Source organism: Zonotrichia leucophrys, unplaced genomic scaffold, assembly GCF_028769735.1.
Source record: "Zonotrichia leucophrys gambelii isolate GWCS_2022_RI unplaced genomic scaffold, RI_Zleu_2.0 Scaffold_159_108453, whole genome shotgun sequence".
NCBI classification, from domain to species: Eukaryota; Metazoa; Chordata; class Aves; order Passeriformes; family Passerellidae; genus Zonotrichia; species Zonotrichia leucophrys.
In genome coordinates, this window is record NW_026992364.1 from 16,006 (window position 1) to 87,059 (window position 71,054).

The 71,054-nt window shown below is 51.4% G+C and overlaps 1 protein-coding gene and 1 pseudogene across 1 annotated transcript; both read left to right on the forward strand.

The window, feature by feature from the left end:
• The first annotated feature begins 23,501 nt into the window (after nt 1-23,501).
• Nucleotides 23,502-29,402, forward strand: LOC135461062 (cell division cycle protein 20 homolog; annotated as a pseudogene).
• Nucleotides 29,403-49,494: 20,092 nt separating this feature from the next.
• LOC135461063 (olfactory receptor 14J1-like) lies at nt 49,495-50,259 on the forward strand. Its single transcript, XM_064738048.1, has one exon. The coding sequence runs from the start codon at nt 49,495-49,497 to the stop codon at nt 50,257-50,259; it is 765 nt and encodes a 254-aa protein (XP_064594118.1).
• Nucleotides 50,260-71,054: the final 20,795 nt, after the last annotated feature.

Below are 71,054 nucleotides of genomic sequence, written 5' to 3' on the forward strand. Positions count from 1 at the left end.
CCAGCAGAACCCTCTCCTTTTTCTCTTCACCATCGCCAGAAGCTCTCTCTCCTGAGGTAAACAGAGTTCCTGACAAGACTGGACTTGTTCAGTGCCCTGCTGCAATCTCCAGCAGCCAAGGTATCTCTGGGGTAAAGCACCACAGTGTCGCCTTTGGCCCAGCAGCGAGGGTCAGAACTGGCCCAGGCACCATCTAACTGGTAATATTGGGATTCATATTCCAATAAGTGGTAATCTTTATTCTAGGAAGAAGTAAGACCCCTTCAGCCAGCCAGCCTGCTGTAGAGGCTCTTTTCCCGCAGGAGCTTTGTACCTGGTCACAACCAACATACATAAAACCTTTTCCCAGATATTTCCTGGGGTTTTTGACAAGCTCCCCTCTTAGTCTTCTCAGACAAACTTTGAGCACAGAGGGAATCTCCTCAAGTTACTATCTTTGTTTGCTTCTGGTGGAACTCCCTCAGTTCTAGAGCAGGGCCTTCTCTCAGCTTCCTGCTGGCCCCGGGCTCTCCTCCCGGCCTGCTGGGCTTGGTTGGGTGGCACAGCCTGTGACGTTGCTCCCATGTGTGACTGAGGGCACAGCTTAAGCAGAACCTATCCATCCTGTCTGCAAAAACATTCATCACTGAAAGACACCAGGTTTCTGAAATAATTTGGGGAAAGTCTTGGTCATGAAGCTTCCCCAACAAAGGTGGGCCTTTCCAGGTGATATCAGCACACCTTTCAGGGTGAAAAGGTGCCTTACTGTGCAGAGAACTGTCTCCCAACCCACTGGGCCTGAGTGGCATTTACCACAATGCCAAGGTTTCGGCTGCAGCAGGAGGAGGAGCTGTGCTGAGTGAGAAGCTGAATCAGAAGCTTCAGAGTGCTCAGAAAGTCCTCACAAATAGGTCCCTGTCAGTGGGGATGTGGATCATTCCTCTGGGGTTCAGGTGCAAACCGGGCATTTTGAGTAACATTTGCAGCCTGTACTGGCTCCCTCAGGCCTTACACAGCCCAAGGCAGCAAAGGAAACTTGGAAAAAAGCATTAATTCCATAAAAGTGGTGTTGGGAAAGCAGGAGATAGCAAAGCACTGCTGAAAGCACACAGTGTATATGATGTAAATTATTCTTCGTTGATATACTGCAAAATATTGTTCTAATGGTGGGAGGAAAAAGAAATAATGATCAGTTATCTCATTAATAATGTTCATTTTCTCTTCCATTATTGCCAGCGGGTTGAGTTAATTTTTAAGCATGACAGTTGGGCTTTAATATCTCAGATGTAGATTCCAGTCACAGCAGTCTAGTTTAATAGCTGGGTTTCTTTCTCCCTCATTTTGACTATAGCATACTTATACCAAATATTAAAATTCATCATAGCACAAAAATAATCCATTTGAAACCTCACCAAAAATGACAGCACAACAGAGCTCTGCTTAGCATTTAGTGGAGAATTCAGAACAGTTTCTTGGAAAACCAGGAACAGCTTCTCTGATAATTCAACAGCCACCATGTGAACGTGGACACTCAGTGAAAGCCAAGAGGGCTTCAGGTGAGCCAAGGCAGTGTTGAATAGGCTGCTGTCACTAAAAAGTGCATTCAAACTTCACAGGAAATTCCCTCTGAAAATGCAAATTCATATGTGGTTCTTTAGCCATAGGTAGTTCAGCCAAGCCATGGCAGTTTACCAGCACTGGCAGAAAGTTGTTTTAACACTGCATCATCAAACTGTTCTGGAGACTTCTCCGTCTGCCTTGGAATGGCTGTAGGTGCCAAGTGGCACAGCTTCTGCTGTGACAAACTTAAAATCCTCCTTACTGCTCTTCCAGACTCTTTAAAGAGAAGGTTTATCTTCCAGCATGAGCACAGCTCTGCATAAGCTCATTGACCCCAAAACCTATAGGCATCAAGGCACCCAGCAGAAATCTGGCACATTCCCACCATGCCAGAGAGAAATGGGGCTTATTCTAGGACTGACAAATAGGCAAAATTTTGAGGGGTGAGAGTGGAATGAAAGTAGAAAACTTGAGAAAAGCCTGGTATTTATACTTTTGGGAGAAAGGGCAGCAGGACTGTAAGCTGCGTGCTCACCATCTCCTCCTCCAGGTGCACACAGGGATGGAGCAGCCCCAGTGAGTGGTTTCAGGCATTGAAACCACTGTAGACTTGGAATCAATTCACAAGTGAAAATAAAGACAGAAGAATCACAGAATCCCAGACTGGTTTGGGCTGGAGGGACCTCAAAGCCCACCCAGTGCCACCCCTGCCATGGCAGGGACACCTCCCGCTGTCCCAGGCTGCTCCAAGCCCCAGTGTCCAGCCTGGCCTTGGGCACTGCCAGGGATCCAGGGGCAGCCACAGCTGCTCTGGGCACCCTGTGCCAGGGCCTGCCCACCCTCACAGGGAGGAATTTCTCCTTAACATCTGACCAACTACCTGGTTACAGACACCAGGAACTGTCTCACTCTACAGCAGGCTGCAGTGAATGTCTGATGAAATATGACACACAGAATCCACCACAGGTTCCTCCTGCACACATTGCCTGCATTCCTCTCAGGACACAGCTCTCACAACCAGTCCCAGAGTGCTCCTGCTGCCCAGGAGGAGATGGGAAAGGGCTGTGCCCTGGCTACAGCCTTGGCAAGAGCTCAGCAAGAGCCATCGGTGTCACCGCAGCCCGAGACACAGAACAGGGAGAGAATTTCTATTTGCCCTTTGAAGCTGAGAATGGACCAGTTTGTGTCTGAACAGCATTCCTTCATGCCTCCCCATATTATCTAAAAGTAGGAGACTTAGCAATTAAGCAACCCTCAGATGAATAATTGAGGAAAGCTAAAGACTGGAAAGATACCAAAGGCTTCCCTCACAGGACTGCAGAGTGATGCATTGCTTTGCAACTGCAGATAAACCAGGCCACAACCAACCTCATCCTCTGGCCACTATCTAAGAGCCAGGAGGAAAAGACTGGAAGCAAGAAAACACCAGCTTACTACAAGTTTTGCCCTGAAACTCCATTGGCACAGGAGCCCCAGGCTTTCCTGCATGATGCTTTGTGACTCCACAATGCTGTTACAGCCACACTCAGCTGCTGCACAGCCCATGCCTCGTTCACTTGAGCAGCCTGAGCCTGGGAAAACCAGAGAGTATTATCAGAGCACAGGGAATGCTGCTCTAATTGTTGGTTTGCAAAGTTATGTGGATAAATGATCATCTGGGGAAAGAAACATAGGGCATGTACAGCTAATCTACTTAGAACTTGTTGTAAATAAATCATATTGAATATTAAAACTATTCCCTATTCTCACATTCAAATAACTCTTCAGTATTTTCAACTGATCTTACCAGAAATGATGAAGCTGGACTTTGCTGTCCACCTCTCCCATTCTTACCTCTTGCACTGCCAGGAAAGTGCTAAATAGATGAATTGCCAGCTCCCTGCAGCAGAGAGCTGATCTTCTGGGCCCTGTGACACACAGATGAGGGAGTCAAACCACAGAGAGGTCTTTGGAGGCTAAAATCCTGTGTCTCTGTGGTGCTCACAGCAGCTGGTGCCAGGCAAGAGGTGAGCAGCTGCACAGGTGACCCGAGGGCTGTGGGGAGTTGGAAATCCCCCATATTTTGTTCATGTGTCAAATCTGGGCTCTGTTTCCTGTGCTCACCCCACAAACTCCATAGGTGAACTCACTAAAAATGGCATCCCAGAGATCCCTGCAGATCAGCTAAGTGCAGATACCAGGTCAAAGACTGGACTCACTCACCTTGGAGATCTTTTCCAGCTTTTGTGATGCCTGACTCTATAAACTGAAGCTGGTCTTTTGCTCATTCTGCATTTTTGTCATAGCTTCCGAATCAATCCCTTCAGAACATCAGCTGAACAAGTATTGCTCTCCAGGCAGCTTCTCACACAGTAGAGGGATGGGCAATAGAAACCACACAATTTTTTTTACAAAGGTGTCTTTGTTCTTTTCTAGGACAATTTTGGAATCAAGTGCTGTAGCACAAACATGTTTGTTCAGGTTTACAATAGCCTCTCACCTTTACTGCTTCTGCAAAGCAAATTGGGTGCTGAATACATCTCACACATGAATTACTGGCCAGTTGGCCAAAACTTCTCTTTCTTGTCTCCAGCCCAGCTTTAGCCATGACTCTGCACACTCAGAAATCACAGGGCAATGGAAGACTTGTCCTCTTAACAGCAGTAATGCAAGATGACTGCAGATGAAATTTTACATTCTAATTAATACTTGGTCCCCAGTGATGCTCATGAGTGTCCTGGCTGTTCAGAGATGTCCCAGCTCCCTCAAACACAACTGTACCTGCCAGGACATCTCATTTCTTGGCCCGTGGCAGCAGAAACACACTGCTACAAGGCTCTGAGGCCAGTGGGCTGCACTTCAGAGCAGATAATCTCCAGCAGGGGTTGGAGGAAGAGTTCTGCTTTGAGCTCACCTGAACATGATCAATAGCTGCACCCACCAAATTTGTTTTGTTGTTGCCCATCAGAACTAAGAAGTAGAATTTCTCAGGAGCTCCTGCCAACCATTGCCGTGAGCTATTTGAACTCATGTCCTTGTCCCTTTCCCAGGTCTGCTGTGTGAGGAGCCACCTCCACAGTGCTGTCAGACACCCTGGGGCCACCCGCCCCTCGCTGGAAGGGTTCCAGCCAGGTACTGCCAGCTCTGGGTGTGCTGGGAATGTCACCTCCTGCACACGCACCTCGTAAACGCCCTATAAACCCCCGGCACTGGAGTGGTGCGGGTGCATTACTATCAAGTTATGTCACTGCTTCCATAATGAAATTATTTCAGTGGGTTGTAAGTCAGCTATAAAACTCTCTTTGGGCTAAAACTTGGCATGTGCACATATGCAAACACACTCACACAGCCTGATTTCTGGGAAGGGGAGACACTGTGCATTACTCCTGAATTCTGCACAGGGGAGAGGTATTCTCACGGGGAGAAGCTGCAGAGCACCCGCGAGGCCAGTGGGGGAAGGCAGAGACTGCTGGAAATGGGACGGCCACAAACCCACCCATCACTGCCATTGCAGCCTCCTTTCCATCCCCCAGCTCCGGGAAAGGGGGACGGCATCTTGTCTGCTCTTGGGGACGGTGAGCGGAGGGTTACATGTTTTCCCAGCTCTGTCTGAAACTCGGAGGGTACAGGGACACTTCAGAGTCCCCCTGCATAGGCTGCTTCAAAGGAGGAGTCCTTGGAAGCTCACCGGAACTAAACCCATCCTTTAAACAAGCTTTGCTTTGCAAGAGTTTGGATGCTCCTTGACTGTTACTGCAAACTGCAGAGGGAAAACATGTTTGCAGTGCCAGGACTGTCCTGGGATGTTGTGTTGTTTCTGTAGAAGTTGGACTTTTCTGTTCCCCCTATCATGTAATGGTTCTGCGCATGTTATCTTCTCCTTCCCTTGTGCTGCCAGTTATCCCAAGTCCTTCCCAGTTGGCTTGGAGACTAATGTATCCTTTCTCAAATCCCTCCCCGGTGCCCTGTCCGTCACTCGGCGCTCGCACCCTTCTCTCCAGAAACTTCCAGCTAGAGCGTTGAGTGATTGGTTCAGGGACCAGGGCCCCACCCTCAAGTTATCCCCATTGGGGTTCTCCCTAAGTCAATCTTTTGTATCCCGCTCCCCTCTAAAACTCTATTCGCCAGAGGGTCGACTCCTCCCCTGTCTCCCTCCCTCCTTAGAAGCTGTTGCAAGCGTTTCCCCCCTTCCCTGTCCGGCTGTTGGTTCCCCTGGGATCCAGTGAACCTGGATTCCCCACAGCTGGAGAGCACTCTCTTTTTTCTGCTGGCTGCAGCCATAAGCCGTGCCAGGTCCCACCGCAAGGTGTGGCTGCTGTCACAGCACAGGGCGTTTGCCTCAGGCGCTGTCCCGAGCCACGGAGATCGGGACAGTGCTGCCCTTCTGCTAGCGGTGCTGGATAGCTGGCCGGGCCGTCCGAGAAGGACAATCCTTGCCCAGCCTGACCACTTCACTGGGACATGGCTGCTGTTAAAGAGTGTAAATCCCACTGCTCACAGAGGTCCCTCCTGCACGGCCCTGCGAGCTTGGCACTATCACAGGAAGAAGAAATCTGCCCCTGGAAGCTGCATCCAACAGTGCCTGCAGTTAGTGGGAAGAGGAGAGGGATTTTTAAGAAGCATAAAGTAAAGGGGAGCATAGAGAAAAAGGGAGCCTCCTGCTGTCTCTTGAAATCTCCCCCAGCCTGAACAAGCTCTCTTTGGGCTAGATACTCCCAGAAGCAGAATGGGACAGTGCCTGCTGTAAACACAGCATCCTTGTGATGTCTGCAGCTGCAGGTGTTTGTACACTTGACCTTTTGTGATAAACACTAAGGACATTTCCTTCATACTTACTTTGCAAGTCTTCTAGGAAACACACCAAACTCCAGGCAGTTATTTGCTGTGATGTTTTGTTCCCTGAATAACACAAAACTCCACCTTTATGTCAGTGATCCTCTGGTTTGCTGGGTCAAAATCCACATCTGGCCTGAGGGAGACGAGTCATTTGCCCGGGTGCTTCCACTCCTGCTGCAGCCTAGAGATGGTCCATATATAGAAAGAAGAAATATAGGGAAAGAAGGGTAACAATATATTATCATGTAATCAGGTGGTAAAAAAGGGGAGTGTAATTGAAAGTAAGGGTATTTTTCTTTAATTTCATGCAACTATATTTAGTGATATTAGTGGTTTGAGCATTGCTTTACGTCCTCCCAACTAGAAATTATCTGGTTCCACCTAGTGGACACAGGAGAATGTAACAGCTCCATCTTTTCAGGGAGGAGGCAGCACTAGGACCACAGTGATTGTTTCACACAGTAGACCTGAGCACACAATTTGCTCCAGTTCGGAGCATGGGCTGATCCCAGCCTAAGAACTCCTGAAGGCTAAATTATTAGAAATAGCATTACCACAGGATCTATGATGGCTATCATGAGATAATCAACACACATCTGGATTTTTAAGACACAGAGCGTTGTCTGGTGCTTTCCAGTCCCTGGTGACAAGACCTAATAGCAACACATGCCTGGAGCTGCGCTAGTGCAGCACTCAGTGCTGGGGGAAGGAGGCACTGCTGGGCTGGGAGAGCACACAATTGGCAGCCCATGGCTGTGATTTACACAAAGCTGTTTGTGTCTTGCAAATAGATTTCTTTTCCTTCAGTGGTAGGGAGCCAGGAGATGCATTGGTCAGCAGCAGAACAGAGAACATCTTGGTGCAGAGCCATGAGCAGGGGAAGGACAAGCCTTCCAGCACAGGGTACTCACATGGCTTTTGAAATGAAGAGCTGCAGCAAATGTGGAAGGGTAAATAAGGCCAGGATATCTTTTGCTCTATGAATGAACTCCCTGCTATTTATGATGCAGAGTTTCCAGGGATGTTGCTTTGGAGCTGGGCTCCTCCTGGGCAAATGATTCTTCCCAAACTGAGGTGGGTGCCATGTTATCATTCCCTGGCTCTTCCTGTCCCTATCTGGCTGCTCCTCAAAGCTCTGGCTTCAGCCCAATCTTCTGCCTTCTGAGCAGCAAGGTTTAAATGGTCCTTATCATTCAAATGATTTGACTTCAAATTGAAATGATTTGATTATTTTAACAACTGATTAAATCAGCTCCCTCTGATCCAATGGTGTTGGTGTCTGGGAACAGTGCAGCCAGGACTGAGATGCTCAGTACAGGCTGCAAAACCTGCTGGAAATGCACAACAGTATTTAGGTTGTTTATGACACTCCCCTCCCATTTCCTCATGCTGTTCCTGCACCTGTACTGGGTGGGCGAGGCCATGCATGCCCTTTGAGCAGAGATGAACTTTTGGGGTCTGTTTGGGTCACTGATGTTCTCTGCCTGCCATGCAATTCATTGCCACCATTTCTCTCACCTATTTCTTCTCCCTGGTACCTCGGCCACTACTTCAGCGTCTCAAATCTTTTTATCTGTTTCTCCTCCCCTCTGGAAGTTGCCGGATGTTCTCTTCTCTTCCCAAGGAAGTGATGTGGGCTCATTTTCCTTCTCCAGTCTTCACACCTGGTTTGTTCGTTCCATGTGCTGGAAGATGCATTGGCACATAGATGTGGAGAAAACATCAGAGAGTGAACAAAGTCATGTACACCAAAAGAGATTAGATTTTGTTATCACTGGGTTGTTTAGAATCATGGAATCAGAGAATCCTTAAAGTTGGGAAAGACCTTCACAATAATCAATTCCAACCATCAACCACACCATCACTATGTTCACCACTAAACCACGTCCCAAGTCCCGCATCAACATGTCTTCTGAGCTCTTCCAGGGATGGTGATTCTACCAGTGCCCTGGGCAACCTGTTCCAATGCTTTACAACCTTTCCCAAGAAGAAATGTTCCCTAATTTCCAATCTAAACCTCTCCTGGTGCAAGTTGAGACCTTTTCCTTTTGTCCTGTCCCTGTTCCCATGGGAGCAGAGCCCCACCTGGCTCCACCCTCCTGTCAGGGACTTGTGGAGAGCCACGAGGCTCCCCCTGAGCCTCCTTTTCTCCAGGCTGAAACCTGGAGAAACTCCAACCCACAGTTTGAGTTGATTCAGAGGAACCAACAAATCTGTTTTAGGTACTGTTAAATGATGCTGGCTGCTCTTAGTAGTAAAAACCAGAAAACAAACGAGATATGCCCAGCAGCTCAGTGTGGTGAGTTGTGCTAGGAAGCGCCCACTCCAGACTCCAATGGCACAAGCATGAGCACCAGATTCTGCCTGGGATAACCTCTGTGAATTCCTCCCTCAACTTAGGCAGCTGAAATAATAACTGATCCACATGAACCAAATCTTCACAGTGGGTACATTTTTTCCCTACTGTTTCCAAACAAAAATCAAACATAAACAGTGAGAAATTATTTCCTCTCTACTAATGTGTGGCAGCATGAGAACTCAGCAATATGTTAAGAGAAAATCTCCCTGGTACACTGAATTACACTTTTCCTGGAGTGAAGCAAGAACCCTTGTGATTGAAAAACTCCCTTTCCAGACTCAGAGATTGTTTTTATAAAGTATTTAAAAAAGTATAATGTTCCAAAACTCAGCCAGGAAAGCAGCGGTAATAATTCTTCCCTAATGCCTCTGAAATTAAGCTCCACTTAGCCTGAACTTTTTCTGTTTGGAGTGTATGTATACATAATATTGCTAACATCTCGCTGCAGTAGATGTGTGCAGTGTGTGCTGCACTGCCCAGCTGCTGGCTCTGTCACCCCAGAAACTGCTGCTCCATCCCCACGGGCTGCAGGCCCCCATGGGCAGGGCTGGGGTGTGGGGGCTGCTCCCCTGCACGGCCTCCCCTTCACATCCCTGCCAGAGCCATGGGCAGCTGCCTGTGGCCCCCGAGCGCGCTCAGGAACTGACCACTGCTGCTGGAGGCCTTGGTGCTGAGCCCCTGAATCATCTCTCACTCGGACATGCTCACAAAGGAGGAATAGGGCCTCAGTGGCCCGAAGAGCTGCCCACAGAACCAGGAGGACATGGACGAGTGGGATTGCAGAAGCGGCGTGGGGAGAACATCCAGGCAGGCTGCCAGGGGCTGAGGCTGGGGCAATGGGAAATCTGCAGTGGGAAGGAAATAACACAGCATCTGGTATTTTGAAACACAGCTAGAGTTTTCCTCTGCATTCTGACTATGAGTCACCAATGGTAGGCTGTGAAATTCCTAATACATATCTGGCCCTTGGGACTGAGCTGTGGGATGAAGCTCTGGGAGGAGACCTGGGAGAGATCCTAGAGTGAGCCAGGGTCCCCCATGTCAGAGCAGAGCCTGAAGAGCGGGAAGGGATCCATGGCAGCCTCGCTGCCCCGCCTCTGCCTTTTCCCCACCATGGGCCAAAATACATCCTGAAGCACATGGTGAGAGAACTGCTCAAAGGGGAATGGTGAGAGCATTTCCCTCAGCTTTGTCCTGGGGCTCAGCAGCCGAGGGCTCTGGCTGCACATCTGGACACGCCGTGCCTGCAACAGCGGGAAGGGATCCATGGCAGTCAAGCTGCCCCGCTGCTGCTTCCACGTCTTGCAGGGCAGTTTGCCAGCCTGGCCTGGCTGCAGCTTCTCCCCAGCCTCTGCAGGAAGGCATGTGGCATCAGCTGACAGGCAGACCAAACTCACCAGGGATCCCCTGCATTTTCCCGGTCCCCAGGCACTTCCCGAGGTGTGGCTGCTTGGAGGAGGGAGGGACATAGCCAGCCCCAGGGGGGGTCAGGATTTTCCTGCTCCTTACCCATGTTTTGGAGAAATATTGCCTCCTGAAGAGGCCACCTCCTGAATGTGCAATGATTCCATCTGATCCAGCTGTGCCTCTTCCTTTCTCAAGGGATGGACAGAGGGGCTCTATGGAAGGTGGCATTTCCTGCAGGAAGGGAGGCGATGCCAGGCACAGTCACTGTGCCTCTGGGCCTGAGCCGTGCTGAGGCTTGAGCTGCTCTCTGCTGGGCTTTGTTGGGTGGCACAGCCTGTGCCAAGGGGTGGCAAGGTGCCTGCAGGTCCCAGCTCTGGGGGAAACGGAGAACGTCCTGCCCGCATCCACCATGCTGCCAGCTCAGCAGTGCAGCACAGCACGGGCTGACACTCCCAATTGCTCCCACAGGTGCAGCTGGAACCACAGCACATGTTCCTGATGCCCAGAAGGGCCTTGGAAGGGGTTTCTGTAAGGGAACAGGCTGCTGGCTGGGGTTTCTGGCAGGCCTGGTTGTTTTGGAGCTTATTTTCATCTTATGCTCTCTCCGAATTTGGACTTAAGAGAAGACAGTGAGTGTTTAGTTCACCTTTCCCTCAAACAGCTTCTTTTGAAAGTCTACTGTACATAGGAAACATTCCCAGTGAGGCTGCAGCGTAGGTGTGGCCAGTCCATGATTGTCCAAAGAACCCTGCTGAGGGTTCTGCTGCTGCCCAGAGCTTTCATTGGCCTCCTAATTGCTGGGCCTTGTCCTGGGGGGCCCGCTGGGGCTGCAGCCAGTGCTAGCTCCCACTGAGGCTGCCTGGCCAAGAGCAGCCCCAGGGGCACAGGGCAGAGGAAAGCACAGTGGGGAGGAGAAAGAGCAGGGACGAGATTGCCCTTGAAAGGCAGAGGCGCTCTGGGGCCCGCTCCTGGCCAGGGAGCTGCCCAGAGCCATGCCCTGCTGGCCGGGGCCTTGAGGGGCAGCTGTGCAGCTGGGCCAAGCTGTGCCAGCAGCTCCAGCCATGCTGGGGAGCCTTGCCAGCTCTGGGCCCTGCTGTGCAGGAGGCTCCCTGTGTGCCACTGGCAGCTGGGACCTCAGCCACCCCCTCTCTTCACAGGAGCGCCTCTGCAGCTTCACAAGACCGGCCAAATAACTCAGCCAGGGAGAACTGGACCTGTCATCTCTCATTTCCGTGCCAGTGTCCGTTGTCCCTGCCATGGCTGCAATACCAGTTTTTTTCTGGGGTCATGCTGTTGCTACCACCACCCAAAACAGGACCTTCTGTCTCCAGTTGGGCTGGCTCCGCTCTACAGCCAGGCCAGGACGTGCAGCCCTCCAGAAAGGGAAGGGCCTGAGTACAGCAACGTCTTTGGGCTTCAGCCCAGGTGTCTGTGAGCTACCACCAGCACAGGCTGAGCTGCTTGTCTGGGCACAGCCAGCGCTGGGCAGACAGCAGCTGGGCACGGGGCTCCTGAGAAAAAGCGACCCCATTTTGTCTTCATTTTACATTTTTACATAGCAGAAATTATTCAAAATATTCAGAAACAGTTTTTGGAGTAAAAAATCCCCATATATTTCTTCCCTTTTCCCACAGGAGTTCAGGATTTTTCAAAGTAGTTATAGAATTCTGAAAAAGGTAGAACACTTTATTACTTGTAGAATAAAAAATAAAACTGAATTTAATTGGTGATCTTTACTCTAAGAAGAACTAAGTCATCACAAGGCACCCAGCATACTGGAGAGGCTCTTTTCCCACTGGACATTTTACCAAGCGACAACAACCAACCTAAAACCTTTTCCCTGATATTTTCTGGGATTTCTGAGAAGCTCACCTCTCAGTCTTCAGAGACAAACTTTGAGCACAGTGGGAATCTCCTGCTGGGCAGGAGGGTCTCTGTGTGCCAGGTGCAACTGGGAGCTCAGCCACCTCCTGTCTCAACAGGCGTCCATCTGCAGCTTCACAGGAGCAGCCAAACGCCTCAGTCTGGGACACCTGTACCAGACATTCCCCATTGCCATGCCCATGCCCGATGCCCCTGCCACAGTTGCTTTACCAACTTGTTGCTGAGCAGGTGCTGCCACCACCCAAACAAGGTCCTCTCCCCGTGAAGGCACTGGCCCTGATCTCTGGCCCCTACTGAAGGTGGGCAGAACTTGGCCCAGCATTTCTGTTGCAATAAAGAGATGGAGCTGTCACCCCAATGTCCGGGTGGCAGCAGCAGCAAAGCCCACCTGGCAGCAACACTGGCTCAGCTCCGTGCCCAGGAGCAGCCATGGATGCCCACGGTGTGGGCAGGCAGGAGCCAGGCAGGGGCTGCTGTGACCAGCGGCGGGGTCCCGAGGGCTGTGGGAGCCCATGCTGAGCATCCCTGGGCTGAGGGCACATTTCCTTGCCTGGCATCATCTGGGCCTGGACCATCTCCAGGGACACAGCCTGACCAGAAATGTCAGACAGAATAAAGCTTTGCTGAGCAGTGGCCCTTTGATGAAGCAAAATATTTACAACCAAGGCAGTCCATTGCTACACTTGAGGGTCCACATTGGGGGTACGGCTGAGGCCATGAGGTCACAGCAGGCTCAGGGGTCACAGCAGGCTGAGGTCACAGTTGGCTCTGAGGTCACAGAGGTTCCAGACCCGGTGGTTGCACAGCAGCAGAAGGAGCGAGCAGTCAGTGCATGAGCACAACTGTTGCGGCAGCAGCAGCGGCGGTGGCAGCAGTGGTGCTGACATTGGGACAGCGGTGTCAGGACAGCGGTGGCAGCAAGCGCTGCAGGACTGGCAGAGGGCAAGGCACCATGGCCCTTGCTCTGCGCCTCTTCCTCCTGCTCCTGCTGGCTGTGGCCCTGCCTGCCAGGGCTGCCCAGGCTGCTCCGCTGCAAGCGTGGCGAGCAGGTGAGCCAGCAGCCTGGCTCCCCTTTCCCGGGACAGCGCTCCCTGCTCCCCGGGAAGTGCTGGGGATGGTTTTCCCCAGGGTATTTAGGGCGGGTTTCCTCTGGGGGAGGGAGAGAGCCCCCAGGGCCCTGGGCTGCCCCTGTTTCCTCTCCAGGGATGTGTCACAGGGCCTGCAAAGAGGGTGGAGAGTGACCAGGAGCCAGCCCAGAGCTGCCCAGGCCCCTGTGCAGCTTTGGCCTTGTGCATTCACATCTGGCCCCCACGGACTTTCCTGACCCCCTTGCAGTGCCCATTTCCCGGAGGCAGAAGGGGATGCCAGCGCATCATGGAAATGGATCTGATCTTTGCTCCCTTCTAGATTTGGATCGCGACTTTGATTATTTGGAATTGTTGTTGAATGATATTCGGAATGTCTTGAAGAATGCTGGAGGCAAGTTCTGAATTTCCCTTTCAAGTGACATATTAATCACTATCCAAGTGGCAAGAGCTCGTTCATCTGTCATTTTCGTTAGAGGTTAAGTCAGGGCAGAAGGGTTCTGTAAACATTGCCCAGCTCCTTTCTGCAGCCCTGAGTGATCCCACAGGATCACTGTCAGTGGGAGGAAGGAGCATTTAGCTGTCCATCCTCCTCCCATGTGCATGTCAATGTGTCCTACCGTGCAGTCTGTGCAGTCACAGAGAAGAGCAGAGAGGGAAGGGGGCGGGCCCACGGTTGTGCCCCGGGGCTGAGTCTTCCACACCCTGAGGGACTCCTACAGTGCCACGGGTGATGTCCTGTCCTGCCTTTCTTTGCAGCTGAACATTTTGGTGAAGGTAATCTGGCTTCCCAACCCAAGTCCACAACTGAGCCTCTGGGAGATGGTGAGGGTAGGTCAAGGCCTTTCCCCTGGGAGAGCTGCCAGCTCAGAGCCCAAAGCTCGGCCAGGGGGGCATCGCTGCAGGTGCCAGGACACAGCCATGCACGTGTGTGCCCTCGCCCTGTGCGATCCCCACACCACTCCTGCAGCTCCGTGGTGCCCCGTGGAGCTGAGTAGAGGCGGCAGAAGCTTCTGTGGTTGTTGTCTTACAGACGTGCCTGCAGGGAGGACTTTTCCTCATCCTTCCCTCATTCCTACACAGAAGCCTGGCTCCCATCTCAGGGGTGAGTAGTGTGTCCCTGCTGACCCCACGGGCTGAGCCCTGCTTCTGTGGGATCCATTAATGGGAAAAGGAAATATGTTTTACTAAGGTCCTCTAAAAGGAAAGAACAAAGCTGCAGGACAGAAGAAAGCCCATGAGTCATCTGAACACATGAGGCAAAGGACGAAGGAAATGCAGCAGGCAGGACAAGGTGGGTGCATTTCCCTCAGCCTTGTCCTCGGGCTCAGCAGCCGGGGGCTTTGGCTGCACATCTGGACACGCCGTGCCCGGCACAGCGGGAAGGGATCCATGGCAGCCTTGCTGCCCTGCTGCTGCTTCCATGCCCTGCAGGGCTGTTTGCCAGCCTGGCCTGGCTGCAGCTTCCCCCCAGCCACTGCAGGATAGAATGTGGCATCAGCTGACAGGCAGCCCAAACTGCACAACACACCTCAGATCCCCTGCAATTTCCCATCTCCAGGCAAATCAGATGGGGCATCTGTTTGGAGTAGAGAGGGCCCTGGCCTAACCAAAAATTTTATAGGGATTTCCTGATTCTTAACCATGTCTGTGACAAGCATTTGCTCCTGAAGATGCCCCATCCTCAATGGGGAACAGCCCCACCTGACCTTGCTGTACCTCATCCTTTCTCCAGAAACAGATGGACAGGCTGTGGGGAAGGAAGGCTGTGCATTTCCCGGAGGAAGCAGTGGCTCATTGGAAGCCTCTGCTCCAGGAAGGGAGGCGATGCCAGGCACAGCCACAGGAGGTAATTGCTGTGCCTCTGGGCCTGAGCCCTGCTGAGGCTTGAGCTGCCCTCTCTGCTGCTTGGCACTGCGGGCACAGCCCGGACAAGACGGGCACAGCCCAGAGGAATTGTCCCGAGCAGGCTCAGGGCACTCGGGTACTGAGCTGTCCTGCTGGGCTCCCTCCGTGGGAGACACATCCCAAAACCTGGGAGCGGCTACACGGGGTGCCCATGGTGGGGAAAAGGCAGAGGGGGAGAGCAAGGCTCCAGTGTGTCCTGAGAGGGCTTGGCCATGTGCCCTTGGGATGGGGAAGGGGTCCCAAGGCAAAGAGGGATGGAGAGATAGAAGAAGGTGGGAAAGGCAGGAGAAAGGGCAGTAGAGTCAGACGGACAGGGGGACAGCTGTGGCACTGCCTGATGAAGTTTTCCCCAGGCATTTAGCAAGAGTTGCAGCTGTGGGAGTGAGAGCACCCAGGGTCCTGAGCTGCTTCAGCCGCCCCACCAGGGGTGTTGCAAAGGGCATGGAAAGAGGGTGTAGAGTGACCAGGAGCCTGCCCAGAGCTCCCCAGGCCCCTGTGCAGCTTTGGCCTTGTCCATTGACATCTGGCTCCTACAGCCATACCCGACCCCCTTGCAGTGCCCATTTCCCAGGGGCAGACGGGGATCCCAGCATGCCCTGAAAAATGTTCTCATCTCTGCTCTGTTCTAGATGAGCTTGCTAGGAAGATTTCTCCATTAGATTGGCTGAATAAAGTTTTGAAGCCTTTGGAACCTCCTGCAGGTATGTTCTCACTCTCCCACCAAGGAATAATTGTTGACAACCTGGCAGGAACCTGGTTACAGAAGCTTCTGTGGCTGTTTTGTTACAGATGTCTCTGCAGGGGGGACTTTTCCTGTTCCTTTGCTGGTTCCTTCACCGAAGCAGGGCTCCCATCGCAGAGGTGAGTAGTGTGTCCCTGCTGAGCCCACAGGCTGAGTTCTGCTTTTGTGGTATCCATTCATAGGAAATCAAACCATGTTTTTCGAAGGTCCTCCAACAGGAAAGTACAAATCTACAGGACAGAAGAAAGCTCATGAGCCATCTGAATACATGAGGCAAAGGACAAAGGAAATGCAGCAGGCAGGACAAGGTGGGTGCATTTCCCTCAGCCCTGTCCTGGGGCTCAGCAGCCGGGGGCTCTGGCTGCACATCTGGACACGCCGTGCCCGGCACAGTGGGAAGGGATCCATGGCAGCCTTGCTGCCCCGCTGCTGCTTCCACGCCCTGCAGGGCTGTTTCCCAGCCTGGCCTGGCTGCAGCTTCTTCCCAGCCTCTGCAGGAAGGCATTGGGCATCAGCTGCCATGCAGCCCAAACAGCAGCACGGACCTCAGGTCCCCTGGGATTTCCCTGCCGCCAGTCAAATCAGAAGGGACAGCTGTTTGGAGTAGAGAGGGCCTTGGCCTAACCAAAAATTTTATAGGGATTTCTTGCTTCTTAACCATGTCTGTGACAAGCATTGCCTCCTGAAGATGCCCCATCCTCAATGGGGAACAGCCCCACCTGACCCAGCTGTACCTCATCCTTTCTCCAGAAGCAGATGGAGAGGCTGTGATGAAGGCTCAGTTTCCTGGAGGAAGCAGTGGCTCATTGGCAGCCTCTGCTGCGGAAAGGGAGGCGATGCCAGGCACAGCCACAGGAGGTAATTGCTGTGCCTCTGGGCCTGAGCCCTGCTGAGGCTTGAGCTGCCCTCTCTGCTGCTTGGCACTGCGGGCACAGCCCGGACAAGACAGGCACAGCCCAGAGGAATTGTCCCGAGCAGGCTCAGGGCACTCGGGTACTGAGCTGTCCTGCTGGGCTCCCTCCGTGGGAGACACATCCCAAAACCTGGGAGCGGCTGCACGGGGTGCCCATGGTGGGGAAAAGGCAGAGGGGGAGAGCAAGGCTCCAGTGTGTCCTGAGAGGGCTTGGCCATTTGCCCTTAGGATGGGGAAGGGGTCCCAAGGCAAAGAGGGATGGAGAGATAGAAGAAGGTGGGAAAGGCAGGAGAAAGGGCAGGAGAGTCAGAGGGCCAGGGGGACAGCTGTGGCACTGCCTGATGCACTTTTCCCCGGGCATTTAGCAAGAGTTGCAGTTGTGGGTATGAGAGCCCACAGGGCCCTGGGCTGCTTCCACCAAGGGTGCCCCACCAAGGGTGTCGCACAGGGCATGGAAAGAGGGTGCAGAGTGACCAGGAGCCTGCCCAGAGCTCCCCAGGCCCCTGTGCAGCTTTGGCCATATCCATTGACATCTGGCTCCCACAGCCTTACCCGACCCCCTTGCAGTGCCCATTTCCCAGGGGCAGACGGAGATCCCATCATGCCCTGAAAAATGTTCTCATCTCTGCTCTGTTCTAGATGAGCTTGCTAGGAAGATTTCTCCATTAGATTGGCTGAATAAAGTTTTGAAGCCTTTGGAACCTCCTGCAGGTATGTTCTCACTCTCCCACCAAGGAATAATTGTTGACAACCTGGCAGGAACCTGGTTACAGAAGCTTCTGTGGCTGTTGTGTTACAGATGCGTCTGCAGGGAGGACATATCCTGTTCCTTTGCTGGTTCCTTCACCGAAGCCAGGCTTCCATGGGAGGCGTGAGTTGTGCGTCCCTGCTGACCCCACAGGCGGACCCCTTCTCCTGTAGGATCCATTCATAGGAAATGGAACCACTTTCTTTTAAGGTCCTCTGAGAGGGAAGAACAAAGCCACAGGGCACAAGAAAGCGCATGAGCCAAATAACATGGTGACGGAACTGCACAAAGGCAATGGTGAGAGCATTTCCCTCATCCTTGTCCTGGGGCTCAGCAGCCGGGGGCTTTGGCTGCACATCTGGACACGCCGTGCCCGGCACAGCAGGAAGAGATCCATGGCAGCCTTGCTGCCCTGCTGGTGCATCCACGCCCTGCAGGGCTGTTTCCCAGCCTGGCCTGGCTGCAGCTTCTCCCCAGCCTCTGCAGGAAGGCATTTGGCATCAGCTGCCATGCAGCCCAAACTGCACCATGGATCCCCTGCATTTTCCCGGTGTCTGAGCACATCCTGAGATGTGGCTGCTTGGCAGAGGGAGGGCCATAGGAGGCCCCAAAGGCCTGTGGGGATCAGGATTTTCCTGATTCTTATCCATGTTGTGGACAAGTATTGCCTTCTGAAGAGGCAACCACCTGGATGAGCAATGATTCCATCTGATCCCATCAAGCCTCTTCCTTTCTCAATGGATGGACAGAGAGGCTCTGTGGAAGGCGGCTTTTCCTGCAGGAAGGAGGGTGGTGCCAGGCACAGCCACAGGAGGTAATTGCTGTGCCTCTGGGCCTGAGCCCTGCTGAGGCTTGAGCTGCCCTCTCTGCTGCTTGGCACTGGGGACACAGCCCGGACAAGACGGGCACAGCCCAGAGGAATTGTCCCGAGCAGGCTCAGGGCACTCAGGCACTGAGCTGTCCTGCTGGGCTCCCTCCGTGGGAGACACATCCCGAAACCTGGGAGCGGCTGCACGGGGTGCCAATGGTGGGGAAAGGGCAGAGGGGGAGAGCAAGGCTCCAGTGTGTCCTGAGAGGGCCTGGCCATGTGCCTGTGGGCTGTGGGAGATGTTCCATGGGCAGGTGGGCAAGCAGGAGGGAGGGACGGAGGTTGGGAGCGACAGCTGTGGCACTGCAGATTTCCCCAAGCATTTAGTGAGGCTTTCCTGTGTGGGAGGGAGAGACCTCCAGGGCCCTGGGCTGCTGCAGCTGCCCCTCCAGGCATGTTGCCTAGCACCTGCAGAGAACGTGGAGAGTGACCAGGAGGCACAGGCTCCCACAGCCTTACCCCACCCCCTTGCAGTGCCCAATTCCCCAAGAGAGAAGGGGATCCCAGCACACAATGGAAATGGTTCTGTAGCATCTGTGATCCCTTCTCGACTGGCACGTGATTTGAATTAGTTGGAAATGCTGGTGAATGGTACTTTGAAGACCTTGCCAGATGTTGAAGGCAAGTTCTCAATGTACCTTTCCTGACAGAATAATCGGTGGCAGTGTGGCACGGGCTTACTCATGAGCCAGTTCCCTTAAACTTCACTGAAGGTTGATCAGTTCTGGAAACCTTACCCTGCTCCCTTCTGGAGCCCTGAGGGATCCCATAGGATCGCTGTCAGTGGGAGGAAGGAGTATTTATCTGTCCATCCTCCTCCTGTGTGCAATGCCACTGTGTCCTTCTGTGTGCTCTGTGCAGCCACAGAGAAGAGCAGAGAGGGAAGGGGCTGGGCCCAGGGCTGTGCCCCAGGGCTGAGCCTTTCTCAGCTCCTTTGCTGCCCCCAGGGAGCCTGAGCTGCTCCTGCTGCCACTGCCAAGGCCTGGCCCTGCCTGGGGCTGTGTTTGGAGCTGCTGGCAGCTCCAGAGAGTCCTTTCTGCCCCAACTACCCCGCAAGGGGCTCCTTCCATCCCAGTGTGGGGCCACTGCAGGCACGAGGTCCCCCTGGCCCTGCTCCTGAGTGGAAGGCAGAGCCAAGGGAGTGCCTTGGATGGCACCAATAACCCAGGTGCCCTCACTGCCACTCGGGCCTGAAGGAGAATCTTCAGCAGTGCCATTGGAGCTGTTCTGTCCTGCCTTTCGTTGCAGCTGAGCCTGTTGGTAAAGGTGATCTGGCTTCCCAGCCCACGTTCAGGATTGAGCCTCTGGGACATGGTGAGGGTAGGTCAAGGCCTTTCCCCTGGGAGAGCTGCCAGCTCAGAGCCCAAAGCTCGGCCAGGGGGGCATCGTTGCAGGTGCCAGGACAGAGCCATGCATGTGTGTGCCCTCACCCTGCACGATCCACTCACAGCTTCTGCTCAGCACTGGAAGATGTTTGGAGGAGGGTGGGCCCTGGCCCAGTGGAAAAAGCCTAGATGATTTGTTGAGTTTACCCGATTTTGCATAAGCATGATGTCCTGAAGATGCCATCAAAGTAATGGATAACTGTTCCATCTGTTAAGGTGTAATTTTTGTTTCCTCAGTGATGGGCCAAAAGGCAGGACAGAAGGAGGTGTTTCTGCAAGGAAGCAGAGGCTGATTGGCAGCCCCTGCTGCAGGAAGGAAGGCCAAGCCAAACACAGGCATGGGCATGGGCACAGGCTCAGAAGGTAATTGCTGTGCTGGGCTCAGAAAGGCTGGGTGGCTGCAGCTCTTCCACTGGGGCCTGCCCTTGCACGGCCCGGCAGCAGCCAAAGCTGGAGGTGCCTCTTGAGGCCTTGAGGCCTCTGGAGCTCATTCAGAGCCCCGGGGAAAAGGGGACTCGTGCACCAACGTCCCTCTCGCTGCAGCTGCTCTGGAGCTGGCCCTGAGTGCCCAGAGGCCCAAGGCACAGGAGCAGCCCCGAGCGGGAGCCCTGCCACGAGCCCAGGGCCAGAGCCAGCCTTGGCTCCCGACTGGGCAGGGCCTGCACTGGGTCCTGCCAGGGCCTGACTCTGTGCCCTGGGGCTGGGGGAGCTGTCACGGGGCAGGGAGGGCCAGGGCTGGCAGTGGCTGCTCAGGGATGGCTTTGGCCCATGTCCCTCCTAGCAGCCACTGCCCAAGCAGCTGCGCAGCCCCCGGGCTCTCCTCATGGCCTGCTGGGCTTTGTTGCGTGGCACAGCCTGTGCCAAGGGGCGGCAAGGTGCCTGCAGGCCCCAGCTCTGGGGGAAACAGAGAACGTCCTGCCCGCATCCACCATGCTGCCAGCTCAGCAGTGCAGCACAGCATGGGCTGACGCTCCCCATTGCTCCCACAGGTGCAGCTGGAACCACAGCACATGTTCCTGATGCCCAGAAGGGCCTTGGAAGGGGTTTCTGTCAGGGAACAGGCTTCTGGCTAGGGTTACTGGCAGGCCTGCTTGTCTTGGAGCTGATCTTCTTCTATTGCTCTGTCCAAATTTGGACTTGCTGGAAGAGAAAAGGGTGAGTGTTTAGTTCACCTTTCCCTCAAACAGCTTCTTTTGAAAGTCTACTGTACATAGGAAACATTCCCAGTGAGGCTGCAGTGTAGGTGTGGCCAGTCCATGATTGTCCAAAGAATTCTTCTGACGGTTCTGCTGCTGCCCAGAGCTTTCATTGGCCTCCTCATTGCTGGGCCTTGTCCTGGGGGGCCCGCTGGGGCTGCAGCCAGTGCTGGCTCCCACTGAGGCTGCCTGGCCAAGAGCAGCCCCAGGGGCACAGGGCAGAGGCAAAGCACGGTGGGGAGGAGAAAGAGCAGGGACGAGATTGCCCTTGAAAGGCAGAGGCGCTCTGGGGCCCGCTCCTGGCCAGGGAGCTGCCCAGAGCCGTGCCCTGCTGGCTGGGGCCTTGAGGGGCAGCTGTGCAGCTGGGCCAGGCTGTGCCAGCAGCTCCAGCCGTGCTGGGGAGCTTTGCCAGCTCTGGGCCCGGCTGTGCAGGAGGCTCCCTGTGTGCCACTGGCAGCTGGGGCCTCAGCCACCTCTTCTTTCCACAGTTCCACCTCTGGACAAGAGTTGTAAGGCGGTGGCTGCACCTCACACCCAAACAGCAGGAGCAGCTTCTCCAGCAGTAAGAAGGTCCTGGGCATCCCTGTCAAGAGTTTTGAGCTGAAGACTCCAGAACAGCAATCAACAATGAAATCTCCTATTCGCCTGGAGATCGCACTGCCACCTCCTCTCCCCATGTGTATCCCCAAGCTACTTTCATTTCTTTTTTGATCCTCCTCTGTCCCGTCCCGACTCCTTCTATAGACCCCAGCAGCAGCCCAGCACCCTCCAGCCCCTCCTGAAACTAACATGTCCCTTTCTCTGCCTCTGAGCCCCCTGGGCCTGCCCTCTAAACAGCAATGAAGTTAACCCTGCTCTCTGCCAGGCTAGGTGATGGCCCTTTCTTTAGTTGCACTAAAGGGAAGGTGCTGTCACCCCAGTGTTTGGGTGGCAGCAGCACCAAAGCCCAGCCGGCAGCAGCGCTGGCTGAGCTCCATGGCCAGGAGCAGCTGTGGATGCCCACGGTGTGGGGAGGCAGGAGCCAGGCAGGGGCTGCTGTGACCAGCGGCGGGGTCCCGAGGGCTGGGGGAGCCCAGGGGGCAGGCAGCAGCATGGGGCTCCTGAGAAAAAGCAAGCCCATTTGCTTAGTTTATCTGTTTTAGTAATTAGAAATTTGTAGAAATATTTCAAAATAGTTTTTCTGTAGAGAGACACCCCCAAATATATCTTCCCAATTACTATAGTGTTTAAAGATTTTAGTAAGTAGTTTTAGAATCAAGAGAACAAGTGACCCATTTTGTCTTCTTATTTCATTCTTAGAAATATTTAGAAATATCTTTTGTAGAGAGAAATCCCCAAATGTTTCCTTCCTGTTACCATAACACGTGTAATTCTGAAACTAGTTTTAGAGTTCTGGAAAATATTTTCCCCTTTTACAATAAAAATATAAAATTGCATTTCAGTGGTAATGTGTATTCTAGGAAGAAGTAAGACCCCTTCATCCAGCCAGCCTCCTGCTGAGGCTGTTTTTCCAAAATGCGCTTTTGATGTGGTCACAACCAACATACATAAAACCTTTTCCCAGATATTTCCTGGGATTTATGACAAGTTCACGTCTTAATCCTCTCAGACAAACTTTGAGCACAGTGGCAATCTCTTCAAGTTACCATCTTTGTTTGCTTCTGGTGGAACTCCCTCAGTTCTAGAGCAGGGCCTTCTCTCAGCTTCCTGCTGCCCCCGGGCTCTCCTCCCGGCCTGTTGGGTTTTGTTGGGTGGCACAGCCTGTGCCAAGGGGCGGCAAGGTGCCTGCAGGCCCCAGCTCTGGGGGAAACGGAGAACGTCCTGCCCGCATCCACCATGCTGCCAGCTCAGCAGTGCAGCACAGCATGGGCTGACGCTCCCCATTGCTCCCACAGGTGCAGCTGGAACCACTGCCCATGTTCCTGATGCCCAGAAGGGCCTTGGAAGGGGTTTCTGTCAGGGAACAGGCTTCTGGCTAGGGTTACTGGCAGGCCTGCTTGTTTTGGAGCTGATCTTCATCTTATGCTCTGCCCGAATTTGGACTTGCTTGAGGAGAAGACAGTGAGTGTTTAGTTCTCCTTTCCCTCAAACAGCTTCTTTTGAAAGTCTACTGTACATAGGAAACATTCCCAGTGAGGCTGCAGTGTGGGTGTGGCCAGTTCATGATTGTCCAAAGAACTCTGCTGAGGGTTCTGCTGCTGCCCAGAGCTTTCATTGGCCTCCTAATTGCTGGGCCTTGTCCTTGGGGGCCCGCTGGGGCTGCAGCCAGTGCTGGCTCCCACTGAGGCTGCCTGGCCAAGAGCAGCCCCAGGGGCACAGGGCAGAGGCAAAGCACAGTGGGGAGGAGAAAGAGCAGGGACGAGATTGCCCTTGAAAGGCGGGGGACAGGAGAATGTCACTTATCCGAGAGAGCCCCAAAGAGCTGCTGGAAGGGGTGCCGGCTGCTCAAGGATACCCGAGGAGCAGAGGGAGGGCGTATCGGCTGATGGGGTGTCCCGAGGAGCGGCTGGGGAGAGTGGGGGTGTCCGTTGGCGGGGAGGAGCGGCCGGAGGGCTTGCACGGTCCTGTGGTGGGGAGGCCAGCGGGGCCTGTCGGAGTAGGCTCAGCCCAGCTGGTGGGTACGGCTAACGCCGCCTGCCCGCCCGCAGGACCATGGCGCAGTTCCTGTTCAAGGCAGACTTGCACGGGCTGCTGAAGCTGGACACACTGATCCCGAACGCGCTGCCTGCACGAATGGCAATGCAAGGCCAAGGGAGAGCGGCCCCGGGCCCAGCCCCGTCGGCGTGTCGCCCGTGAAGCCGGCCAATCGCTCCCACAGCTCCAGCAAGAGAGACAGAGACAGATGCCGTCCAAGATACCCGGTGAGCGCCGGCCACCAACAGCAGAGGTTGAGTGCGGGAGCCTCGCCCAGGCTGCTTGTCTGTAGCCATGGGGCTCTGGGCTCCCTGCCACGCTGCCCTACCAGCTGCTGCTCAGGCAGGAGGAGGTGGGCTGTGCTCCTGACAGCCACCCACCTCCTTGCCAGCATGAGGGGCAGAGCTCTGAGCGCTGGGGCTGGCGAGCTGCTGTTCGCCCAGCTGAGCCTTGCTGGCACAGCTGTATGCTAGGACGAGTGTGGACGGGACTGTCAGCTGACAGCTTTACATCCTGTGAGCATTTTTGTATCTTCATCCTTATCTCTGGACTCTGGAAGTATTGCACTAGACCCAAGTGCACACAGTCCCTAACCAACTTGGTGGCAGGGAGGAAAATATAAGTTAGTTGTGACTGGGTGGCATGAGACCTCAGAGTCCTATTTGTCTGGTGGGTGTGATGTGGAAGAGTGTTGGGTTTACTCCCGTGAAAGCTCTAATACAGGCTGTTAAATAGCTGTAAGACAATATTTTTATATGTGAATGCAGGTAAATCTGGATCCAAAATTCAAAGCACCCCCACAAAGGCTGGGGGGGATCGCTACCTTCCCAACCGCAGCACTATGCAGATGGAGATGGCAAATTTCCTCCTAACCAAAGAGAATGACCCTGCTGAGGATTCCCCTACCAAGAAGGTGATCATGTTGCTAAGTTACAATTACTTCAACAACCGCTACTCCTTCCCGCCCCTTTACAGAGCAGTAAACTATAGGTTCTATCAAGTGGGCACGCCGGACTGACAAGTCCCAGCCATCACTACTTGCAGCTCTGGGCTTCAGAAGCCTAGGATGAGACCGAAGCTGTAGAGACTGCCATGCACTCTAAGCCTATGCTGCTTCTGGTAGCAAAATTTAGCTTTTGACTAATGAGGCGTTAAAATGTAACAGGCAACAAAAACACAAAGCTGTAAGCCTATGCAAAGTGAAACTGCTGGTGGTAGCTATTCTAGGACAATGTCTCCACAGGGAACACTTCTGGAATGTTTTACACTGTGTTCTGAAATCTGTTTATGAAGCATTTGGTCGCTTTGTGGCTGTGGCTCTTCCCACTGGCAATGACACTGAATTTGCCATTGTGTGAAAATGGGAGCAGGACGATGTATGGAAGTCTGAGGAAAAACTGCTTTGACCTGCCTCTGTGTGACTGACCCTTGCAGCACAGTCAAACATCTTCAGATTCTAAGAGAAGGGGACTTAGGTGTCTGTTTAAATTGCAGTGTGGGAATTGTTGTAAATGCATTGCACTGAGGGTGATTTGTCTCTGTAGGAGCAACAGAAAGCCTGGGCAGTGAATCTGAATGGTTTTGATGTAGAAGAGGCAAAGATCCTCCACCTCAGTGGAAAACCAGAGAATGCTCCAGAAGGTATGTCTGTGTGAGCGGAATCAGCAGAAGAGATCAGGTCAGGGGAACAGCAACACAGAGGCTCTGTGTGTGGTCACAAGAGAAATCAGCTGGTTTCTGAGAGCTGTACAAGCTGGAGTCTCCTTTCTTAAGGTTCCTGAGGTCGAGGGAGGGCATAACAGTTACAGTGAATTTATTTAGGAGAGGTGCTATGAGTGCCAGTTGGTCACCTGTTACAGGGCTTGCAAGGGTCTTCAGGGTGAAGACAGAGGCGAGAATCTTGACCTCATGTTCAGAAGGCTTGATTTATTCTTTTATGATATATATTACATTATTACTATACTAAAAGAAATAGAGGAAAAGATCTCAGAAGCTAGCTAAGCTAAGAATAGAAAAAGAATGAATAAACAAAGGGCTGTGTCTCAGCAGAGAGTGAGACCCAGCTCTGCCATGGGTGGTAAGTAAATCCAAACATCCACCCGAGACCAATCACGGATCCACCTGTTGCATTCCACCGCAGAAGATAAGCATTGTTTACATTTTGTTGCTGAGGCCACAGCTTCTCAGAAGGGAGAAAAATCCTAAAGAAAGGATTTTTATGAAAAGATGTTGGTGACAGTCACCTGTACTGCAGGTTCCAAACCTTCATGAAGTCTGTAAGAGCATCAAACTCTCTGCTCTGAACTTTCTAGCTTAAACTGCAACTAAATATAATGGGATTCAAAACCCCAAGTGTTTGTTAAATTTGTTTCCATGAATGAGGAAATTGTAGCTCAGCCCTGTTCAGCAGTTCATTCTGCCAGTGATTTTAGTGCACTGCAGGCTTGTGAGTGTTTCTCTTAGGACTTCATTTTCACTCCAAGGGGATTCCTAGTTGGGTGAGCAGCACTCAGCTGGGAGGAAACTAACTCAGGTTAACAAACCTGTTCCCCTGCACACAGGCTATCAGAATAACCTGAAAGTGCTCTACAGTCAGAAAATGGCACCTGGATTCAGCAGGAAGAATAGCAGATATATTCCCTCAAAGCCAGACCAGGTCTTGGATGCACCAGAGATTCGCAACAACTACTGTAAGTTGTTGTATTCATATTGTTGCATATCATATTTCTAGGGTCTCATATCTTCTGGGTGGTTTTCTCACAGCAGCTCTTCACAGCAGCATTGTTGCTTCTCAGTCAGGACTCCTCTCTAGCTCTCCTTGAATGCCTCACCCCTTTTTATCCCAGCTACCTCCACGGGCTACAGCTGCTTCCCAATTAAGGACATCACAGCTGCAGCCCATTTACAATACCTAGAATCAGGGCAGGGTCACTTACACAATACAGAGATCTTTTACTGCAATACATATCTTTACTCAGGCCCCTGTAGTAAGTAGGCTGCAGGGTTGAGTGCTGGGCATCCAGAACATTCTGCACTGGATTGCTGTTCCTAGGACAGTGTAACTGGGCTGTCTGTATTATTTTGTGTACCCAGGCTAGCGCAGACCACTTCTGGAGTGTCCCTGTGTGGCCTTACAGGGACAGTGGTCTAGGGCACTGTGTAGATACCTTGGAGCAGGGTACCTGGCCCCAGCAGCTGGGCATAGTGACAGTCAGAAGGCTGCCCCTCACCTGTACATGTGTGTGTGCACATGTGCACCCGCACCTGCTGCATCAGCACGGGTGAAGGGCATGCTCTCTAGCCAAGCATGGTGTGACCTGCATTGCTCTTTCAAATTGTAGATCTGAATCTCATAGACTGGAGCTCCCAGAACTTCTTGGCAGTGACTCTGGACAACACTGTTGTTTATCTGTGGAATTACGGTACTAGGGAGATTATCCCCCTGCTGCAGACGGAGCATCCAGATATTTACATTTCCTCTGTGTCATTGGATTGCTGGTGGCACAAGTAGTGCTGAGGTTCAGGTGAATGCAGGAGTAAAACTAGAGGTGTTTTCTAGGGATTGACAGAACTGTGGGGCCTGGGGACAAAACCTTGGCTGGCAGAGGAAGGATGCCATGCACTTGACTTGTCTTCCCTGGTGTGGGGTGGAACTGCCCAGTGTGCAAGGCAGGGTTTGATTTGGGGGTTTTCTGATAAGTAGCGTAACCTTCTGTGCTATAGTCAAGAGATACACATTTTCTCTGTTCCCTTACTGAGAGAGCTGAATGCCAGAGCCTGTGCAGTGAGGTTCCTAGGGCACAGAAGCAGGATTGGTTTCTTCTGAAGAACTTTTTGCTTTGCCTCTCCAGCTATGGGACATTGAGCAGCTGAAACGTCCCCGAACCATGACCAGCCATTGTGGCCGTGTGGGAACCCTCAGCTGGAACAGCTGCATCCTCTCCAGGTAAAGCAGTGGGTCAAGGGCAGTTTCCAGTTGTTGCAAACTCCTATCCCTCAATCTATGTGTGGCATGGGTTAGGGATAGCAGAGAGACGTTTGTCCTGGCTTGGGATCCTTACTCAGCCTTATCTGTTGGGGCTGTGAGGAGAAAGCCTCTTTCCTGTATTGCAATTTGTGCTGAAGTTGTAAAGACCTTGTGTGGGTGTTTCACTCACACCAACAGACCTGTGTTGCTGGTAACACTGGTTGAAACCCAGTGGCAGCTATAGCAGTCTTGCAACAAAAAAAAATGGATTTGGGTGAAAATGTGCAACCTGACCCTGCAAGCCTTCTCTTCTCTCTGCAGTGGTGCACGGACTGGGCACATCCATCACCACAATGTCCGAGTGGCTGAGCATCACGTGGCCACCCTTGCTGGCCACACACACGAGGTGTGCGGACTCAAATGGTCTCTGGATGGCCGCTACCTGGCCAGCGGTGGCAATGACAGTCTGGCGAACGTCTGGCCATGCACCCAAGGTGGGGGTGGCAACTTTGCTCCTGTACAGACCTTCACTCAGCACCAGGGTGCTGTCAAGGTGAGCACAGAGCTGCCATGGGCGGATATGTGTGTGCAAGGCAGGCATGCAGCACTGGCTGGGTGCAGGTTGCCTCTTGTATGTTTTAAAGTGAACTCTCCTCTCTCAGGCCTGGCGTGGTGCACATGGCAGATGAATGTTCCAGCCACTGGAGGTGGCACTAGTGACAGACATATCCACATCTGGAATGTGTGTTCTGGCGCCTGCCTCAGTGCTGTTGATACCCGCTCCCAGGTGAGAGATGAACATCAGCTTGGAGACAAACACCTTCTGGCAGCACACCTCCACAGAGCTGCTGGCTCCTCAGGCCCAGAGGCACAGGGAAGGAGGGGGACCATGCTGGCCTCCAAGTGGTGAGCATCAGCACAAGGACCTTGTCGCACCTTGTGTTACTGCTTGTTTGCAGGTCTCTTCTATCCTATGGTCCACAAACTACAAGGAGCTCATTTCAGCCCATGGCTTTGCACAGAATCAGCTGGTTATATGGAATTATCCAAGAATGAACAAGGTTGCAGAGCTGCAAGGTAGGTGCATGTTGTTATCTTGTTGTTGCATTTCTAAAGTCCCATACTGTTGCAATCATATTTCTAAAGTCTCGTACCTTCTCGGTGATACTTCCTGGGGGCAGTTCTTCACAGCTCTGACTTCTTCTCCTGCTTGTTGCTCGTTCTTCGTCAGGGCTCCTTGTCAACTCAGCTTGACTAGCCAAGCCCAGCCCCTTTTATCCCAGTTATCTTCACTAGCTACAGCTGCAGCCCAATTAAGGACATTGCAGCTGCAGGCCATCAAAAACAACCAGGGCTTATCAGGGCAAGGCCTATATACAGATATTCAATATACAACACAGATATTTTACTACGACTCCTACTATATTTCCCCCTTTTCGTTTACTTACAGATACTAAGACTCCTACTATAGGTGGACAGGGCCTGGGTGGGGGGGCTGTTAGAGGTTGAAGACAGCCGCACTCCTTGGTTGGAGCCTGCAGCATCACTGGTACAGGACAGTATCCGGGGCCATGCTGCTAGGAGTAAAGCATGCCCACGGGGCTGTGGAAGAGATACCATTGATCCAAGCCTACACTTGGGGTCTGGAATCACACTGCCACAGCCAGTGGGGAGGCAGCTGTGCAAGCTGGCAAGGCTCATGGGAGCATACAGGAGTAAATGTGCATGTGCTGATCAGCTCATCCCTGATTGCACATTCCTTCTCCTCCTCAGTTCATACTGATAGAATCTTGACCCTGACCATGAGTCCTGATAGTACATCAGTGGCCTCAGCAGCTGCTGATGAAACACTGCGGATCTGGCGCTGTCTTGAGATGGACCCCTTGAAGAAGAAGAAGAAAGAGAAGGCAAACAGTGCCAAAAGCAGTGTTCTTCACCAGAGCATCTGCTGAGAGCACGGGATTGTTGTGGGGGAGGGGGATATTTGGTTTACACACTATACAGTATTTTAAATGGTAATGAACTGCTTTACTTGACTTTTTCTTAATGGAGTCTGATGGAAGAAAAAGCCATGGCTCCTAAACCCAAGTCCTTCTCCCTGAGGCTGGGGATCTGGGCAAGGTGTGGAGACCTAGGTCTTAAGGGCCAGTTTACAGGCTCCTGAGCTTAGCACAGCCTAGCAGAAGGATGCTGTGCAAGGGCTGTACTTCTGTTTCTGTCCCAGCTAAGATAGATATGTCACCTGCCCCATCTAGATGCTGACTACAAGCACAGCAGCTCCACCTGAGGCTCAACTGAAAGCACAGCATGGCTGTGGCCTCAGTTTGTGTTGTCCTGGCCTGTCTCACAAGGCCAGGGACACCTTACTATGGCTCTGCAGGCAGATCTCAGTTTGTCTTGTTAGCTACAGGCAGCCATCACTGCCTGCCTATGGTGCTGGAGTAGAATAGCTGTTGGAAAAAAAGGAGGGAGGGAAATACAGAGCAACAGCTGTAATCACCCCAAAGGCTGGAAAGGGGCTGGCTCTGGCATAAAGCCTGATGCAAAACAAAAGGTTAGCTTACATTGCCACAGCCAGCCTGGATGTCATGCAAGAGCCACACAAAGCACCACCAACCCTGTGCTCAGCCTTCAGTCACGTATTCTTCCAACAACTGTGATCTCCCTTCCTCTTCTGCTGACAGGAGGCCCTGGTGCCTCACTGAGGCTTCATGCAGGGGAGCAAGCACCAGGGCTCAGCTGACATTTATTGGAGCTTGACTCCCCTACACTTGGAAAAATGCCTTTTTTCCAGGCTGAACTGTGCTGGAGCAAGTTGCAGGAAACATATTTGAGCCCTTACCTGACCAACAACCAGCTCAGCCATGCTGCTTTGCACGGTGGAGCCGCAGTGTCTGAGGCTGTGGGGCTGCACCAGACCCATCAAGCCTGTCCTTCAGCTGCACCAGCATTGCCAGGGGCTGCTGGGGACACTGCACAGCTGATAAGCACCTTGGCCTGTACAAAGCAGCTCCACCAAGCCTGTGCCTCCCATCAGCCCTCAGTGATTAGCTGAGGGTGGATTATTACATGTTTTCACCTTTCCCTCAGCACAGTACCACCCTGTGCCTAGCACCAGCTCTGCCTCCTGAGCCTTACAGAAGCTGGAACCTTCAAAGGTTCCGACTTGTGCTCTGCCAAGGCCAGTGAGTGTGTAACCACACCCACCAGAGCACCCCCCCACAGACATAAAGCTGATATGGGGGGCACAGTCTCAAAAGACAGCCACTGAGCCAGCACCTTCCCAGCAGAGCTGCTGGTGCATCCCCATTTGGCCACTTGGGAAAGATCAGGAGGTCCAAGGATGGAGCTCTCCCTCAGACACAAATCCTCAGGCCACAGCTGTCTCTAAAGGGGAAGCAGGCAGGAACCCAGATGCAAGGCTGGGCTCTTCCACAGAGCTGTGCTGTTGTTGTAGGAGCCCTGTCTCACACCCCTGCACTTGGTGCTGGGAGTTAGCACAGACTTGCCCTGTAGGGCCACAGCTGATTAGGCTTTCCCTGGTCCCTGACCTGCAAGGAAAGCTTTATATGCCAAAAAGTTCCTGTCATTTTTGCAGTCCCATGTAAGAGCAGCTCAGCTTTCTCACAGACTCTTTCTTTCTCCTTAGCACATGCCCCACACCCAGATGCTGTGCATTACATAGCCCTTAGAGGACCTCTGAGCATTACCAGAGGGTAATGATACTGCAGGGTCTTTGACCCCATGCTGGTCTCTTACAGTCCTGGAGTGAGGAGGAGCAGAGGAAGGAAGTGGGCACTGATCCAGCAGGCCCAATGAACGCAGCCCTGTAAGGTGTGAATTCAGTTCACAGCATGACAGCGTATTAATTACCAAGTGCCATGGCCAGCCCATAGAAGAGCACAGCTAACAGTGTTATGAATAAGAAGCTTGACTAGGCCAATATTCAAGCAGCAATCAATTTATTATTTAATATGGTAAGGTATGAGCAATACAGCACTGGGTACAGTGGGGGAAGTTTTCCCTCCAACTGCACACCAATAATTGAGGGTTACAGGTATTTATAGGGGTACTCATCAGCTTTCTCAGCAGTTTCTATTTCCAATTTTTTTACCCATCAGCAATTTTTATTCCAACTTATTACATCACAATTCTATACACTATTGTGATTTTAGTTTTTCTCAGGATGTATCTCAAAGGAGTATCCCCAGATGGTGACGGTCCAGTTTCCGAAAGAAGAAAGATGAATCCCATCTGGTGGGGTCCAGCTCCCCAGATGTGTGTCCACCTTTTAATTGCAGAGACTATACATCTCATAACAGTGATGTCCAGCTTCCCTTTGGTCGAAACCATAAACCCTTGAGGTGATGTTCATCTTCCTTTCTCAAGCTGTTTTTCTCTGCTTCAATAAGGCGTGAGATAAGCATATTTGTTTTATATATATTCCAAAGCTATAGTTTCAAGGATACAAGTAATATTCTAAAATTATACTTCAAAAGGTTATTATTGCAGAGCTTTTTTATGGATTAAATGCAAGAAAAAAGCAACATTCTAAACACCTTAATTCCAATGCTCCTGAATCAACCAGGGTTAATTGTGTGGTAAATAGGTATGATTCGTGCTGATAAAAATTGAAACAGTAATCAATATTGATACAGTAATTAATATCCGGAAATAATAAAATAAGTTAAAAATAGTAATGCCAAAGAGGAGAGGGAGAGGAGGGGCTCCACCTCCCCCCCCCCCGCCTTTCCCAGCAGATGTTTTTTCAAGGACCACAGGAAAAAAGCTGAAGATAGAGTTGCTAAAAATGAAGAACCTGCTTTGGTCCCAGAAAATGCTAATTATAAGGGACTTATTGCCTTGATATGTAGATGCAGTGATATGTTAGTCTTGGCTTACATTGTACTGGCTTGGTGCGCATGTGTAACCCAAAGGTGAATTAAAGGACAGCAAAGAAGACTACATAGCCTTTATCAGTGATGACCCCTGAAGACTTGTGCGACCACCAAACCGAGTGGTGGCGCATGCGTGGTAAAGGTGGTAATGAAGGCAGAGACAAAAAAGTGATGAACGGAAAATGGGAGGAGATGGAATTGACATATGGCATATAAGGGGTGACTTTCACTTGGCAAGCTTGTACGTCAAGTGGCAAGGGTCATTGAACCCTGCCCTCCGTACCCCGCGGTATCTCTTGCTATGCGCTATTATTGGAACCAAATTATCCCTTATTTTAATCGAATTATATTGTATCCAATTTTATATTTTTATTTTAACTGTTCAGTTAAAATTGTTACTACTTTTAATATTGTTTTTATGATGGGATAATTGGGCAAACATAACAATTGCAAACAAAACATAGGTTCAAAGGCCTTTTTCCATGCTTTATTTTTCTTAGTTACTTATTAGAATTCATAGCTCTTCCATTGTCGGGGTCCACACATTTCACATTCACAAGTACACACGTCGCCTGTTTGTACCTGACATGAAACACAGCTTTGCATCTCACAGAGGCCACTTTGGGGTCCCTTAAAACATTTCTGGGGCACATTTGGGGCAGTTTTGGGTCTGAGGAGGGAATTCAGACAGAACTTGAGGGTTTGGAGGACACCTGGGGAAGCCGGGTGGGCACTTCGAGGGGCACTCAGAGATTCTGAGGAATAGTTTGGGGTCCCAGGCAGCACGTGGGGGTCCAGGGGGGCCCTTGGAGGTCAGGAAGGGGAATTTGGGGCCCTTCGGGGTCCGGGCGGGACCCTGGGAGGCTCGAATGGGGTTCTCTGGGGCGCGGGGGGTGAGGGGAGTTGTAAGCACGGGTATCATACGGTTCACCGGGGCCGCGGAGCATCACGGGAGTTCGAGGCGCAGCTGCAATGGCTCTCGATGGGGCGCGGGGCATGACGGGAGATGAAGTCCCGAGTGGACTAGCGCTGGAGGTGCGCTGCGGAGCATGATGGGAGCTGTAGTCGCGGAAGTGGGTCGAACGCGTCATTTGGGGGTCCGGGAGGGCACTTATGGGACACTTCTGCGTCCGACCTGCGACTTGAGATCCTCGGGGGGGGACGTAAATGGTTCGAGAGTACTCGGGGGGAGCTCGGGGAGCTCCAACCGGGCTATTTAGGGCGCGGGGCACGGCAGGAGTTTCTCCAGGCGCGGGACTGTGTTCTGGGGGGCTCTGGGGCCGCGGGGGATGAGAGAAGATGAATTCCCAAGAGTGGCTGTACCGGGCATCTGTGGGGTTGGGAGCACTCAGGGGGTCTGGGGACGCTTTGGGGGGGTCCCGTATGGGCGCTGAGGGGGCACTGAGGGATCCTGGAGGGTCTGGGGGGCATTTATGGGACAGACGGGGGCGGATCCCGCGCGGGGGGGGGGAAGTCTGTGGAGCGCGGGGCATGACGGGCATTGTAGTTCCGGCTCTAACGGGGTTGTAACCGGGGGCGGGGCATGATGACAGTTGAAGGCGAACAGGAAAGATGGCGCCAACCTTAGGCACCGCCCCCAGGCCTGGATCCCTGGCCCTGATTGGCTGCAGGCAGTGATTGGCGGGAGCCTCGGCAAATGGGATGCGGTGGAGGTGGGAACAGCCCATTCACCCTCCTCCAGTCCCTCCCAGTGCAGACCAGTTCATCCTCAGTACAGCGCAGTTCAAACCCAGTGCCCCTCCAATCCTTCCCAGTACAGCCCAGTCCCTCCCAATACACGTGAGTTTATTCCCAGTCCCTTCCAGTTCACCCCAGTTTCATCCAGAGGATGCCTCAGTGTCCGCAGTTTGCCCCAGCATCACTCCCAGTATGTCCCAGTATACCCCCACAGTCCATCCCAGTCCACCCAGATTCCCCCTCAGCATTCCTCGTGTTCCCAGGTCGTCCCACTCTTCCCCAGTGTCACTCCCAGTATGATCCAGTGTCTCCCACAGCGTTCTCAGTGTCCCCAGTATGTCCCAGTCCTCCCCAGTTTTTCCAAGGACAGTTTAATTTCTCACGGCAGACGTGGCAGCCAAACCCAGCAGTGGGGTCAGTGCAGTGCCCATGGCCACAGCCCCTTGCAGTGCCCAGTGCAGCTTGGGCTGATGATCGACCCTCACAGCTGGCCCAGAGCAGCTCTGCAGTGGCTTTGGTACCACCTGGGGCTGGCACACACCTGAGCAGTGTGTCTGTTTGCACTGGGGAAACTCAGGAGGTTCAGATTGCTTCAAAAACCCCAAAAAGTGAAAATCCCTCTTAGGTGAGTGCAGCCAGCTCTCCAAGCACAGCAGGGCCTGGGGCAGTGAGGACAAGACAGGATGGGGATGGGCAATGTGGAGCAAGGTTGTCCACACTGGGTCAGAGCTCCAGGCACAGCTTCTGTGAGCAGGCCAGAGCTGCTGAGGAGAGACCCTGGGTCAATATCAATCACAGACTGCTGAAATAATCTCTGCTCTAAAGGGAGATAATATAAAATACTTCATTTAAAATAAGAATGTGTATTTCTTACAAGTTCTTTGAAATCTTTTTCCATCACTTGACTAGGAAAACTTTAATGATTCTCACAGGGCTTTGGTGTTGTTTACATCAAGCTCAGTCCCTGAGAGTGTCTTCAAAAAACTTTTCAAGAACTCAAAATTAAATTGAAACTCTGAAGTTTTTTGAAGTTTTAATGTGTTCCACTGAGGGATATGACTGGGAAAGTGTCCCCAGGTTCCAGTTAGAGCAGAACACTGGAGGCAGGGATGACAGCTGGGGACAAACAAGGCAAAGGTGTCTCTGGTGCTGAGCACACCTGGATGTGTTTGAGGAATGCAAAGGGGCCAAGGCCTGAGCCCCAGCCCCTGGCCAGGCAGATCCTGTCCCTCCCTCCTTGCCCAGGGCTCTTCCTGGGATGGGCACTGGCATGTGGGGATGTGCAATGCCAGGGGCAGGAGCATGAGGCGGCCCCTGCCAGGCTGCTGAGCAGGGACAAGGAGGCAATGAGGCCCCAGGCCTGCAAGGGTCACTTGTCCCCTCGTGGCCTCAGGCCCAGGCCCAGCAGCCATGGCCAAAGTGCTGCCCAAGTTGGCTCTGGCAGGGCTGTCTTGCAGCTGCTGCCCATCCCTGTGCCCTGTGCAGCCCAGGCTGTCCCACGGTGTCCCTGCCCTGCGCCTCTGTCCCTGCAGGCTGTCGGCATCCCCCGGCTGCCCCACCTGGCTGGGCCCTTCCTTTGCTGACAGCTCTGCCTCCTGCCTGCCCCTGCCTGCCCACACAAAGCCTGGGGCTGATACCAAAAGGGTTTATTCCATTTTTACCCTGCCTGTGAACTTTCAGCACAGGAACAAGGCACGCACGGGCTGCTTTCCCAGCAAGGATGGGTAGAAGAGAAGAAGAAGACATCTGGCTCAAGGGTGCAGGAATGGAGAAAACAAGGAGTGAATCTGGGAACTTGGGGTGGATTTTATGGAAATGGGTAAATTGTAATTCACATTCAGTGACTGTATATAAGCAACACACTGGTAGAATCACATGTCCATATAAGGTTAGGAGTTATCCCATGTTGGACCTCAGGCCTGAATAAATTATTCCCTCTGAAATAGCAAATTAGTGTTAAGGAGCCTTATTCTGATATTTCAGAGATCTGGTGACAGTGGGACCTCACAGAACCAAGGAGTCAGCTGTGCAAAGTCATGGAACAAAGGGTTCATTGTGACACAGCAGAACCCCATGGAACCAAAATCCATTTGGGCACACTGGGGCCACATTGAACCAATGGTCCATTGTGATACTGCGGATCCAAGGAGACCATTGTGACCCTGAGAAACCTCTTGGAACCAGGGGGCCATTGTGACACAGCAAGACCTGGTGGAACCATGGGTCCATTGTGACACTGTGGAACCTCACGGAACCAAGGTGACCATGTTCTACTGCGGGACCTCATGAAACAAAGGGTCCATGGTGACACTTCAGAACTAAGGAGACTGCTGCTGGCAGTGTAAGAGCTCATGGAACCAGAAGTCCCTTGTGACACAGCAAGGCCTGATGGAACCAAGGATTCCTTGTTAAGCTGCATGGCCTCATGGAACCATGAGCCATTGTGACACAGCCTGGCCACATGGAGCCAAAGGGCCACTGTGACACTGCGGATCCAAGGAGACCATTGTGACTGAGGAACCTCATGGAACCAAGAGTCCATTGTTCCACTGTAGCGCCCTGTGGAACCAAGGGGAGCACAGTGACATTGTGGGGCCTCAGGGAACAATGGAGACTGTTCTGACACTTTGGGACCCACTGGAACCAAGGGGCCATTAGAGCATAGCAGGGCCTGGTGGAATCAAGGGGACTGCAATGAACACTGTGGGTGTCCATGTGATGAAGGGTCCATTCTGACACCGTGGAACCAAGGATTCCATTGTGACACTCTGGGGCATCATGGAACCAAAGGGCCATTGTGGCACTTCAGAGCCTTGTGGAGCCAAGGGACCATAGTGACTCTGTAGGGCTCCATGAAACTATTGGTCTGTTGTGACACTGAAAGTCCTTATGGGATCATGGAGACCATTGTGACACTGCAAGGCCTCATGAAACCATGGAACCACTGTGACACTCTGGAGTCTTGGCAGGCCAAGGGGCAGTTGTCACACTGTGGGGCACCATGGAACCAAGGAGTCCATTGTGACACTCCAGGGCCCCTTGGAACTAAGGATCCATGGGTCAGTGCAGGACCCCATGGAACCAAAGGTCCATGGTGACATTGTGGGGCCTCATGGAATCCTGGAGGCCACTGTGACACTTGGAGGCCTCTTTGAATCAAGGGGCTCTGCAGGGCCTTATGGAACCAAGGAGACCCTTCTGACATTGTGAGTCCGCATGGAACCAAGGGTCCATTGTGACACTGCAGCACCATGGAGACCCCTTTGACACTGCCAGGCCTCATGGAAGCCAGGGACCATTGTGACACTCTGGAGCCCTGTGGAAACAAGAGGCCAGTGTGAGACGTCTGGGCCTGATGGAACCAAGGATCCAATATGACACCACCCCTGTGTCCTGGGGTGACGTTATGATGCTTGTATATCCCCATTCATCTGTTCTGTGCCTTTAAGAACGGCACTGAAGAGTGGAAGTTTTGTTTGGGTTTCTCTTATCAGGACACAGATACAAGCAGTAGACAGAGCTGTTTTTTTTTTACTTCCAGCTTTGGGCTTGCTGCTTTTGCTTGCTGCTTTTGCTTGCTCTCTTTTTCTGCTCTTGCTTCTGCTCTGCTTTCTGCCTCTGCTTATTAGCTAGTTCTAGCTAAACAGTCCACATTGCTTCCTGGACTGTTTCTCCTCTCCTGTTCCTGTGACCATCTCGAACCTGCTCCGGACTGGGACCCGGGAACACCAAGGGTTCGGCTGCAGCGGCTGGCCCAGCACCGGAGGGACTGAGAACAGAGCAACCACCCCCGAAAGAGACTTTCTGATTTTGCCATCTTTCTCAGAGCGGTGTCATCGGGTATTGTTCATTTTGTGTGCTGGGGGGTGCGGGGCCAGTCAAATAAACAGGTTCTTTCCACCTCTCTCCGAGGAATTTTTTCCCGAACCGGTTGGGGGGAGGGGCCGTGTGGGTTTCGCTTTCTGGAGGGGCCCTCCTTTGCAGATTCTTTAACAAATTTGCCCTAAACCAGTACAAATCTTTGGCGCCCAAACGTGAGGTGAGAGAGAGAGTGGAAAAACCCTGGTGTGGAAAATCCTAAGTGGTGTGGGAAATGGGAGGATATGGGCCAAATCCTGAAGGAATTCTCTGACCCTATAGTGTGGGATTTTCCCCATGAACAAATTCAGAACCCAGCTGAGGTAGGGAAATATCTGAAAGAGAAGTACCAGGATGAGCCTAAGGAGAGGAAGGTCATTGCAGTGAGCTGGGCCCTGGCATATGCTTATCGCACACTGCTAGATCCTGTCGGGCAGCAGACAGAGGCAGGGGGGCAGGGAGATAAATCAGCAACTGTCCCGGTGACTCAGGCTGTAGCTAACACTCCAGGCTCGAAGCCAGCAGCTAAACCCATGGCTGTTGCTACCAGCACTAGAAGTGGGAAATGCACAGCCAAGACCAATCGACCAGTGGACGATGATGATGATGATGATGATGCAGGAGAAGGAACCTCAGTGCCTCCTGACGTAAAGTCAGGAGTCAAAGCAGCAGGTGCAAGATCAGATGCTAATACTGAGTCCTTCTCCCTGAAGGACCTTCGTGGCCTACGGAAGGATTACACTCGAAGGTCTGATGAATCCATAATTAGTTGGCTGGTCCGTCTCTGGGATGCTGCAGGCGAGGCTACCGTTTTGGATGGCACTGAAGCCAGGCATTTGGGATCCCTGTCACAGGATACTGTCATAGACCAAGGAATGATGAGGGGGGCTAACTCTCACAACCTCTGGGAACGGGTCCTAAGAAGTGTGGCAGAAAGATACCTGTGTGCAGACGATCTCTATATGCAGCAGACTCAGTGGAAGACAATAGAGCAAGGGATCCAACGCCTGAGAGAAATGGCCGTGGCTGAGATTATCTTCTCAGATGATGTAACAACTAGGAACCCATATTTAGTACCATGCACGTCTGTGATGTGGCGAAAACTCGTACGACTCGGGCCACAAGAATATGCTTCTGCCTTAGCCATCATGAAGAGGGATGAGAGGGGTGAGACTGTGCTTGACATGGCAAGGAAGCTCCGAGCATATGCAGATGCTGTACATGGCCCGACACATGCCAGAATCGCAGCGGTAGAAACACGTCTGCAGAACTTAGAGGATAAGATAGAGGAGAACCATAAGAAGCTTAGAGAGGAGATTAAAGAAGACCTTCTCCAAATTTCAGCAGTACAGATCCGAGGTTCCGGTATCCAAGTGTCATGGTTTGAGCCTGGCACAGAGCCAGTGCCCCCATGAAAATGCCTCACCCTGGTGTCTGCTGTGAGATGTGACCAGGAATAAGCAAAACAGGCTCTAACTTAAACATAAAGACCACTTTATTACTTAAACTACAGAAAAATAGGGAGAGACTATAAAGAAAAGAAAAAAAAAATTGAAAACCTTACAAAACCACTTTTCCTCCTCCCCACTCCCTGACTTTCCCAATCCAATACATTCTCTCAAAAATACCAACTGCCCAGCCCGGCACGACACTTTAGTATACTCAAACTGCAGTTCATGAAGAGGAAAAGGAGTCCTTCTTGTTCCATAGGCTTCTGGAAACACACTGAAAACCTCGGATGCTTCCTTGTCACTTCGGCACCGCCCGGGGAGAAAAAAAGTCCTTTTTGCCGCTTGTGACATGTTCCTTCCATGCTCAGTGCTCTCACCACCGAGACATGGCCAGAGCTGCTTTTAGGGTGGTCTTTCAAGGATGCCTTGTCTCACTCCAAAAAGGCACAGTCTCTGCTTTTGGGACAACTGTCCCCCCATATTTTTCCAACCCCCTGGGGCCGGGGGGTCCTCACAAATGAACCCTCCTGGTTTTGAGGCACTGCCTCCCCCTAAATGCAGTCTGTGTCACAGGAACAACTGAGTCCATGGCTACAAGAAAAAGTCCAGCCAAAAGGCCACTCCAAATCATCTCTCCCCATCCAATCATCTCCACAATCTCCGAGCCAAGTCATCTCATCTCTCATCTCCCTTCTTATTCAGCTTCGAGGAGGATTAGCATTTTTGTAAGGCCCCAATCATGCAAGAAAGGGTTAAAAGTTTTCAGTCTCTGTCTGTCGGTCCCGGAACGGCTCCCACGCATGCTGCCCACACGCTGCCGCTGCGGCCGGGCAGTCTTCCTCCCCCTTCTCGCTGGCTGCTCTCCTGGGGGGGAGGGGAGGGGGCTGGCTGCCCGAGGGCTCGATGTCTCTTGGGGCTCCTCCACCCTTCCATCCTTGGAGCCCCCCCCCGAAGCCCCCTCTGTCCAGGCCCCAGGCCTTACCGCATGGCTGGCCCCTCCCCCGCCCAGCAGCAGCGGGCCGGGCGGGGGAGAGAGATCTGACCTCCTCGCCCGACGAGATCCAAAGAGGAAGTGCCAGGGCAGTGCCCTGCTTTTAACCCCTGTGTATTCTCGGAGGTGTGTCCAAACCCCACTGGCTACACCAGGTGTCAGTATGAAACCCAAAACCTTCATTGGTTTGACCACAGCTTCCCAGAATTCCCACTTCTTCCTGGTCAAACCATGACACCAAGGCAGACGTTTCCAAGATGGTGAGAGAAGATACACCCCACAAGCTGAGCTGTGGTTTTACCTGCGTGATTGTGGGGAAAACATGAGAAGGTGGGATAGGAAACCTACCGCTGTTTTAGCACGATGGGTGCGTGAACTGAAGGAAGCCACCAGGAGGAAAGCAGCTCCAGTTGCCCGTAGCCGAACGGCCAGGTATGATGATGATGACATGTCTGATCCCCTCGAAGGAACATCCAAAACATACACCCAGGGAAAGAATGATAACCAGGCTTAGAGGGGCCCTGCCTCTAGCCAGGTAGAGGCCAGGGAAAATAGTGTCTTCTGGTCTGTGTGGATTCGTTGGCCTGGCACATCGGAACCACAAGAGTATAAAGCCTTGGTCGATACTGGTGCGCAGTGCACGTTAATCCCATCAAGACATGTGGGGACAGAGTCTGTTTCTATTGCTGGTGTGACAGGGGGATCCCAGGATTTCACTTTGGTGGAAGCTGATGTGAGCCTAACGGGAGATGAGTGGAAGAAGCATCCTATTGTGACTGGCCCAGAGGCCCCATGTATTTTGGGCATAGACTACCTTCGAAGTGGGTACTTCAAAGACCCAAAAGGACTCAGATGGGCATTTGGAATAGCTGCTGTAGAGACAGAGGGCATCCAGCAATTGAACACCTTGCCTGGGTTGTCTGAGAATCCATCTGCAGTAGGATGCCTGACGGGAGAAGAGCAACGAGTGCCAATTGCCACTTCCATAGTGCATCGACGGCAGTATAGAACCACTCGAGATGCTGTCATCCCCATCCATAAGATGATCCGAGAGCTGGAGAGCCAAGGGGTGGTCAGCAAGACCCACTCACCCTTCAACAGCCCCATTTGGCCTGTGCGAAAATCTGAAGGAGAATGGAGATTAACTGTGGACTATCGTGCATTGAATGAAGTGACTCCACCACTGAGTGCTGCCGTGCCAGACATATTAGAGCTCCAGTATGAGCTTGAGTCCAAGGCAGCAAGGTGGTACGCCACTATAGACATAGCCAATGCATTTTTCTCCATTCCTCTGGCAGCAGAATGCAGGCCTCAGTTTGCCTTCACATGGAGGGGAGTGCAGTACACCTGGAACCGATTGCCCCAGGGGTGGAAGCAGAGCCCCACCATCTGCCATGGACTGATCCAGACTGCACTGGAAAAGGGTGAGGCTCCAGAACATCTGCAGTACATTGATGACATCATTGTGTGGGGGAACACAGCTGCGGAAGTGTTCAAGAAAGGGAAGGAAATTATCCAGATCCTCCTGGGAGCTGGTTTCGCCATTAAAAAGAGCAAAGTAAAGGGACCAGCTCGTGAGATTCAATTCCTGGGAGTGAAGTGGCAAGATGGACGGCGTCAGATTCCTACAGATGTCATCAACAAGATCACAGCAATGTCTCCACCCACCAGTAAGAAAGAGACACAAGCTTTCTTGGGTGCAATAGGTTTTTGGAGGATGCATATTCCTGAGTACAGTCAGATCGTGAGCCCTCTCTACCTGGTCACCCGCAAGAAGAACAATTTCCAGTGGGGCCCTGAGCAGCAACAGGCCTTTGTCCAGATCAAGCAGGAGATTGCTCATGCAGTAGCCCTTGGCCCAGTCAGAACAGGACCAGAGGTGAAGAATGTGCTCTACTCTGCAGCCGGGAACCATGGCTTGTCCTGGAGCCTTTGGCAGAAGGTGCCTGAGGAGACTCGGGGTCGACCACTGGGATTTTGGAGTCGAAGCTACAGAGGGTCTGAAGCCAACTATACTCCAACAGAGAAAGAAATCCTGGCTGCCTATGAAGGAGTACAGGCTGCTTCGGAGGTAATAGGCACTGAAGCACAACTCCTCCTGGCACCCCGACTACCGGTGCTGGGGTGGATGTTCAAAGGCAAGGTTCCTTCCACTCACCATGCCACCAGTGCTACATGGAGCAAGTGGATTGCTCTCATCACTCAGCGCGCCCGTATAGGTAAACTGAATCGCCCTGGGATTTTGGAGGTCATTACAAATTGGCCCGAAGGTGAGAATTTTGGTGTCACAGATGAAGAGGAACAAGAACCAGTGACACGTGCTGAAGAGGCTCCTCCCTATAACCAACTGCCCCCAGAGGAAACACGCTACGCTCTTTTCACTGACGGTTCCTGTCGCATCGTAGGGATGAACCGGAAGTGGAAAGCAGCCGTATGGAGCCCCACACGACAGGTTGCACAAGCTACCGAAGGAGAAGGTGGATCAAGCCAATTTGCTGAACTCAAAGCTGTTCAACTGGCCCTAGACATTGCTGAGAGAGAGAAGTGGCCAAAGCTCTACCTCTACACTGATTCATGGATGGTAGCCAATGCTCTGTGGGGATGGCTGGAGAGGTGGAAAAAGGCTAACTGGCAGCGTAGAGGGAAACCAATTTGGGCTGCTGGTGAGTAGAAAAACATTGCTGCCAGGGTAGGGAGGCTACCTGTGAAAGTCCGCCATGTAGATGCCCATGTACCCAAGAGTAGGGCCACCGAGGAGCACCAAAACAATGAGCAGGTAGACCAAGCTGCAAAGATAGGGGTGTCCAAAATAGACCTAGATTGGGAACATAAGGGAGAGTTATTCCTAGCTCGATGGGCCCATGATGCCTCAGGCCACCAGGGCAGAGATGCCACCTATAAGTGGGCACGAGACCGAGGGGTGGATCTAACCATGGACAGTATTTCTCAGGTTATCCATGACTGTGAGACGTGTGCTGCCATCAAGCAGGCCAAGCGACTGAAGCCCCTCTGGTACGGTGGGCGGTGGTCCAAGTACAAGTATGGGGAGGCCTGGCAGATTGACTCCATCACACTGCCCCAGACACGCCAGGGCAAGCGCTACGTGCTGACCATGGTGGAGGCCACCACTGGATGGTTGGAAACTTACCCTGTGTCTCATGCTACAGCCCGGAACACCATCCTGGGCCTGGAAAAGCAAGTTCTGTGGAGACATGGCACCCCTGAGAGGATCGAGTCAGACAATGGGACTCATTTCAAGAACAGCCTTATCAACACCTGGGCTAGGGAACATGGCATTGAGTGGGTGTACCATATTCCCTACCATGCACCAGCTGCAGGGAAAGTGGAGAGGTACAATGGACTACTAAAAACCCAGTTGAAAGCTTTGGGTGGGGGATCTTTCAAGAATTGGGAGCAGCATCTGGCAAAAGCCACCTGGTTAGTTAACACCCGAGGTTCCACCAACCGAGCAGGTCCTGCCCAGTCTGAGTCCCTGAATGTAATAGAAGGGGACAAAGTCCCAGTGGTACATATCAGAGGTTTGGTAGGGAAGACTGTGTGGATCAATTCTGCCTCGAATACAGACAAACCCATTCGTGGGGTTGTCTTTGCTCAGGGACCAGGTTGCACGTGGTGGATAATGCAAAGAGATGGAACAACACAATGTGTACCTCAGGGAGATCTGATTGTGGGGTAAGAATGATGTGCAATATCACTGTTCATTGGATGTTACTGCCATTGTCTGTACATTAAACCATACAGACATGAGATAGAAGGAAATGTGTAAGAGTTGAAGGTCTGGGCAAGTGGAAGATGGAGAAGGAAATGTGTAAGTGTCGAAGGTCTGAGCAAGTGATAGATGGAGCTTTAAGTGACTAAAGTGAAAAGGGGGAATCCTGCAGCTCTGTAATATAGGGCCTGGATTCAGTGGTCCAGTGTGGGGATGTGATGAAGGCATGATGGGTATTGCTTGTAATTTTGGGGGAACAGATAGAAATTTTGTATGAATAATGCATGATGTGTTGTAGTATGTTGATGATATGGGGATAAGGGGTGGAATGTCCTGGGGTGACGTTATGATGCTTGTATATCCCCATTCATCTCTTCTGTGCCTTTAAGACCGGCACTGAAGAGTGGAAGTTTTGTTTGGGTTTCTCTTATCAGGACACAGAGACAAGCAGTAGACAGAGCTGTTTTTTCTTTACTTCCAGCTTTGGGCTTGCTGCTTTTGCTTGCTGCTTTTGCTTGCTCTCTTTTTCTGCTCTTGCTTCTGCTCTGCTTTCTGCCTCTGCTTATTAGCTAGTTCTAGCTAAACAGTCCACATTGCTTCCTGGACTGTTTCTCCTCTCCTGTTCCTGTGACCATCTCGAACCTGCTCCGGACTGGGACCCGGGAACACCAAGGGTTCGGCTGCAGCGGCTGGCCCAGCGCCGGAGGGACTGAGAACAGAGCAACCACCCCCGAAAGAGACTTTCTGATTTTGCCATCTTTCTCAGAGCGGTGTCATCGGGTATTGTTCATTTTGTGTGCTGGGGGGTGCGGGGCCAGTCAAATAAACAGGTTCTTTCCACCTCTCTCCGAGGAATTTTTTCCCGAACCGGTTGGGGGGAGGGGCCGTGTGGGTTTCGCTTTCTGGAGGGGCCCTCCTTTGCAGATTCTTTAACAAATTTGCCCTAAACCAGTACACCCTGTGACACTGCAGAGCCCCATGGATCACAGGGAACAGGCCTGCTTGGCTTGGCCTGACTGCTCCAACTGCCCTTGGCATGTCAAGTGTCTCTTCTCATGTACCCCTGAAACCCTGGGGTCTGGGCTTTCCTTCAATTGGAAAAGAGCTGCCCTTCTCATTCAAGCATCCATGGCCAAAATGGGATTCCCCCTCCAAAATTCCCAATATCCAGGGATTTCTCCCACATAAAAGCTGCCATTACCAACACGTCTGGCTGACCTTGTCTTCCTGAGGGCTGGCTCTCACCTGCCTTCAAACAGTGAGGCTCTGTGCTTTCCTTCCTATGGAAAAGAACTGGCCCTCCTGCACAGGCACCCATGGCCAAAACTGGTACTTGTCCTCCAAAATTCCTACATTCAAGGGGTTTTTCTCCCAGACAAGATCTCCCATTACAGACAGGTCGTGCTGGCCTTGGCTTCTTGGTGGTTGCCTGAATTCTGCCCTGAAACACTGGGGCTCTGCCCTTTCCATCCTAAGGGAAAAGAACCATCCTTCTTCTCCAGGTGCCCATGGTTAAAATTGGGATTCCACCTTCAAAAGTCCTATATCCAATGATTGCTCCTACACAAAAGCTGCCATTACAGAAAGGTCTGGCTGGCCTTGGTCTCTGGTGCCTGCAGTTCATCAGCCCCTGAAGCACTGGGGTTCTGTGATTTCCTTCCTATGGAAAAGAATCTTCTTATTCCTCCATGGACTACTCCTCCTAAAATATTCACTATATGAAGGGTTTCTCCCAGACAAAACTAGCCAGCTCTTGCTGGCATTGTGGGGTCTGATGGCCACCTGTCATCTACCCCTGAAACACCGGGGCTCTCTGCCTTCCTTGTGATGGAAATAGAACAGTCTCCTCATCCAGGGGCCATGGCCAAATTGAGATTTGGCCCCATATAAATATAAATATAAATTTCATATATCCAAGGATAGCTCCCAAGGAAAAGCTGCCAGGAGAGACAAGTTTGGCTGACTTGGCCTCCCAGGGTCTGCTTCTCATCTACCATCAAACCCTGGGGCTCTCTGCTTTTCTTCATATGGAAAAGAAATGCCTTTTCATCAAGGGACCAGTGGCCAAAACTTGTATTCTACCTCCCAAATTATGTGTATCCAAGGATTTCTCTCAGGCACAAGCTGCAATTCCAGAAAGGTCTGGCTCACTTTGGCCCTTGGTGGCTGCTGCTCATCTGCCCCTGAAACACTGGGCCTCAGCTTTCCTTCCAATGGAAGAGAATCGTTGTTCACATCAAAGTGCCCATGGGCAAAACTGAAATTCAGCCTAAAAAATTCCATCTATCCAAGGATTGCTCCAAGGCAAAAGTAGCCAGGACACACAGGTCTGACTGGTGTTGTTCTGAGGTGATTTTCTTAGACTATGAGCAGAATGTTTTCATTTGCCAATACCTTGGAGAGGGGCCAGATATCTCCCAAGGTGGGGTTTGGAGGCCTCAAGCACATGAGCACTGTACAGAGACAGAGGAGCTCTGTGCTCAGTTGAGTGGGGACTGAGGACAGCAGAGGAGAGCCCTGGAAGGGACTGAACGGTGGTTTCAGAGGTGGTGGATCCTTTTGACATAGTAGAGAACAGACAGAGAAAGAAAGAATTAATGCAAAGGACAGATAGGGAGGGCCAGACAGGACCCAAAGAGAAAGGAATTTCCCTCTCAGAGCAGGGCTGTGGTGCAACATGGCCCCCAGAATAAGTCTGGGTCATCCCAAAGCTTTGTGTGGGCAGGCAGAGGCAGGCAGGAGGCAGAGCTGTCAGCAAAGGAAGGGCCCAGCCAGGTGGGGCAGCCGGGGGATGCCGACGGCCTGCAGGGACAGAGGCGCAGGGCAGGGACACCGTGGGACAGCCTGGGCTGCACAGGGCACAGGGATGGGCAGCAGCTGCAAGACAGCCCTGCCAGAGCCAACTTGGGCAGCACTTTGGCCATGGCTGCTGGGCCTGGGCCTGAGGCAGGAGCAGGAGACAAGTGACCCTTGCAGGCCTGGGGCCTCATTGCCTCCTTGTCCCTGCTCAGCAGCCTGGCAGGGGCCGCCTCATGCTCCTGCCCCTGGCATTGCCCATCGCCACATGCCAGTGCCCATCCTGGCATGAGCCCTGAGCAAGGAGGGAGGGACAGGTTTTTCCTGGCCAGGGGCTGGGGCTCAGGCCTTGACCCTTTGCATTCCTCAAACACATCCAGGTTTGCTCAGCACCAGAGACACCTTTGCCTTCTTTGTCTCCAGCTGTCATCACTGCCTCCAGTGTTCTGCTCTAACTGGAACTGGGGACACTTTATGAGTTATGTTCCTCAGTGGGACCCATAACAACTTCAAGAAACTTCAGACTTTCAATTTAAGTTTGAGTTCTTGAGAAGTTTTTTGAACACTCTCTAAGGGACTGAGCTTGATGTAAACAACACCAAAGCCCTAGAGGCTCATTAAAGTCCTTGTGCTGTGTCTGTGCTGCTGAGCTGCGCTGGGCTCCTGGCACAGAGGAGCTCCTGGTAACCAAGAAGAGCTTCAAAAGCACATTTCTCTTGATGAGCAGCTCTTCTGCCAGCCCAGCAGGACTGGGGCACTGCCTGCAGCCACCCTGGGCACAGCACAGAGACACAGAGAGCTTCAATCAGTCAGGGCTGGGAAGTGCCTGGGGCAGAATCAAAGCCAGCCCTTGGCACAGGAACCTCTGGCTGCAGGACAATGCAGCTGCAGCTCCTGGAGTGATCTCCTAAAGCTTGAACATCCCAATGCCTACAGACTCTGTGAGTAAAACTCTGAATATTTCTGGTGCAGGGGAGGTGAAATGCTCATGAAGCTTTGACATGCTGAGGAACGCTGGTCAGTCATAAAATATTTCCAATACAAGGATTTCATTAAAAATTAAGACATTTCCAAAGACTTTGTATTCAGTTTCCTAATATTGGAGAATGGCAGGGAGTGGGGGGATTAATATTAAAGATTGATTATGAATTATTAATTATGAAATTTTAAAAGTTCCTGAGACATTGGAACTGTTATTTTTGTGTTCTGTAGATTCACAGGAGATCCCTAATGTACTTTTAGCCACTCTGCCCGTGGACAGCACCAGCATCCCCTTTGCTGGAGCCATTAGGCTCAGTCTGAGCTGTCCTTTCTCCAGGCTGCAAACAGAACCTGCTCCCAGGCAGTGCCCTGAAAGCAGGCAGGGTTCTGTCAGGCTAAGGAGAATGCACAGAGATTTGGGGTCTGTGAGTGCTGGCAGGGAGAGATAAGACACATAGAAACACCTGCAGGAGGGAAAATCTCCAGGAAGCAGAGAGAAGATCAGGTAATGAGAAAAAACAAAACCCAGAAATGCTGTGGCAGGGAGAGTTTAGAGATGTCCACAGGATCCCCTCCAATGCAGCCCCTCCCTCTGAACAAGCCCCCTCCCTCCTGTCCCCCCAGCCTCTGCCCTCAGGGCCGGGGCTCCAAGGCGTGCAGCCCCTCCTGTGCAGGCAGAGCTGCAGCAGAGCCGTGGGGCAGCTCTGCAGCCCCGGGCCCAGTTCCCTCTGCAGAGCACAGGGCTGGGAGCAGCTGCCTGGCACTGGGGCTCTGGCAGGGGGCACAGCTGGCTCAGGGTGACGCTGTCCCCAGTGCCCGGCTCTGGGCAGTGCTGTCAGTGCAGCCAGGGAAGGAGCTGCATTTCCCTCAATCCAATGCCATCATAAGGACACTTGGGAGTTTCTCTGAGATTTCATTCCAAGCTGGGAGCTTCAATCCAGGATGCAAACCTGTCCTAGAACAACTTTGATTTATAGGATTGATGGGGAAAGGCAGAGGTGTTGTGACACAGAAAGCGCTGCTAGGTTGGTGGAATGAGCAATGTGAGTCCTTGGCTACAAATGTCTACCTGGGCTGTGGTGGATCCATCTGCTCTCAGCAGTATCTGGGGGTTGGTAAGAGAAACTTGTGAGTGTGAACATTCTCCATTTAAGAAATTGAAAGCCCAGCGAAACTCAAAACAGAATGAAGTGACAGATCATCTGCTCCCAGTCTGCACTCACCATCTGGCTTCAGGGAACTCACTTTGTTCTGCCAGAGGGCAGCAGAAATGCTGAGTGTATCTGATATTGAAGAAGAGCAGGACAGACATGGGGGGAGCTCAAAAAGAAAACCTCACAACTCTTAAACATAAAAAAGTGTCTGTGTATGTAACAGTGGAGAGTATATGGTTTGATTTTGGTTACAGATATCTCCTCTGACTCTTCACTGTCCCTTTCTCCATGAACAGATCCCAATGTCAAGGAACAGCAAATGTCCAACAGCAGCTCCATCAGGCACTTCCTCCTGCTGGCATTGGCAGACACGCGGCAGCTGCAGCTCCTGCACTTCTGCCTCTTGCTGGGCATCTCCCTGGCTGCCCTCCTGGGCAACGGCCTCATCATCAGCGCCATAGCCTGCGGCCACCACCTGCACACGCCCATGTTCTTCTTCCTGCTCAACCTGGCCCTCAGCGACCTCGGCATGATCTGCACCACTGTCCCCAAAGCCATGCACAGTTCCCTCTGGGACACCAGGAACATCTCCTACAAAGGATGTGCTGCTCAGCTCTTTTTCTTTATGTTATTCATCTCAGCAGAGGTTTCTCTCCTGACCATCATGTGCTATGACCGCTATGTGTCCATCTGCAAACCCCTGCACTACGGGACCCTCCTGGGCAGCAGAGCTTGTGCCCACATGGCAGCAGCTGCCTGGGCCAGTGCCTTTCTCTATTCACTGCTGCACACGGCAAGTACATTTTCCCTGCCCCTGTGCCATGGCAATGCCCTGGGTCAGTTCTTCTGTGAAATCCCACAGATCCTCAAACTCTCCTCCTCCAAATCCTACCTCAGGGAAGTTGAACTCATTGCTGTCAGTGCCTGTTTAGCACTTGGCTGTTTTGTGTTCATTGTTTTCTCCTATGTGCAGATCTTCAGAGCTGTGCTGAGGATCCCCTCTGAGCAGGGACGCCACAAAGCCTTTTCCACCTGCCTCCCTCACCTGGCTGTGGTCTCCCTGTTTATCAGCACTTGCACATTTGCCTACCTGAAGCCCCCCTCCATCTCCTCCCCATCCCTGGATCTGACCCTGTCAGTTCTGTACTCAGTGGTGCCTCCAGCCCTGAACCCCCTCATCTACAGCCTGAGGAACCAGGAGCTCAAGGCTGCAGTGTGGAGACAGATGACTGGATGCTTGCAGAAACATTAAACTGCAGGCCAGTGTTTGCAAATCACTTGTAATAAAAGTAATCTTTGATACGTCTTCTTGGCTTCATTTTAGAGTTCCTTTACCTTTGTTTTACTTTTTTTCCTATTGTCCAAAAATAAATGACATTGTTTGTTCCATTGGTAATTTTGTTTCTCTCCGTCATGTCTGTGGCCACAGAGTGTGGCAATGAGGGGCTGTGCTGTTGGTGCCTTTAAATGAAATTATGATCTCTCCCAACAAAGTTTTCTGCAGAAAACTGCAGAACATTTCTGCCCTTTTGTTGCCTTCTGGGGAGCTGCAGCAGCAATGTCTGTCTGCAGAGCTGGGGGCAGATCAGTGCTGGCCCAGCAGCTGTGCCCAGCAGCAGCAGCACTTGGTGTTGCCAGTGCTGCTGCCGTGGCCCTGCCCCGCTGCCCTGGTGGCCCTGGTGTTGCTGCAGGGCCTGAGTGCTCTCGGGGCCGGGCACAGTCCTGGGGGTGGCAGTGCCGGGGCTGCAGCAGGGACAGGCCATGGGCACTGCTGGGGCAGCGCTGACGGCTCAGGCCAGGCCCTGGGGGCTCCAGGCTCCTTGCCCAGGCTCTCTCAAGAACACACTCAGGCCAATGCTCAGCACAGAAAAGCCCCGTGAGCAGCCCCAGGCTGGCTGTGGGTAGGCTGGGGGCAAACAGCATGGCTGGGGCTCTGCAAGGGCCCTGGGGGAGAAGGAAAGGAGCAGCAGAGCAGAGGCTGATCCATCCCCAATGTGCTGAACAGCCCAGGGCAGCGTCCCAGAGTGTCCTCATGCAGCTGCCAACAACATCCCCCCTCTGCAGCCCCGGCCTCTCCCCCAGCTCACACAGGTGCCCCATCCTTGCAGGCACAGACACGGCAGCACTGGCTCAGCAGCCCCTGTTTGCATTGTACACAGCAGGGGGAGCACCCCCCTGCTGTTTGTGTGGGGACATGAACCTGAGGGAGCACAAATGCCATCAGCCCCTGGGGCAAGCAAGGGCTGGGGGACACCAGGGAAGGCACTCCGCTTTGTCCTGGCCTCTGCAGTCAGCCAGAAAGTTTGTTCCCATCAGCTGGGAGTTTCCTGTGTCACTGCAGATGCTGGTGCTCAGAGCCAGGGCTGTCTGGCAGCCATGCCCAAACTGTCCTGAGCATTTCCTTTGCTCCACCTTTGCTGTCTTAAACTTCCCTTGTACAGATTTCTTCCTATTGCCCAGGCCTTTCCCCTGCCCAGCAAACAGCCCATCCCTGTTTGCCCTTTCCTCTCTGGCCCCACTCCCCATTGCACTTCCTGACTTGGCACCATGGGAACGTCCCTTGAGCAGCAGGATCATCCTACAAGTGCTGCAGGAATTGTCTGCAGGCTCCTGCAGTGCCTGGTGCTGCTCCCTTGCCAGAGGCACCCCAGGCCAGGGGGGCACATCTGGGCTGCTCTGTCTGCTCTGGGGCTCCCTGTTCTGGGCAGTGAGGAGGAGCTGCAGAGGCTCTGCAGGACTGACAGGATGGGCTTTGGGGCTGGCAGGAGAAGCTGAGGGACCTGGGCTGCTGGAGCTTCTTAAGGGGAAGGCCAGGGCTCGTCCTGCAACTGCTCCAAGGCTGGTTCCAGAGAATCCCAGAATCAGCAAGATTGGAAAAGTCTTTGGAGATCATCAAGTCCAACCTGTGCCCTGACACTGCCTTGTCTGCCCTGGACGTCCTCTTCTGCAGGATAAACAACCCCAGCTGCTCCCTCAGCATCTCCTCACAGGACTTGTGTTCCAGACCCGTCACCAGCCTTGTTGCCCTTCTCTGGACATGCTCCAGCCCCTCTATGTCCTTCCTAAATTTGGGGCTCAGAGCTGCAAACAGCATTTGAGGTGCTGCCCAACCAGTGCTGAGTACAGGGGAAGAAACACTGCCCTGCTCCTGCTGGCCACACCATTCCTGATCCAGGCCAGGAGCCATTGGCCTTCTTGGCCACCTGGGCACACTGCTGGCTCATGTCCAGCCTGCTGCCCATCAGTCCCTGCAGGTCCCTTTCTGCCTGGCTGCTGTCCAGCCCCTCTGTCCCCAGCCTGTAGAGCTGCAGGGGTTGTTGTGGCCAAAGTGCAGGACCCGGCACTTGCACTTGTTCAACCTCACCTTGTTGGATTTGGGCCCTGGATCCAGCCTGTCCAGGGCCCTGTGCAGAGCCCTCCTACCCTCCAGCAGATGAACACTCCCAGACAACTTGGTGTCTCCACAGTTCCATTGGGCCCCAGAGTGTCCCAATGGTCTCCATGATTCCATGAGGCCTCCCAGTGTCACAATGTCCCTTTGGTTCCCTAGAGCCTCTTGATGTCACAAAGTCCCTTGGATCCTTGAGCCCTGCAGTGTCACAATGGATCCTTGGTTCCGTGAGGTCTGGCAGTGCAGCAATGCTCTCCTTGGTTCCACAATGTCACAATGGCATCTTGGTCCCAAGGGCCACCACGGTGTCCAACATGTTTCCTTCATTCCAGGAGACCCTGAGGAGCAGCCCCTGCCCCTTTGTTCCATGGGGCGCTGCAGTGTCACAATGGCTCCATCATGACACCAGGTCCTGCTCTGTCACAATGCTCTGCATGGTCCCACAAGGCCCTGCAGGGTGACAGTGGCCTCTTGGTTCCATGAGGCCTCATAGTTCCACAATGAATTCCTTGGTGCTGCAGTGCCACAATGGAACCTTGGTGACACAAGATCCTGCAGTGTCACGAGGGACCCTTGGTTCCATGGCGCACCACAGTGTCACAATTGTTCCCTCATTTCCCAGAGTCCATGAAATGGAGCAATGGCCCCTTGATTCCATTGCCCCCAGGCTCTCCCCAGGGTCTCCTTTGTTCTGCAGTGGCACAAAGGCCCCTTGGTTCCACAATGCCCTGCAGTGTCACAGTGGCCTCTGTGGTTCTACCAGGACCCGGACTTTCACCATGGACTCCTTGCTTCAATTCAGCCCCACAGTGTCACAATGGCCCCTTGGTTTTGTGCTGCCATGTCATACACAGTGTCACCCTGGTCCTCTTAGTGCCACCAGGCCCTGCAGTGTCACAATGGCCCCTTGTTTCCCCAGTGCCCTGCAGTGTCACAATCATCAGAGAATCAACCAGGCTAGAAAAGGCCTTGGAGAGCATCAAGTCCAACCTGGGACCCAATACTACCTTGTCACCCTGACCATGGCACTGAGTGTCACATCCAGTCTTTCCTTAAACACTTCCAGGGGTGGTGACTCACCCACCTCCCCGGGCAGCCAGTTTCGGTGACCTAACATTGTGCTGCCCAACCAGTGCCGAGGACAGGGGAACAATCACTGCCATGGTCCTGCTGGCCACACTCTTCCAGATCCATTGGAGTCCCAGGGCTCAGATGAGGGAAATGGTGGGGAGAGAATGGGGAGAAAAAGGGATTGATTGTCAGCCAGGGAAGGATCTTGATTTTCATATCTATTCAGACTGCATTTGAAGGTGCTGGTGGTCAATATCAGTTGAGAATTGCGGATAATCTATCTCTAAACAGGAAAAGAAAACAGGAAAAAATAATTTTTTCTGCGTTGTTTTCAATACCACATATGGACTTTCCATATACTTGTGAAATGTGCCTAAATAACCATAAGACAAATGAAAACAAATTATTCCTAGAGGCTTATTTTGTTCGGATGCGTTGAACAAATGCTTATGAGCGTTTGTTACTGAATTCCTGAACGGAAGAGCTCAAGAAAGAAGAGGTCTTTGGAGTAATAAAATTCATCAACAACCTCCAAGTGGCTGAGGATCCATCCCCATCAGAGCAGCAATGAACAGAAATGGGCCCAGCTTTGTGGCTGCCCCACCTTTGGCATGGGCCCTGGTCCTGCAGAAAAGCAGCTCTTGAGGGCCCCAAGGCTGGGGCTCTTGTGCTGCCCTGGGCAGATGGGATGGCAGCAGGGGCTGCAGAGCTCTCAGCACCTCAGCCCAAGGGGAGCAGGGCAGCCAGGGAGCCTCCTTTGGCCTTGGCCAAGCACCTTCCCCCATGGCTGGGGCTGAGTCCTGTGCAGCTGTGGCAGCTGCTGTGCCCTTGCCAGGGGCTGAGGCCGTGGGGCAGTGCCCAGAGCAGCCTGGCCTGAGCAGAGCTGTGGAGCCAGAGCCGGCTGGGCTGGGCTGGGGAGAGGCCCTTGGTGCTGCCCAGAGCTCAGGGCAGCTGGCAGAGTTTGCAGTGAGCTGGGCTGGGCTCAGAGAGCCTGTCCCAGAAACCATCAGTGTCCATCTCAGCCTGGCTGAGCGTGCAGGGGCAGGACTCAGGCCAGGCCTTGTGGGGCAGGGCCAGCACCTGTGCAAGGCATTGCAAACAGGCAAGTGGCCCAGAGAGGAGGCTGCTCTGTGCCCTTGGTGGCATGGACAGAGCAGGGAGGGGGCCCATGAATTTTGTCAACACCAGCCTCTCTGCCCAGCCCTTGGTAGCACTGGCTGCTGAGCCCAGCTTTGGCCTGGGCTGAGTTTGGCTGTGGCCCAGCTCCATCCTCCTGCGGGGCTCAGGGCCTGTTCCCGGCCATGGCCAGCCCTGGCTGCCTCTCTGCTGGCCCAGAGGCCGGCAGAGCCCGGGGCTGGGTTGTCTGTGCAGCCCCACAGGTGCCACGGGCTCTGCAGGAGCTGGCAGAGGCTGCCCAGCAGGGAGGCCGTGGGGCACAGAGCCCCAAGGCTGCTGTGGGCACCACAGCACAGGGGCCGTTCCCAGCCGCAATGCTCCTGGCCTGGGCTGGGCCTGCACAGGGGCTGGGCCACCATGGCTGGGCCAGCACAGGGCCACAAAGGGGCCACGCAGCCGCTGCCGGGGCTGACAGCAAGGCCAGGCACACACAAGCAATTGCTGAGCATGGCCTGCGCTGGCCAGGCCTGACTGTGCCAAAGGCAGAGCTCAGCTGCCCTTGGGGGCTACAGGAACAGTCCAGAGCCCATAGAGCCTCCATGGCTGTGCTGGAGACCAAGGCTGCAGGAGGGAAATGCAGGGCTGCTGAGGGATGGGGAGGGCACTGAATTCCAGCACACCCCTCAGTTCCCATGGGTTTTGTGCCTGACAATAAATGAACATCCCTCTGTGTCTCAGGCAGCTCCTTCTCCAAGGAAAGCAGGTGGGAGTTTGAGCCACGGAGCTGAAAGCTGCAGGTGCAGCCTGGGCTGGAGGGAGCTCAGATTTGCACAAGGCTGCTCTGAGTGCCAGGGCATGGATGGGGGAAATGGTGGGGTGGGGGTAGGGACAGAGTATGATTGATTGTCAGCCATAAAGGGTCATGATTTTCATACCTATTCAAACTGCATGAGGAAGTTCTGGGATTCAGTGTCTGCTGGAGATTGCACATATCAATAAATTGACAGGGAAAAAAACCCTGAATTTGACCTAAGAAATCTTTTCTCACTGTCTTTTTAAATAGAATCTATTCGACTTGAATACAGTACTGCAATTTGTCTAATTAACCACAAAAGATTTGAAAATTAAAATCAAATGATTCCCAGAGGCTTGGCTTATTAAGGTGTTCTGAATGGTAATGAGCACTGGGACACTGAATTCCTGCACTGAAGAGCTGAAGGCTGAACAAGCCTGTGGAGCAGGAAAATTCAGCAGCAGCCTCCAAGTTGCTGAGGATGTCAGTAGCCCCCACTGAGGCCCTCCCTGCCCAGAGACCGTGGGGGAATGGGCAGACAAGGAGAGCGTCCCTGGGGCTGGGGCAGCACAACTCAGAGGCAGCAGCGGCTCCAGCTGGGCAATGGAGTGTGGAATGTGGCTGGGAAAGCCCTGCCTGGGTTGTGCCAAGCAGGACACAGAAGCCCTGACTCCCATCCCCCAAAACTGTCTCAAGGAGAAATTTAAAATTAATTACAATTGTTTGTGTTGTCTGAGTTGGACTCACTTGAAAAATACCAAGAAAAGATTCTCAGGAACTCAAAACAACAGAATAGCTTTTACTGGCCACTTTAGAAAATCAGAGAAACTTTGGCAAAAGGTTTAATATGACATTCAATCAACACAAAATAATTCTGTAAGCATTACTTGGCCCCTTCACCTTCACAAACTCTGAGCCTGTTCAATTTTAAGATACTCAAAATTGGCAAGAAGAGAGAATTAGAAGAAGGAAAATAAAACGCATAAATAGAGAAAGAAATAAAAGAAAATACAGAGGAGCACACACACAGCTACCAACTCCTGGATTCCAGCAGTGTTCAGATGGAAATTCCAAGAGGAGGTAGGGTCAAGATGTGTGCTTGCCTTGTGGTCATCCTTAAATACCCCTTGGTCTTCCTGGGCCCTTCCCCCAGGTGGGACTTGGGTTCATTTGGTCCCTCAGGAGCTGGGCTGGGGCTGCAGAGGTGGCTGTGGAGCATTGCCTGTGCTGTGCCAGGGACTGGCAGCCACTGCTGGGCTGGCATAGAGGCTCTGGGGGCATTGGGGTTCCAGGGCAGGGCAAGGCTGGGGTTCCAGGGCAGGGCAAGGCTGGACCTGTCCCCTTCCTCCCCCCTACACAAAATGTTTCCAGACAACAATCTCCTCCAGTCTCTCATAACAGGGAATGTTGGAGGTGAAATCCCAATTCTGGCCATGGGCACTTGGCTGAGAAGGACAGTTCTTTTCCATGGGAAGGAAAGCACAGAGCCCCAGTGTTTAGAAGGCAGGTGAGAGCCTCACTAGTCCAAGGCCAGTCAGACTTTTCAGGAATGGCAGATTTTGTCTGGGAGCAGTCTTTGGATTTAGGGAATTTTGGAGGTGGAAACTCAGTCTCAGCCATGGGCATCTGGAGAAGCAGGACTTTTTTTTTTCCCATAGGAAGGAGAGCACGGAGCCTTCCCCAGTGTTTTGGGGACAGATGAGAGCTGACCCTTGTTAAACCATTACCAGCCTGACTTGTCCTGGCAATATTCCTATTGAAACAATACCTGGGCATAAGGAAATTTGGAGGTGAAATCCCAGTTTTGGCCATGGATGCTTGGAGAAGGAGAGTTCTTTTTCTATAGGAAGGAAAGCACAGAGCCCCAGTGTTTCATTAGCAGAAGAGACAACTGAGTTCTTGAGGCTGTTGGCACCAAGGGGCACCCCATTCCATGGGGTTCAGCAGTGTCACAATTATCCCAATGATGCCATGAGGCCTTGCAGTGTCACAATGGTCTCTGTGGTTCCCCAGATCCCACAATGTCACTTGACTCCTCTGTTCCATGAGCCCTGCAATGTCACAATGGACCTTTGAACACTAGGGATTTGCACTGTCACAATGGTCTCCTTTGGGTCCAGTGTCACAATGGACCACTGATGACATGAGGCGCTGCAATGTCACAAGTGACCTTTGGCTCTATGGGATCTCGCAGTGTCACAATGGTCCCTTGGTTCCATGACACCCCAAATTGTTACAATGGTCTCCACAGCTCCATGAGGCCTGGTGGGGTCACAATGGACCCATGGTTTGGTGGGGCCTCTCAGTGTTACAACGATCCCTACACTTCATGGAGCCACAGAGTTGGCATTCCACACATGGAATAGAGGTGTGTGGCTCCATGGAATGTAGGGATCATTGTGACACTGGCAGGGGGGAACCAGGGGGACAGGGGACCCCACTGTGCATGAACAGGGTTGGATTTCTCTGGAGTAAACTGTGAGGGGGGGCTGGGGAGGATTGACCTCCTCAGTGACTTCACACAGCTCCTTTGATGTCACATAGCCCCCTTGTGATGTCACACTGCCCCTATGATGTCATACATCACCTGCTATGTCACACAGCTAAGTCAGTTAACCTGTAATGTCATACAGCAGCACTGTGATGTCATAAAAGATTGTGATGTTACAAAGTGACCCTGTGGTGTCACAGTCTGTTCTGTGATGTCACAGCCTGCTCTATGATGTTACACAGCCACCTGGTGATGTCACAACCCACTCTCTGATGCCACAGAGCCACACTCTATGATGGCAAAGACTGCTCTATGGCCTCACATCCTACTCTGTGATGTCACAGCCTGCTTTGTAATGTTCCAACTCCCTCAGTGATGTCACAAATCCCTCAATAACTCAGTTACATTGAAACATTGAAGTCTCTTGGACTTTGAAGAGATCCCTGTCAGGGACACAACTGAGAAAGTGTCCTCAAGTTTCAGTCAGAGCAGAATACTGGAGGCAGTGATGACAGCTGGGGACAAACAAGGCAAAGGTGTCTCTGGTGCTGAGCACACCTGGATGTCTTTCAGGAATGCAAAGGGACAAGCTCTGAGCCCCAGCCCCTGGCCAGGCAGATCCTGTCCCTCCCTCCTTGCTCAGGGCTCTTCCTGGGATGGGCACTGGCATGTGGGGATGTGCAATGGCAAGGGCAGGAGCATGGGGCGGCCCTTGCCAGGCTGCTGAGCAGGGACAAGGAGGCAATGAGGCCCCAGGCCTGCAAGGGTCACTTGTCTCCTGCTCCTGCCTCAGGCCCAGGCCCAGCAGCCATGGCCAAAGTGCTGCCCAAGTTGGCTCTGGCAGGGCTGTCTTGCAGCTGCTGCCCATCCCTGTGCCCTGAGCAGCCCAGGCTGTCCAGCGGTGTCCCTGCCCTGCGCCTCTGTCCCTGCAGGCTGTCGGCATCCCCCGGCTGCCCCACCTGGCTGGGCCCTTCCTTTGCTGACAGCTCTGCCTCCTGCCTGCCCCTGCCTGCCCACACAAAGCCTTGGACTTGATACGAAAAGGGTTAATTGAAATTTTACTTTGCCTGTGAACTTTTAGCAGAGAAACAAGGCATTCAGGGGCTGCTTTCCCAGCAGGAATGGTTGGAAGAAGAGATGAAGACATCTGGTTTGAGAATGCAGTGATAGAAAAAGCAATGGCTGAATCTGGGAACTTGAGGCGGATTTTAAGAAAATGGTTAAATTTTAATATACACTTAGTGACTCTATATAAGTGATACACTGGTTGAATCACATGTCCACATAAGGAATTATCACCCACTGCACGTCAGGCCTGAATAAATGCTGCTCTCTTAAACACCAAAATAGTATTAAGGAGTCTTATTCTGATATTTTGGACATTTGGTGGCAGCAGGGGCTGACAGACCCAAGGAGTCAGCTGTGACACCGTGGCACCCCATGGAACAAAGCGTCCATTGTGATGCAGTGGAACCCCATGGAACCAAAAGTCCATTGTATCAGAGCAAGGACTCATGGGACCAAGGAGACCATTGCTGACAGTGTGGAAGCTCATGGAGCCATGGGGTCATTGTGACAGTGTGGGGCTGCATGGAACCAATGGTCCATTGGGACACTGCAGAACCTTCTGGAATCAAGGGGATCATGTTATGCTATGGAACCTCATGGAACAAAGGATCCATGGTGACACTGCAGTGCTCAGACCATTGTTAACAGTGTGAAAGCTCCTGGAACCAAAAGTCCATTGTGACACAGCAAGGCCTCCTGGAACCAAGGGTGTCTAGTGGCTCTGTAGGGTTTCACTGAACCAAGGAGACCATTTTGACACTGTGGGGCCTCATGGAACCACCTGGCACTGTGACACAGCGGGGTCACATGGACCCAAGGGCCCACTGAGACACTGAGGAACCTCATGGAACCAAAGGTCCATTGTTACACTGAAGGGCCCTGTGGAACCAATGGGACCATGGTGACACTGTGGTGCTCCATGGAACCAAGGGGCCATTCTGATTCTGCTTTGCCTCATGTAGCCAAGGGGCCACCATGACACTGCAGGGCCTCATGAAACTATGGCAGCCTTGTGACCCTGTGGGGCCCTTGGAACCAAGGGTCCATTGGGAGATTGCAGGGCCTCATGGAACCATGGAGACCATTATGGCCCTTCAGAACCCATTGGAACCAAGGGGTTATTTGCAGATTGCAGGGCCTCATGGAAGCAAGGGGGGACAGCTGTGATGGGACGGGGCCCAATGGAAGCAAGGGGCCAGTGTTGCACAGCTGGGCCTCATGCAGCCAAGGAGCCTTTGGGATCCTGAGGAGCCTGAAAGAACCAAAGGGCCGGGATGACACTCTGCAACCTCATAAGCAAAGGGGCCATTTTGTCATTGTGCAGCTCCATGGAATCAAGGAGGCCACTGTGCCACAGCAAGGCCTCATGGGAAGCAAGGGACCATTGTGACACTGTGGAGCCCCTTGGAAATAAGGGGGCAGCATGACACCAGCATTGTGACACTGCGGGGCCCCATGGATCCAAGGGAACAGGTATCATTCTGGTTGGCTTGGCCTGACCAGCTCAACTGATCTGGTATGTTGAGAGTCTCTTCTGATGTGCCCCTGAAACCCTGGAGCTCTGTGCTTTTCCTTCCTGTGGAAAAGAACTATCCCTTCTGCCCAGGCACACCTTGTGGGACAACAGGACTCCTGCACGACTAACCAATATGATTAAGCAGAAGCCATTTATTGTTTACATTATGCACTTATTTATACATTCTAACCCTACTGCACATGCTGATCACGCTCTTCTTCATTGGTGCCTCTGTGTTGTCCTTGTGTTCTGCACTCACTTCGCAGGGTATGTGATTGGTTACAGTCCAGGTGGTTCTCAGCCCTCTGTTATCTAGTTCTTGTGGTCCTGGTATTCTGTTTCTCAGCCTTTTCTTTCTTCATTTAGCACAGTTTATGTCTTAGTAACCTTGATGAATTCCAGAGGGTTGATAAGAATAACTACAAGTGGTATGGCTGGTGCACAGTGTGGCCTAAGTTGTTCAGATACATTGCTACAATTCACCCTTCTTCTTCTTGCACCAGCCAAATCCTTTTCACTGTATTTTCTACCAAGTGGGTCACCAATTTCCTTAGGCATGGAATAATACAAAGCAATATAATAATGACTACTAATAATAACAAAGCTCCCTTTATGTTGTCTTTCAACCATCCAGGTATTCCCCATCCCTCAAACCATTCATCCAAGCCCCAATCATTCAGGGTCAATTTCTTCACGTTGTCTTGTAGTTGAGTTTCCTGTGAATGGATGCAGACTGGCCAGAGAGATTCATACAACACATTCCTTCAAAATCCTCACACCTGTGCCCATGTGCTAACAGCAAAAATATCTATAGCAGCTCTGTTTTACAGTGTGCCATGTCTAATACTATCTGCATGACTGAGCATTTGATTTAAAATAGCTGAAGTTGTGTTCAGTTGTTTGACTGTCCAGCATCCCAAGATATAACGGATAGCCAAAGCTGGAGCAGCGGCAACACCTGGAGTAAGGAATGATGCTGCTATTTGTGCTGGAGCACCCCAAAACTCTACATGATTGTCACAATCAGGTCCTAAACTTGTGATTGCTCTTTTAGACTTCTTGCCATGTCCTGCTTTCCAAACAGTTTGATTCAGCATTTTTCACATGCTAGAGGCAAACATGGTTGGCTTTCCTAAATAAGGAGGACCACCAAACTGATTGCTCGGAATTGCAGGCCAAACTGATTGCTTGTAATTGCAGGCCATGTCCTATCCCCACAGATTAAAAAGACACCTGGTGGAAGCTTTTGTACAGTCACATTTGCACCAGCACTTCCAGGATAAGTCCAATTGTGGCAATATTTGATCACATTCTTATACCATGGAGAACTGGGATTAAGGATGACACTTTTATTTTTGGGACATGGGACTAGGACATTGTTCATATCAGTTGATTTCAGGTTTAAAAAGTAGTTTAAAAACAAGCAGTAATTCCCAAGTACCAATCCTAGCAAGTCTAGTTCTTGGGGCAGTAGTCTGCTTTCATTCAGTGATTGTGTTATCATACCTGCTTGGAAGACCTCACTGTTAGGCCTAATTCCCAACCTTTTGCATATGTCCAATTCTGTAGAACCTCTGATTGTGTTACACCAGTGATTCTCCACACTTGATCTATTTCCTCCCACGTATCTCTTTCCTCTGGCTCCTACCCATCTTGTAAAACCAGTAAAATTACTTTTTAGAATACCAATTAAACATGTACAGAAGGGATCTCATGGCATGACTAAGGACAAACAAAAGGAGTCCACCCCAGAAGCATTGGCCCCAGTAAGCCACATATTCTGTCCATGCCATCGCGGGGGGTAATTTCTTCTGCACTACGGATGTTGCCACATATCACAAGTAACAGAGGGAGACTCCCAAAACCCTGCAAATCTAATTTAAGACTATTCTTCATCTTTATCATTGGCAAAAACCACTTCCTCTATTAGATGGATAAAATTCAAACTGACTGTGCCTCTTGTTCTTTGCACTCTTCTTCTATTCTGTCTCCTTTGGTTCTTGTCTTCCCACCTTTGCTTTGTTTGTTCCCACTGCTCAGATCTAAGTCCCCAAGTCCCAGGGATAAGTATTCCTTTTTCACATTCAATAGCCTTGATCTTATTCTCTCTCTTTTTGCTCGAGCTTCCAGAGTTCATTATGATACCACTGAATAGCCTGCCCCAACTGCTTCTGAGACTCAACCAAATTCAGCACTTCCTGACAGATTTCAGGTGATTTAACCATTGTTCCTGTCTCTTGGGATAAAACCACCCAGTGCCGATGTCTGCACTCTATACACCTTGGGAAGCTCCTTCCTCTAAACTCATATAACCCATCTGATCCACGCCCCACAATTCCAATCTCATCCAAGAATAGCAAAAGCGTTAACAGTTGTTTTCAGGTAATGCTGGTTGTTTCATTGGTGATATCAGATATCAGAGTGTCCTTCTCAAGCCAGGGATGAACCCATTTCACTGGTATCCATCAGGGTCCTTTGTTTGTAATGACACAAGCATAATCCCTTCCTGCTGCAAACCTGAGTAATGTGTTAATGCTGGTGGGTCACTACCAGTGACTAGCCATAGAGGATTCATAAACTGCTTTCAGCACCCTGTCCTGTGGGCTCAGCCCATCCTCCCCAAGTTTTTGTTTATCAAGCAGTCTTTTCAGTACCTGGTGTGTTCTTACAACAGTAGCTTGTCCTGTGGAGTTACCTGGAATACCTGTGCTCTGCTTCCCTCCCCAAGGAGCCAAGAAATCTTGGGTCTGTCAGGCTGTGTATCCTGACCCATTGTTTGCCCTGAGGCAAGCCCATGATGGCAAAGCAGCCTTGCAAGTGTCGAATGACAAAACGAGATCCTTCAGTTGTCATAGGAGTGGCTCAAACCAGGGCAGAAAACATGTCTATAAATACATGAATGCATTTAAAGCGACCAAAAGAGGTGCAGATGGTCACATCAGATTGCTATAACTGCAGGGGCCCTAGGCTGTGAGGGCCAGGACCCAATCCACCAATCATACCCTGGCATTGCAGACAGGTTGTGACAATTCCTTGAGCATCCTGCCGTGATATTCAAAATTGTTTGGGTAAAACTTTTGCATTTTGGTGAAAAAACTCGTGAGCCCTTCAGGCCTGGCCCAACTTATCAATAATAGGAGAAACAGAGGCCCAAAGTGGTGCCACCAGTTGGTCAGCCCTCTGATTTCCTAAGGGCAGGCCTCCTGTCAATCCAGAGTGACTCCAGATATGGAATGACAGATTTAGCTGAGGGTGTGTATTCTATCTGTTAGAGGTGGGGAAGTTATCTCCTGTTAATTAGGCAGTTTTCTTTATCTCCTCCACAATCAATCCTCCCTCTGGGAAATATCTTCTTTTAATGGGCCATTAAGTGTCACTGCATGGCTGATAAAATGACAGCATCCCATTGTGAAATGCTCCACCCAGGGGGAGGAGCCAAGCATTCCTACCTGGATATAATTTGAGGTTTTAGGACACCAGAGCAGCCTTTTCCCACTGAATTTGCAGAGGAGCGGCTTTCTTCTCTACTGGATTCCCAGAGGAAGGCCAGGCCTATCTACACCACCACCGGACTTTCAGAGGAAAACTCCACCCTTCTACAGGATCACTGCTCCAACAGAATCACACCTGTCACTGCAGGAGGGCTGCAGCCACCATTGACTGGGACTGCTGCCAACACTCTGACCCACAGGGTGTCAGGTCGTATTCTGACTCTCTCAGTGATTTGTTTTCTGGGGTTTTTTTGTACTACTGTATTTGTATTTTTTTTTAAATTTTCCTAGTAAAGAACCGCTATTCCTATTCCCATAGCTTTGCCTGAGAGCCTTTTAATTTAAAAATTATAATAATTTGGAGGCAGGGGTTTTCCATTTCAAAGAAGGCTCCTGCCTTCATTAAGCAGAGAGCTGTCTTTCCAAACCAAGACAGATTTTTGCACTCAGTGTTAGGCCTGGGGCATTGATAGAAAAAGGGTGAAAAAGGAATAATAGTTCTTGAGTAACCTAATTTTTGTGTGCTGATATTGAAACCTCATTAAGTGTCACCATGTGGTCTAACTTACCATGGTTTGAGTGGGACGAGGTTGTGGCTATATTTCTAACCATTTGAAGGCCCGTATCTAAACATGGGTCCTATAGCTAAGGCTAATGCGGCTGTTATCCAGTTTACTTTATGGCTTAATAAGGTGAGGAATTAATGGATTTTTAGCTTCCTCTGGAAGGCAGGCACATGGATTCAGAGCTATCACACACTAACTGTGTGGTTTTAATAATGGTACTTACTGTGAGGAAATTACACCAACCCTTCACCCAGCTCTTTGGGCCTGCCCCACCAGTTTTCAAAGGGTTCAGATCCACTCTAAATGCTAATGATATCATACAGTGGTTGGTGCTGCTGATAGGCCTGTTCTATTTAACATTCAGAGATAAGGGAAGATTGATCTGGATAACCACCCTGAGACCTACCCCAGAGACAAGGAATGCTGGTGCCCCAGAGCCTGACCCTGCCCCACAGCCCACCTCAGAAATGAACCACCCAGATTGGGTGGGGGTTCTGGTGAAGGAGATGGGCCAGATGCTGAAGGAGTACATTTCCCCAGCTGGTGAGAAACCCTCCCCCTGCCTCAAAGAGGGAGAGTCTGATGGTGCAGCAGTGGAACCCACAGATGTTACAACTGTCCAGGTTCCAGCTGAACTGCAAAGGCAGTCACAGCCAGCAGCAGTCAGTCATGTGGAAACAAGGAGGTCTAAGATGAAATCAGAGCACCCAGATAAGGATAAGAAAGGAGGGCCCTCACAACCCACAGGGGAGCCAATGGTTATCATCACCGAGTCCCTGATGTATGGAAGTCTCTGTAATCTGCACAAAGACATTGTACGACGGGGACGTGAGGCTTGTACAACGTGGTTACTCCAAGTCTGGGACCTTATGGGTACAGGCGTCCAGCTGGATGGTGGTGAGGCAAGGAATTTGGGACCCTTGACCCAGGACTCAGGTATGAATCAGATTTTTGTAAGGGAACCTGGGTCCCTTTCTCTCTGGGAGTGGCTTTTAATGAATGTCAGAGAGAGGTCTGTCCCCAGAGAGAGAATGCAGGAGCATCCCTATAGAATGTGCTGGAAGACCCTTGAGGAAGGAATCAAACAGCTGAGAGAAGGGGCAGTATTGGAGGTAGTCTTTGGGAGGGATGGATAGCATGATAACGACCCCAACAAGGTCAGGTGCACAGGGCAAATGCTGTGGAGTCTGGCAAATCTGGGGCCAGCTCAATACACCACTTTCATTGCAACAATAATGCCCATAATAACCAAAAGACAGTGGGTTCTGACACCAACAAGCTTAGAAACTGTGAGAGTGTGATCAGTGACCCCAGGCAGGATCATGTCTCTGCCATCATTAAGGACCGCAGAGAGAAGATGAGGGAGATGAGGGAGAAGGTGAGGAGGAACAGTTCCCATATGGCACCAGTGCAAATCACAGGCCCCTGTCACAGCCCAGCATCCCTCAGCTACAGAGAGAGTGTATACCTCATGAGCTGTGGTTCTTCCTTCATGACCATGGGGAGGACATGGGAATGTGGGATAGGAAACCCCCCCACTTCTGTCCTGGCAGCATGGGTGCATCAACTCAAGGAGGGAAACACCAACCAAGAGAGTTCCACTAAAGTGAAGGTAGCCTCAGCCTCCTGTGACCGAACAGCCCAGTATAATCTGTCAGATCCCCTTGAAGGAACCTCTAGTATGTATGCCCAGGAAAGAAATGATAACCAGGGCTAGGGGGTCACTGACTCTAGCGAGGAAGAGGCACAGCAAAAATGGATCTTCTGGATTGTGTGGACCCGATGGCCTGGCACACCAGAGCCACAAAAATATGATGCCTTATTTGATACTTGTGGCATTCACATTATCTGAAAAATTCTTTTGCCCAGGATTTTTCTCCTGGGAAGAGGAGAAGCCTCAGAGAAAAAGGAAAACAATAATTATCTCATTTCCTTCTCCTGTATTTTGTTCCTTTGGAATGTGTTTGGAGATTTTGTACCAACAGGTGATTGTTTCATTGCTTTCTGGTGTGTTTTCACTCATTGGTCAATTAGGGCCAAGCTGTGTCAGGACTCTGAAGAGAGTAACGAGTTTTCATAATTAGCTTTTTAGCATTGTGTAAGTATCCTTCCTGTATTCTTTAGTATAGTTTAGTTTAGTATTCTTTAATATTATATAGTATCTTAAAATAATAAATTAGCCTTCTGAGAACATGAGGTCAGATTCATCATTCCCTCCTTCATTGGGGAACCCCACTAATACAATAGATACTGGTGTGCAGTGTACCCTGATGCGATCAGGACATGTAGGGGCAGAACCTGTTTCCATTGCCGGGGTGACAGGGGAATCACAGTAATTGACCCTGTTGATAGCCGAGGTGAGCCTGACTGGAAAAGAGTAGAAGAAACATCCTCTTGGACTGGCCCAGAGGCCCTGTGTATTCTGGGCATAGATTTCCTCCAGAGTGGCTATTACAAAGACCCAAACGGACTCAAATGGGCTTTAGGCATAGCTGCTGTAGAGGCAGAAAACATCAAGCAGTTGAACACTTTGCCTGCACTATCAAAAAGCCCATCTGCAGTAGGTCTCCTGAAGGTGGAAGAGCAACAAGTACCACTTGTCACCTCGACGGTGCACCGCTGGCAGTATTGGACGAATTGAGATGCCATGATCCCCATCCACATAATGATCTGTGAGCCAGAGAGCCAAGGTGTGGTCAGCAAGACCCACTCACCCTTCAACAGTCCCATCTGGCCTGTGCGCAAGTCTGACAGAGAATAGAGATTGACTGTGACTATTGTGGCTTGAATGAAGTGACTCCACCACTGAGTGCTGCTGTGCCAGACATATTAGAGTTCCAGTATGAGCTTGAGTCCAAGGCAGCAAGGTAGTACGCCACTACAGACATTGCTGACGCATTTTTCTCCATTCCTCTGGCAGCACAAGGCAGGCCTCAGTTTGCGTTCACCTGGAGTGGTGTGCAGTACACCTGGAACCGACTGCCCCAATGTCACAGACATCTTTTGTAAAAAATCCTTTCTTTAGGATTTTTCCCTCTTCTGGGAAGCTGAGGCCCCAGAGAAAGAACGTAAACAATGGTTATCTGCTGCTGTGGAATACAACAGGTGCACCTGTGATGGGCCCATGTTGCATGTTTACAATTAAACACCAATCAAAGGCCAAGCTCTCTCTGGAACAGAATCAGAGAGAGCTCCTTTGCTTCTTCATTCTTTTTTTATTCTTAGCATAGCAGCTTCTGAGACTTTTCTCTCTATTCCTTTTAGCATAGTCATAATGTAACATATATAATAAATTAATAAATCCAGCCTTCTGATCATGGAGTCAAGATTCTCGTCTATCTCTTCACCCCTGAGGAACCCTTGTAAGCCCAGCAGCATCTGGTGAACCCCGACTGAGCAGAGCAAAATCATTTGATGAGACCCCCAGAGGAGCAAATTGCTGCACTGGGTGAACCTGAATGTGCAGCATTGATTGAAACAAACAGGGCCAGGAGACTTCTTCTCCTTTTTAATGCCTTTATTAAAAGTGATCAGCTCAGGATTGGGCGGCTCGGCAGGGCTGCAGTCCCCGTCGCATCTCCCAGGGCAACTCAGAGCAGGAGGACATGCACAGCTCTGTCCACCAGGGGCAGAGCCGGGGGATTCAGTCCTTGTGGGAGCCTTTAGGGCGTGATGTCCCCATCAGATCTTGCTTTCCCTGATTCTGTCCAGCTTGGTCCCGGCGTTGGGACGACTCTCTGCTCAGGGCGAGAGGGGCTCCACATCTCTGCAGGCTCAGCAATCGGCTCTTCATGTCCAGACTCACTTTAGTCTCTCAATTCTTATTTGGCTCGTTGTTTTGGGGGTTTTCTCTGTGCATTTTGGAGTCGAGGTCTCAAAGCATGCTGGTCTTTGGAGTCACTTTGCATAACCCCCCCCACCGTCTCAGGTGTCTTCCCTATGTTGGAAGAGCGCACTGCCTCGGGGAAGGGCCATCCACTCCACCCAGCCAGGCCTTTTACTAATACAAAAGAGGAGATAAGCTCCAACGACCCGTGATTACAATAACAAAGCACTAAGAACCCTGGCAGAGACAGAGACCTGGCTGCGTCCCTGTAACTCTTTCTCACAAAAAAAATATTAACCGAATTTTTGTTCATAACAGTCCCCCCTCTTTTTCTTTGATCAAGCTTAAATTCTTAAGCTCGCATCAACTCACAATTTTTTGTTTTGAATCTACTATAAATCTCTTGTGCACTTTGGTAATCATGGTTACTTAAACTTGTTACTTTTCTTGGTTTCTTCAGGTTGGTCTGTACAGCCAATACTATTTTACTAAAACAGATAAATAAGCATAGTAAAAAGAGCAATCCTCTAAGTCTACACACAGTGAGAAAAACTACTTTTTCCCATACATTTCTTCTGAAAATCTCCAAGTTCTCCCACCCACTGGGATCAAGTGTAGGAGTTTGAGCTTGATCATTTGCACATGCTAATCTTTATATTTCGTTTGAAATGTCCCTAATAATTGAATTCTTTATTTTTAATACTGCCTGGAGCCGGATGACTTTGTTCAACACAGATTTTGGAATCCGAACTTGGCTTTTACAATATTGGATTTTCTCAATTTCCATTTCACTTTCCAGGTTTTGTTTAATTTCTCCCAAATCATTATATATAGGAACTCCCAAACTTGATCCAGTTTCTTTGGGTAATAAGAAAATTGGTTTTATCACTCTAGCAATGCAGTTGCCAGATGAGATTAAACTTAGGGGTTTAGAGCTCCCCTGAAATGTGTTCCAAAAGGGGTTTATCTCTTTTCTAGTACACTCATCTAAATACTTGTAACAAACAATTTTTCTTCCCATTTTCACCATTTCTTTGCTTTTTACTAGATCTGCTGAGCTTGTTTCAGCAGCATCACATTCAAAGCACAACCAGGTTTCTCCTATAGGGCACTCTCCTAGGAGTGGCTGCCTAAAAGTGGCAGTATTGTGTGCTATCCAATACACTCTCTTATTTTTCTGATAAAGGACCAAGTAGGAGAGGTTAACACAATCAGGGTTAGAACTGATGTGGACTCTCGACAAGGAGCTCACTTCCTCTTCATAGAGGGGTTGGTAGCATTCATTGCACAGCTCAGCTGGGCTTCCTAGAGCAACACCAGCAGTTACAGCTATCAGTACTACCCTTCCCAAGAGTCCGGTATGGGTCATCTTGCACAGCCTGCCCACCCAGCCTTGCCTCTTGGGGAATTTTTTACTGAGGAGAAGCTTCCAAGCTCTTTAGAGTCCCTTCTACCCACTTCTCTGGTTAAACCTCTCTTGGTCTGTTCCCTACAAATTTTAGTTTCCCCCCCCCAGGGGAGTGTTCTGTAGAGGACTAACCTGGAGATTTTAGAAATATATTGGGGAACTTAACCAGAATTACTTATTTACAGCCTTAAACTTTTTACCAACATAATTTACACAAAACAGTTTTGAAACATTTAAAGCAATATTAGAACTCTGATACCAATTTTTCCTATACAGTTCAGTCTTTTTGACTCTTCTTCCTGAGAGTCAACTTTAAATCTCAGTATACTCAGGTGAATTAACTTGTGATGTGGATGAATCCTTATCCAGTGCCCGGAGGTGAGTGGTGTGGACTCTGGCCCAATGCCAGAGGGAAAACTGGAGTCTGGCCAATGCAGAAGGAACGGGTGAGTCGTCAATGCAGAGAGAATGGTACAGTCGGTCCAATGCCAGAATGTCATGAAAACATGTTGAATCTCGTCCAATGCCAGAATGCAGCCTTATCGTGCCGAGTAGTGGTGTGGACTCTGGCCCAATGCCAGAGGGAAAAACTGGGAGTCTGGCCCAATGCCAGAAGGAGACAGGGGTGGAGTCTGGTCCAATACCAGGGAGAATGGGGTGCAGTCCGGTCCAATGCCAGAATGCCAGAGGGAAAAAAAACTGGTGTTGAATCCTGGTCCAATGCCAGGGGGTGAGAGTGATGTGAGTCCAGCCGTCTTAGTAATGAAGAATACCTGTAACAGGCTTTCAAACACAGGCATTAATAGTCTGCTGTTAATGATTTTATCAAAACTCGGCTTCTCTGTTTAATGTTATCAGTAATTTCTTTTTTTCCATAGCTTGTATGTTTCTCTCATCAACTTCTACATACTCTGTATTTTTGCAAGGAGTTGTATTTCTCAGCTAACTTAACTCCCAAAGTACTCTTACTCTCTGATTTTTCTGTGTATTTAATTCACTGGTTTTCTGTTCTTTTTTTCAAGATCTTATTTATTTATCTCTTGCTTCTGTTTCTTACTTTCACTTACAGCTTAAATACTTCTTTCAACCCCTTACACTTTATCTCTTTTTTTCCTTTTTTTTTTTTCCTTACACCATTCTTTTACACAATACACTTCCCTCTAAGGAGATGTGGTAAAACTTGTAATGCACAATCTACATTACCTCTGTTCTAATTCGTTTACATTCACTCTCTCATTTCTCATTCACTTTCACACATCCCTCCATACCTTTAAGACACAAACTTATTGCTAGAAAATCACAGGTCCCTG

Bases quoted from the DNA above. Each gene is read 5' to 3' on its own strand.
- LOC135461063 (XM_064738048.1), top strand. From the start codon at position 49,495: ATGTTCTTCTTCCTGCTCAACCTGGCCCTCAGCGACCTCGGCATGATC.